At 53.4% G+C, this 60948-nt stretch overlaps 4 protein-coding genes across 6 annotated transcripts; 1 reads left to right on the top strand and 3 right to left on the bottom strand.

The window, feature by feature from the left end:
- Nucleotides 1–14477: 14477 nt before the first annotated feature.
- On the top strand, nucleotides 14478–18889 carry Erfl (ETS repressor factor like). The gene is made up of 5 exons (XM_057763231.1): nucleotides 14478–14544; nucleotides 16964–17198; nucleotides 17430–17625; nucleotides 17737–17854; nucleotides 18444–18889. Exons 1-5 carry the CDS (start codon nucleotides 14478–14480, stop codon nucleotides 18887–18889), a joined length of 1062 nt encoding a protein of 353 aa, XP_057619214.1.
- An 806-nt stretch (nucleotides 18890–19695) lies between these two features.
- On the bottom strand, nucleotides 19696–41139 carry Arhgef1 (Rho guanine nucleotide exchange factor 1). Of its 3 annotated transcripts, none has more exons than XM_057754445.1 (30): nucleotides 41006–41139; nucleotides 36132–36182; nucleotides 35947–36030; nucleotides 35525–35638; nucleotides 32028–32126; nucleotides 31797–31839; nucleotides 31337–31583; nucleotides 30996–31025; nucleotides 30673–30772; nucleotides 30443–30539; nucleotides 30284–30319; nucleotides 29793–29933; nucleotides 29204–29309; nucleotides 27331–27498; nucleotides 26882–27027; nucleotides 24542–24688; nucleotides 24192–24274; nucleotides 23903–24028; nucleotides 23635–23749; nucleotides 23452–23552; nucleotides 23115–23192; nucleotides 22707–22782; nucleotides 22455–22622; nucleotides 21718–21805; nucleotides 21542–21628; nucleotides 21206–21273; nucleotides 21032–21118; nucleotides 20358–20512; nucleotides 20186–20285; nucleotides 19696–20028 (listed from the first exon to the last, which is right to left on the bottom strand). In XM_057754445.1, the coding sequence occupies exons 2-30, from the start codon at nucleotides 36159–36161 to the stop codon at nucleotides 20018–20020; spliced, it is 2931 nt and encodes a 976-aa protein (XP_057610428.1). In that variant the 5' UTR covers nucleotides 36162–36182; nucleotides 41006–41139; the 3' UTR covers nucleotides 19696–20017. The 3 variants fall into 3 exon arrangements, with proteins under 3 accessions (XP_057610428.1, XP_057610429.1, XP_057610430.1); XM_057754446.1 differs by lacking the exon at nucleotides 41006–41139 and adding an exon at nucleotides 39739–40283; XM_057754447.1 differs by lacking the exon at nucleotides 27331–27498.
- Nucleotides 41140–42292: 1153 nt separating this feature from the next.
- Cd79a (CD79a molecule) lies at nucleotides 42293–46592 on the bottom strand. The gene is made up of 5 exons (XM_057762824.1): nucleotides 46490–46592; nucleotides 44898–45197; nucleotides 44575–44693; nucleotides 42819–42887; nucleotides 42293–42686 (listed from the first exon to the last, which is right to left on the bottom strand). The coding sequence occupies exons 1-5, from the start codon at nucleotides 46548–46550 to the stop codon at nucleotides 42573–42575; spliced, it is 663 nt and encodes a 220-aa protein (XP_057618807.1). The 5' UTR covers nucleotides 46551–46592; the 3' UTR covers nucleotides 42293–42572.
- A 5679-nt stretch (nucleotides 46593–52271) lies between these two features.
- Rps19 (ribosomal protein S19) lies at nucleotides 52272–57513 on the bottom strand. Its single transcript, XM_057763330.1, has 6 exons — nucleotides 57430–57513; nucleotides 56887–56957; nucleotides 56555–56655; nucleotides 53418–53601; nucleotides 52938–52992; nucleotides 52272–52336 (listed from the first exon to the last, which is right to left on the bottom strand). Exons 2-6 carry the CDS (start codon nucleotides 56955–56957, stop codon nucleotides 52310–52312), a joined length of 438 nt encoding a protein of 145 aa, XP_057619313.1. The 5' UTR covers nucleotides 57430–57513; the 3' UTR covers nucleotides 52272–52309.
- Between the last annotated feature and the right edge of the window lie 3435 nt (nucleotides 57514–60948).

Below are 60948 nucleotides of genomic sequence, written 5' to 3'. Positions count from 1 at the left end.
GGCGGAAGCAGATTGGTCAATGCCAGCTTTACAGAAGTTTTAGGGATGATTTGGGAGAGCTGATGCTGTAGTCCCAGCCAGCACTCTAAGGTGTAGCTGTCACGTCACCCCATTTTCAGATGAGGAAACTGAGACTCAGATGTATGAGTGACTTGGCCAAATGAGCGGTGTGTGGGACAGGGGAGGGGGAGCAGGCCCTGCTTGATATAAAGGGCAAATTTCTCATAGCACCCTAACGTCTGCTGTTGAAGGTTGTTGGGGTGGTGACTGCCACACAAGGGTTTGGACACAAAGTATCTGTTTGGTCATACCAATCTTGCCCTGAGACATAATTGCCCCTCCTGGGGTAGGTGGCTCCCCCCCCCAAAGAATGAGGTCTTGGAAGTCAGTGTGTGGCAGCACATTCTTACAATCCCAGCATTTGGGAGGTGGAGGCGGGGCAGGAGGAGCAAGAGCTCAAGGCCAGCCTAAACCGTGTAATAAGTTGAGTTCAGCCTGGGCTATATGAGACCATGTCTCAAAAATACTAACAAAATCCAATGAGTTGTTGGGACTTGGAAGTGGGGAGGAGACTGACCTGGGAATGGGGGTACCAACCAGGGAAGGGAGGCCAAAATTGGGAGGATTTGTGAGTGGAAAGAGATGGAGATGCTGACCTGGAGAAAGAGGGCAAAGTCAAGCTGCAGCAGGAGGTCCTGTGGAAGGTGAACTGCTCCTGGGGTCCTAGAGATGGCTGATGATGTATTTCAGTGAGAGTCAACCCGCTGGGCCTTCCTTTGTGTGTGTGTGTGTGTGTGTGTGTGTGTGAAGGGAAGTGCCTCAGTGTGTCCACTCTGGGCTCTGTCGGTGATTGTCCAGTGTGCCAGTAAGGGTCTGCACCCTGGCGTGTGGTGTCACAGTGCGGCCCTATGTCTGTATCTCAGCACTGTGTGGTTGGATGGGGGGTTTGGGGTCGGTAGGTATGTCGAGTGTGTGTCTAGAATAGAAGGCATGTCCATGCACCTGTGTGCAGGTGCTTGCTTCTGTGTTTGGTGGTGTGTCCTGTGTGTGTTGTATGTGCAAGGTCTATGTCACTGTTTCTACGTGTACCTAGTCCGCGCGCGTGTCGGCTGCCCAGGCTGTGTGTGTGTTCTTGCATAAGCCAGGCCTAGCTTTGCCTGTGTGTGGCGGCGGTCCCTCCAACTAGATCCAGTCCGTCTGTCTGCGAGTAGGTGGGAAGGGAAGGGAAGGGGAAAGGTGTTGGGGGTGTCCCTCCGCCCCCACCCCACCCCCACTCCCTCAGTCCCGGGATCGAACCTTATTTAGAGTCGCAATTCGACATCTGTTTTCAAATTTGATCAGCTCTGAACTTTATTTTCCGAGTTTGAGGAAAATTATATTCCATCGATCGCGCGCCCGCCCCCTCCCCCGCACAGCCGCCGCGGCCGCCGCCTCCATATATCTGCGCGCCGAGCCCGGCCGGGCGGCCGCGAGGGCGGGAGAGCGCGCCGCGCCGCCGAGGAGCGAGGGAGGAGGAGGAGGAAGAGGAGCGGCAGGAGAGGAGGGGGCGCAGAGGCACGATCCCCTGTGCCCTGACCCAGAGCCGGGTTCCCAGCTTCCCGCGTCCCGTTCTCTTCTGCGCGCGTCTCTGTTGGGGTATCTCCTCTGCTTCTCTGCTCGTGCCCCTCGTCTCTGTTTCCCTGTCTCTGTCACGCTGTCTCAGGGACTCCCAGACCCCATTCTCTCGGTCTCCGTCTGCGCGGGACTCCAGGCATCCCGCGTCACTAGCCCCGCGCCCCAGGGTCTCCTTCCCGCGGACGCCGCGGGGCCATGGCTGCGGGATCCGAACTTTAAACACTTCTCCCCGGACCTGAGTAGATGCGCAAGGCGCTGAAAGTGAGTGAGCGCCTCAGGCCGTTTCGGGGGCGGGGATGAGGGGCGGGGATTGATGCCCGGGGCGGGGGTCCGGGCCTCAGGAGGTGCTCCCCAGAGACCCCGGGGCAGGGATGGTGCCCCAGGCGCGGGAGCCTGGGGCTCGGCGGCGGGGTGAGGCTGCGCCTAACTCTGGGGAGGTGGGAGCGAATCCCTCCGGAGCAGATTGTGGACTGGGGTGCGAGGTGGGAGGGATGAACGCTGGAGGCAGGACCTTGAGACTGGGGTGCAAGATGTGTGTGTGGGCAAGGGTGTGAGTGTGGAAGCCTCTGGAACGGGATCAGGACAGACTAGAGTGTGACTGGGGATGGGGACTGGAGGCCGACTTGAGCTTGGGTCTGGATATTTGAGCCTGAGCAGTCTGGACATTTAAGGACCAGAGAGTACCATGGGGTTTAAAGGTCAAGTCCGAGGGCTTGAATATTTGAGACCTGGGGTTTTGAGCCTAGAGTCAAGCGCTAGCTATTTGGGGATGGAGCTGCCTCTTTGGGGCTCGTGGTGGGTACCAATGATTTGGATTTAGGAGAGAGGAGATCTAAATTGGGTGGAGAGGTGATCTGAATTGGGGTGGGAGTTCAAGGCTGAGCGACTACAAAATTGGATCTAGTATTTGGTGTGAGGGATCTCACGGTCTGTGGGAAGGGTTACTGGAACCAGACCTGGGGTCAGCCCATTTGGGAGCAAGGAGTGCCTAGACTTGAACTTTGATGTAGGGAGGTCTTAGACACCCTGTCTGCTCATCGTTCCTCCACAGTCACCCGCCCTGTGGGGCTACCTTTGCCGTATCTCCACCGCTTGTCTCTCCTCACTGTCTCTCTGTCTACATCTCTGTGACTTCTTCCAGCTCTCCCAGGAGCCAGGAGTGACTAACTCCCAGGCTCGGTCTCTCTAACTCTTCATCTGTCTCTCTTACCCTGCGGCACTAACTCTTAGACTACCCCTCCCAGAATTCCCATGCACAGCTATCTCTCGCCTCTCCCTCTTCGGCAGGCGTCTCTCGGTCTCTCACTATCTCTCCGTCTCTGTTTCTCCCAGTATCTCTGTCTCCCCCTCGCTGGTTTCCGCTCAGATTAAGCCGGGGACCTAATTCCAGGCCCAGGATCGAATTTTCTGGCAACAAAGGGAAATAGCGAATCGATCGGTCGCTCCGGAGATTAAGAGACAAGCGGCGCGCGGATCTATCACAGCTAAACGGCCCCCCCGCCCGCTCCCCCCGCCCCGCCGGCCCGCCGAGGCCCAGACGCGCTCCGCATCGCCAAACAGCCTCAGGAGCCCGAGCTGCCCGGCAGGCCCAGGCTTCCCCAAGCCCAGAGCTGGAGCCGCGGGAGGAACTTGTGAGCTCCGACTGGCTCCTGGGAAGACAGCACACCTGTGCTTCAGGTAACACCCTCCACCGGCTCCCAACCAATTCACCTATCCCATCCATGTGACCCCTTCAAGTTCTCCACATCTGGACCTCCACCTAACGCGGCCTGCTTGTACCCATCTCCTGTTCCCCTCATCTACTGGGGCTCACAAGGGCAAGGACACGCAGGTCCTTTCAGGTAGCCCTTGTCCCCTTCAAGCCTGCCCCAGAGACGCTCATTAGCATAAAGTCTCTCACTGAATAGGAACCCTCTCTTACACCTGATCTCCCGGGTTACACCTGCTTTTCAAAAGCTGCACCTCTGCCTGAATCTGTGGCCAATTTCATTTTTCACGTCACAGGGTCCCCTGCAACACTCCAAACCTTTCCTCAGTTCTCTGGGTGTACTTGTACTTGTTTCTCACATCTTTATATTTAACCCAGTGCCTGTTACACACACACACACACACACACACCTTCCGTTGCACACAGCCTTCAGTTACATCATGACCCCACCCACCCTCCTCAGCCACCCTTATACCTGACCTTCCAAAACAGCCTCAGACCACCTAGGAGCACTGACGACATGCCCCCCCCTACACACACACACACACACACACACACACTACTGCCTATCTTTTACACCAACACACTTAAGGGGCTGAAACTCAGTTCACAGAACCCCAGTGTAGCAGAACACTCCAGGTTCTGTCCCCTGCACTCCATAAACCAGGTGTAGTGGTTCGTATCTGTAAACCAAGCGCTTGGAGGTGGGGGCAGGAAGATCAGAAGTTCAATGCCATCCTTGCCTGTGTAGTGAGCTTGACTGCAGACAGGGATACCTACGTAAGACCCTGTCTCTAAAAGCAAAACAAAAATACACTTTCTGCCATCTTATTTTCCAAACCTGCTTTTCCCACTGGTCCCAGACTACAGAGACACCATGGCCACCTGTTTTCCATCCCCAGGCCCTTGAGCGCTCACCTGTACATCTGTTATCTGCCATCATGTGTATCTTTCCTGATAGCCCTGCCTGCTCAGACCCACAAGGCCTCGCACTAAGAGCCTCTCTCACATCTGCACACTTGGCACTCCCAACTCTCATCTCTACAGCCCTCAGTCACTTCCAGTCTTTGGGCCATGGGGCTCTGCACCCCCCCCTCCCGCCTTCTACATTCTTCTTCACACTTGTGCCTTAGGTACCCAAAGTCCCTTTTCTTCTCCTGTGTCTCAGGTCATCTTTGCAGGCTGCACAAGGTCACAGCCATACCTCCCTGCCAAGGCCTGCTCCTCGGCTATGCACCCCAGGCATCACCCGGTCCTCTCCCCGCCTGACAGCTCTTTAAGCTGTTCTCTGTCACTGAACTCCTTCTCAACATGCTTGAAAGGGGACACCAACTTCTGGGCCAATCCCTACCCCATGCCCCTGGTTCCCTACGCTAGCTCCACCTCTCTCTGTCCATTCATAAACATTTAGTGATCCTCAGTTTCTGGCAAGCGTCATGGTGAGACTTGGGAGCCAGCTGCCACTTCAAGGGACCCTCTCCCCTTCACTATCTGCCCTCTCTGCTTGGTGCTCACATCTGAGGGACCAAACCTTCAGATCCTATCTTGTCTCTAGTGCGGTCCATCCCAAAAGCACCTGTCCCTTCTCATAGCCCACCTCTACCTAGCTAGCTCCTTAGGGAACGTGCTGATGTTCTTGCTGCTTGAGAGCGATGCCTGTAGCCTTTGCTAACCACATGTGATAGCTGTGCCTGGCCACCCGCATACCTGCTCCCTACACAATAGAGACCTCCTCTTAAGCAAGGCCTGGCGAAACAGGCCTGTCATCCCATCTGCTTCTGAGGCTAAGGCAGGAAGGTTAGAGTTCAACCTGTCTTTGTGAGGCTCTCACATTGAAAAGTTAAAAAGTGGGTTTGGGGTGTAGCTCAGTGGCAGAGCACTTGCCTTATATGAATGAATAAAATGCTCGGTTCCACTTCAGACACTGGGGATACTTATTAATTTTGAGACAAGGTCTCTATACATAGCCTTGACTGTCCTGGAACTCACTCTGTAGGCCAGGTTGGTCTCAAACTCACCTGCCTCTGCCTCCCCAGTCCTGGGATTAAAGGGGTGTGCCAATACACCTGGCTTAAGGCTGGGGGTATTCTAAGTGTCCCGGTGATGTTGTCACTGCTGAATGTCATAGCCAATTTTGAGCAGCACCTATTCACACACACACACAGGGACCTGTCCTCCCCATGTTGGTGATGATGCCGACGGCACTGATGACAGCTGATTCTAAAACCATCTCTGTGACAGGGCATCATCCACAGTCACACTCATCCTCACGGGACCATTCTAAAGCAGGTGTTTGACTCAGGTCTCCATTTTACAGAAAAACAAACTGAGCTCAAAGAGAAGAAATCCTTTCTCCGAGGTCCCAGAAACTGGGCACTGTGGGAGAACTGAGTCAGATCACAGGCATGTGACTTCACAGCCAAACAGGCTTTCTTGCCTCCCATAGCTGCCCAAGCAACCTTCCTCTGCAGACACACTTGTCCATCACATCACTAAGAACTTTCCAGGCTTCCCTCTTGCCGTCAGGAGTGCCCAGCCCTCTGCCACACTTGACTGTCGCAGATACTGACTCCTGGGACCGAAGCTGCTCCCAGCGTCCCCAGACACCCACCCCCTCTCCCTTTCCCGTCGCCTTGGCCTGCCTGTCTCTGTTCATGTCTCCCTGTGTCTCTTTTAGTGTTTCCTTGTCCCTCTTTTTTTTCCCTGTGATTTGGGGGATGTAACAGAGTCCTGGGCTATGCATGACAGGAAAGAACTCTACCAGTGACCTATACCCCAGCACCTTTCCCATTGCCTTTGATAATATAGCTCAGACTGACCTTGACCTGACTGGCAGCCAGCCTCTGCCTCCAAGATGCTGGGATCACAGGTGAACACCAGCAAGTCTGGCTTTTAGCCCTTTTCAGGTTTTCCACAGAGCTTTGCTCGGTTGTTCAGGCTGTCTTTGAACTCGCTCTGTAGCCCAAGCAGGCCTCCTGCCTCAGCCTTCCAAGCATCCCGGACTCCAGGTGTGTAGTGCATGGCTTAGCTCCGTGTCTCTTTGCACACCCGAGTCTCTCTGTTTCTCTGTGTCTTCTACTGTCTGCCTCTGCCTCTTCTCATTGTTGTTCCTGGTGCTCCCCTTTGACAGTAGAGAAACTGGGGTCTTGAAATCATCCGGACCTGGCTTCAAGTCCAGGCTTCGTCGCTCATCCTTGTTGGACTATGTCCAAGTTAGCTTTCCCTGTCCACGCCTCAGTTTTCACATCTGTGAAATGGACACCACAGCAGTTCTCCCTCTACAGGTGGTGGTAAGATGGTACTGAGGAAAATGACAAGGCCAGAGTTATGTAGGGGTTAGACTCTTCCGTCTGCATCCTCTCCGGTCCTGTCTCTTATCCAGGGCAACTGCATGGCCTGGCCAACAGTGAGGAGTGTGTGCATAGTGAGGAGAATGGACCAAAAGGTGGGCAGAGGAGTCCCAGCCGGCAAGGCCTGGGCATGGGACTGGTGCGGAGCTGGGGACAGGGATCGATCCGCCTCGGCGGCAGTGCTAGGGCCAGGATTGCGTCTTGTCACAATAATTTATTGCTCTCATCCCGTCTGATCGATGGCGCTGAATTAGCACCGCGCCTGATGCCCCTGGAGCCCCGAACCTCCCCCAGCCTGGCCGGACCCTGCCCCTTATGGGATCCCCATGTCAGCCCAGCTCCCAGCACCCAGCCCCTCTGCTGGCCCAGGGCACTTCTGGTCCAGCCCACTGTCCCCAACCCCATTTCCCTGTTCCTGACTTCCAGTCACCCACTTCTCCCCATCTTGTCCTGGTCTCCCTGTCTCTGGGTTCTCTTGTCCCAGTCCCTCCAGCTCTTTACTATGTCCCAATGTCCCATCTAGGGTCCTTTCCTGACTTTGTGCCCTCATCTCCTCTGTCTTCCTGAATCCCTGCTGCCCATGTTGTGTTCATATGGATTCCACCAAAATATTTGGTCAGTCTTCGCCAGACCCTGCAAGAGAACACACCACCACATCAGCACTGTTCTATAAAACTCTCTGACAACATCACAGTTGTTTTACCACCTATCTAGGGCCCTGTCTACGATGCGGGGGGGGGGGGGGGGTGAGCACCAACAAGTCTACTCTGGGAAGCTAACAGGACCCCTGGGAATGAGGCCAGGGATGGAGCTGGCAAGAGGCCAGGACTTCTGATAGGTAAGGTGAAGACAGGGGTAGGTAGGCACCAGGACAGGGATGGTAGAATATCTAAGCTGGAGGTGGGACGGACCAGGTAGAAGTGAGGAGTGGTGGGTTTTGGAGTAGAGGTGTGAGGGACCTCAGGGAACAGCAGGGCCCCAGCCTGTGCTGGGCAAGGCACTGAGAAAGGAGCTATGAGTCCACACTGGATGGGGGACACACGGCGGGGGGGGGGGGTCATCGCAGGGCGGTGGTTCTCTGGCTGTCACACTGGGTGGGAGGACACGGGGGGGGTTCATCGCAGGGTGGGTGTCCTCTGGCTGTCTCAGCCCTGGTCTCCCTCATCCACTCTCATGCCTCTGCCCTAATCCCTCAATTTTCCGCATCTCTGCCCCCTCCTCTGTTTCTCTCTCACCCAGGTTCTCTGGTGCCCCAGCTCTCAACTCTCTCATTTGTTTCCTCTCAGCCCCTCCCCATTCATTCCCTCTTCCCGAGTCCCTCCTGTCTCTCAGTCTCTGTGGTTCCCGTTTCCTCTTTCTAGCCTAGCCTGGGCCAGTCCACTTTATCTGTTCTGTATCTCTTGCTCTGTCTCTGGTCTCACTGCCCCTGTTGACCCTTCCCCTTTTTCTGTGACCCTCGGTGTCCATTTCCAGCCCCCAGCCTCTTCCATGGCTCAGGGTCTCTGTGAGGAGTAGCCTAGGCTGGGCTGCCTGCATCTCCAGTTCCTTCCCCTCCCCCAGCACTGTTTGGTAGGCGGGGTGCGTGGCACTGCGGCTCCCACCTCCCTGGGGACTCTCCCTCACCACTACCCCCACTGACATCGTTCTGAATGCTGGCTGCAGCCCCAGGGACATCTGTGCTGAGACTGGGGCTCCAGGAGAGAGACAGAGACTCAAAGAGACAAGCATGGCTCTAGACAGAGATACCCAGAGAGAGATAGAGATAGAGACATGACTAGGTGGGGTGTGAGTCTCCATTCCTGCCCTTCCAGGCACTGGGCTCCTCTGACCACCCCAAATCTGGTACCAGCTAGACCTCGTCCAGGCCCTGGCTTTGCCCCACAATGAAGCCTTGTCAGAAGTCCCCTTGCGTGTGCCTGTGTGTTGCAGCACATGTAAATATGGCATGTGTCGATTGTTGTGCGTGTCCCCAGGCACAGGGATTGGGTGTGTTTGCGTGCGAGGTTGCGGGGCTGCTCAAAGCCGCGCACACCGTGTCCATGAATGTGACAGTGGGACATGTATGGCGCCCAGCTGTGCGTGTCTAGTGTGACTGCCCAGAACTCTGGGTTGTGCTGTGTTTGGTGTTTCTGCATCGTGTGGCTGTGCAGGGCTGTGCAGGGCTGTGCAAGGCTGAGTGACCAGGGCAGGACAGCCCATCCCTGAGGATGAGGAGGTAAGGACACTGAGTCCAGGAGAAGCCTGGTGGGAGGGCAGGCAGGGGGACATTGGCAGTGGGGTTGCTGAGAATGAGGGGCCCACCAGGGAAGAGCAGCAGGGCATGGCTCTAGAGGTCCCTAGACCTGTGTCAGACCCCGGCTGTGTGGGAAATTGATTTCAGTGGGAACTGCGTCTCTGAGCCCACGTCGGACTCTGGCTGTGGATGCCGATGGTGTTCTCTGTGTGTGTTTCTCTGTGTGTGCAGGCACACACAGTCATTTGGAAGCGAAGTGTAGCAGGCTGGACAGAACGTTGATTTGCAGCTGTGTGTGTGCATGGCCAGCCCTGAAGAATGCTAACAGCTGTGTGTGTGTGTGTGTGTGTGTGTGTGCACATGCACACATGTGACCTTGTGACTGCATTCCTGTGTGGTGGCTGGGTGCTGCATGTGCACACAGTGTGAACTTAGGCCAATGCTGTGTGTGAGGCTGTGTCTATAACGACATGTGAGAAAGTGTGTTTGGGTCACCGTGTCTGCCTCCATGTGGACCTGCGTATCATGGGTGACCCTGTATGTAGGGGCTATAGGGGATTCAGTTCTTGCATTTCCTGTGTTTGTGTGTGTCACTAAGTAACAAAGGCTGTGTTTAATGTGTGTGGGAGGTGTCATGTGTTTAGTATCTGTGTGTGATGTGTGAAATGTGGTATCTGTGTGTAATATGGGGATAGCATGGGTGGCATGTGGAAGTGTGACATTTGGAATATGGTATCTGTGTGATTTCACACATACCACGTGGAATGTGTCTTTGTGTGGCATATAGTTTCTATGTGGTCTGCATGTGTAGTATGTGTGTGGTGTATATATGGGGGTGTCATGGGTATGACACACGGTATGTGATAGGCATGTGACATGTGGTATGTGGTGTTTGCGTATATGTTACATGGGAATGTGTTGTGCTATACGTAATGTGTGTCGTATGTCATGTGCTGTATGTATGGTATATAGGAGGAGTATATAGTTTCGTCTGTGGTGTATATATGGTGTATGGTATGTGTGCAGCATGTGTGTAGAGTGTATACAGATAATCTGCTGTACATGGTGTGTGATGTAAGTATCTAACTGTGTGTACATGGCATGTTGCATGTGTGTAGTGTATATATGGTGTGTGTGATATATAGGATGTGAACTATGGAGTGTTGGCACAGAGCCACCCCCTCCTAAGCGCCAGGCCAGAGTGTTTGGTTGATGACAGCAGGGGTGGGAATTGGGTGATATTGTGGCAGGTGCTGGTATGACAGCCACCTCCAGATCTCTTCTTTGCCAGGACAGCTATGGGTGTCTTGCTGCCTATGGTGGGGTAGTCCCTGAGTTTGCCTTTGTATATACCAGACATGGCTAGAACCTGGACAGATAGGTGTGTTGAGTACAGGCATCCCATTGTATGTGATTACAGGGACCACAGCCCTACACTGGGTGGGACAGGGTGTGCGCTGTTCATGGAGAAGGGTTCAGAATCAAGGGCTAGCAGCATGTCCATGGTCTAGGGTGTGTATGGCCGGCGTGTCCGTGACCGAGCAACGTCATTGTGCATCTGGACTGTGTGCACAGCCGTGTCCACACAGGCATGTGGTGTGAGGAAGGGTGCATGCTCCAGAGTGTGGTGTGTGTGTGTGTTGTGTATGCAGGGGAAGTGGTGGGAGAGGGGTCTTGGGCCGCGTCTCTCTCCTCTTTAGACAGAGCCCCGGAGAAGATATGAAATTTAAAAAAAAAATCAATTTTCATTCCACTTGTGCAGATTGTGTTAAGGGGAGGTGGGAATGGGGGGGGCCTGGGTGAGGGATGAAGGGGCTGGGGGCGGTGTGAGGCCTGAGGCGGCTCCCGAGGCGGCCAGTGCAGCTTAGAGAAATCAAAACAACTGGTTAAACCCCAGCCCAGGGGGGCTGGGGTGATGGGGTAAGGAGACAGAGGCAGAGAGGCCCAGAAGCCAAGGGGGACAGAGGGATGTACCCAGAGCCGGAATCAGAGGTACACAGAGATGGAAACATCTAGAGACAGAGGCACACAGAGATGAGCAAGGAAAGACCCTCAGTGACAGACAGACAGACAATGAGGGGGACATGATTGAAGACTGAAGACGAGACGGTATGAGGCAAGCACACGTTTTGAACACACACACAGACCCGTAGATGGTGGCCAGACAGGCCCACGGTGGCAGCAACAGTGGTGATGCAAGGTACAGTCCGTCACCTCTCAGTGGGCACCCCCACAGAGCCAAGCTGGGCACTTAGTTCTCTCTCTGGGGTTCCCCTCTGTGCAGATCATTCTGGGGACAATGACTGTGGCTATATGTCTGAGTTGGCCTTCTGTATGCAGCCGTCTATGTCAGGGATGCTTTGTGTGTCTGTCTGCACAGGACCCAGTGTGTGTGTGTTTGACGGAGGGTCTCCGGTGCCTGTCTATGTGACCCTGTGTGTTCATTGGCTGTGCTGCTCTGTGTCTGGGTATGTCTCTGTTTTCTCTGACACTGTTTATGTGTGTGACCAGAGGGTCTCTGGTGTCTGTCTATGTGACCCTGTGTGTTCGTTGCTGACCTGGCTGTGCCGCTCTGTGTCTGGGTGTGTCTCTGTTTTCCCTGACACTGTCTATGTGTGTGACTGTGTGCCCGTGATTGAAGGTCTGCGTTCCCATATTTGTGACCACTGGTGAGTGACAGTGTGCCTGTGTTAATATGTGTCAGTCTAGTCAGACAGTGTGTCTGCTACTGTTGAACATGACAATGTTGCTGCTGTGCGTAGCTTCAATGGTGTGTGTGGGCTGGGCTGCATGGGTTGTGTGTGATTAGGGATGTGTGTGATTCCCTTGATCTAGACAGGGTGTGTTTTGTGTGTGATGGTGGAGTAGGGGACGTGATAGTGTACTTGTGACTGTGTTGGCCTGTGTGATGTGAGCTATGTGCTTGCAGTAGGTGTGGGTCTGTGTGACTGTGCTTGGCAAGAGCAGAGGGAGGCGGCCCCTGCCCGCCCAGCCTCTCTCCAACTGGCTGCCTCACGCGCTCAGCTCACACATTCGGTGCCATGGCTGCGGGCGCTAGAGATGGGGGTGAGGGGGGTGGAGGAAGCAAAATAAAATTAAAAATTAAAGCTTGCCCGGAGTCCCCATCCGCACCATGCCGGCCGGTGGGGAGGGGCACACGATGCGGCTGCTCCCCCTCCTCAGCCACTGGGGCTGGGGCCTTCTGTCCATCTGTCCAGTGGCTCTGCGAAGCTCCTGCCTGGTCCTATAGCCCCGGGCCACAGGCCCTACTTCTTCCACGGGTCGATCAGCAATCAATGGGGCCAGGGGGGTGCCAGGGGCATGGCGAGATCAAAGGGGTCCCAAGAGAGGGACACTGGGACTGAAAGACCTGGAGATAGAGAGGAGATGGGGACTTCGCAAGAAACAGAGACTCAGACTGTGAGGCAGAGATGGAGAAAGGAGCCGTGTGGAGACTAAAGACCCAGAGACCCAGGGACAGAGAGACGTGGAGACCCTGAGAAACACTGGTCATGGGTGGGACCCAGCTGGAGGGGCCAGCCGCGTCCTGGCGGGGGATGGATGGGGAGGTGCTGACACACACAGGACAGAGACTAAACACAGGAGATATAGAGAAAAAGTGGCGGCAGAGACTGCAACAAGGTAGAGACGTGTGTGAGAGACGACGGGGGGAGCGTGGGAGCAGGGCCCGGAGCGCCGATCCCACGGCTCCTCGTTATAACGTGTCCGGAGGAGGCGGCGGGGAGTTGAAAGCGTTGGGAAGAGAAATCAAAACCAACACGGAAATGAGAGGGGCCAATGGGGGGTGGGGGTGGGGAAGGGAGGAGGGGGGACACAGAGAGGCAGCCAGAACAGGAGGTGGGAGTTAGATGAGGGGTGAGTGTAGGGAGAGAGACAGGGAGATGGTGGAGACACGCGGCAGAGAGACGGGATGGGCGGGGCTGAGAGGAAGGGAGCAGAGAGGAGGAGGGGGAAGTAGATAGATGAGAGAGAGAGAGAGAGAGAGAGAGAGAGAGAGAGAGAGAGAGGTGGGGAGGTGGATGAAGTGGGGGTGGAGAAGGAAATAGGGGTAGGGGACCAGGAGACAGCTGTGGGAGGGGGGTACAGGGGCAGAGAAATGGGAGAAAAGAGTTGAGAGATGCAGGAAGACACTCCAGGTGGAGGGGAGGGGTGGCCATGGGCAGGGGAGACCCCAGGAGACCCCAGGGCTGAGGTGGGGTTCATTATGGCGATATGGTAGGGGTGAGGTGTGTGGGTGTAGAACTGCCGGTGTGAGGGGGCCTAGTGGGTGGGTGTCTGGGGGGGTGCGTGGGGATCTCTGAGTGCAGGCAGGATGGCTAAAGGATTTGTCTAAGGCAATCTGCAGTGGGGGGGCAGAGGACTAAGGGTGAAGGTGTCTGAAGGGCAGACAGAGCTCACGGGGGGGGGGTGGCGGTGCTAAGAAAGGGGTGAGGTATCTGAAGGAGTGGGAATTCAAGGGGTCTGTGCAGGGAGGAGGTAGGAAGAGGCTGTCCTAAGCAGGGGCAATGCCAGGGGAAGTGGTGTCCGAGGGCAGATACCAGTTGAGGAAGGGGTATCTAAGTGGGGATGCCAATCTGAGGGGACTGGTGTCTGAGGGAGAGTCTAGGGTGAGGGCAAGGGTATCTGTGGGAGGATACCAATCTGAGTGGACAAGTGTGGGGGGGAGGACTCTGCTGGGAGGGAGTATCTGAGAGAGAGGCTGGCTGGTCTTCGAAGGAATGGCTGGAGAACCTTTGAACAGCAGGTTTGAGGCAGGGGTCCATGGGTTCTGTTGATTGTCAGCTGGCTTCGGTAGCTCTGCTTTGGGAGGAAGGGAAAAGACTACTGGTCTGAGGGGAAGGGCTGGGGGGTTGGAGCTCCTAGAAGGGGTGCCTAGAGGGTCAGTCTAAGGGGAAAGGATGGATGGAGAACCTTTGGTGGGCGACAGGTTTGAAACGGGAGGGTCTGTGGGCTCAGAGGACAAACTAGGGGTGTGGGGGTTAGTGTCTACCTGGGGAAGAAAGGGAAGGGCTGGGTCTGCTCCTCCCAGCCAGGCTAGCAGGTACCCAGCTCTGCTCTCTCTGAGCTGGTCACTGCTGCAGGGTGAGCCACAGAGGGAGCTGCTGGGGGTCAGCCAGGTGGGGGCGAGTTTGTGTTTCTGTGTGATCAATCTGAAGTAGCTGTAGAGAGCCACAGGCACAGGGAGACAGGAAGATCCCAAGACCCAGGGACCAACCCCTTACTTCCCCAGAGGTCAGGCGGGAGGCAGGATAGCAGGAAGTGGGCCTGGGGCATCAGGGTGAGTGGAGGGTGTTGAGAGCCTGCGACTGGTGAATCCCTCACTGGGCTAGAGCGAAGAGGACCAGAGAGAGGGGGAGGCAAGGAGGACGGAAGGACGGTGGCTCTAGTTAGGGAGCCAGGCTGCTGGAAGGGAGAGTGGGGACTGAGGGCAGCTGGGTGGGCTAATAGCCGGCTAGAGCCTGGGGTGGGGGGGAGACCTGCAGCACCCGCTGGCTGACCCGGTTCTCTCTCGCTGTCCTGTTGTCTCGGCTTCTGCAGGGCTCGCTCTGCCATGGACTGTAGCTGCGTCTCAGACCTTCTCTTCGCCCCGCCTGCCCTGCCTGCTCTCTGGACCCCTGGTAACTGTAACTGTCCTGTCCATCAGCCCTTCCCCCTTCCAGGGGCTGCACCCCCTCCTGTATATTCCCTTTTCGTCATCTGTCTTATGTACCTGTGAACCTGTCTGTCTGGGTCTCCATCAGTCCCCTGACTACAAACCCTTTTCTTGAGGAACTTGACCAGAAACTTCAGGGCCCTCTCTTTCCCTGCCACCTGCCTGCTGGGACTCAAGGGTTGAGGGTCTTTTGGAGGATGGGATGAGGACCAAGGGAACTGAGATCTGGTATTTCTCTGCCATGTACACCTAGCCTACACTTACTCAGGACCTACTGTGCTGAGGGCAGAGCTTACACCTCTAGGATAGCACAAGGGGAGGGATTCAGCCTAAAGAGAGAATGCAAGGAGATGTGTGTGGTGCTCAGGGGAACAGGACCTGCTTGGGCATGCAGGGGTCACTAATAGGAGCGAGTCTTTGAGAACCAACCGTTTGGCTGGTTGCCAGGAATTTCATTGTGGCGTGTTTGCAGGCATCGCACTGCACTTCAGTGTTCCTGAGGGGGTCACAGAGGGCAAGTGTCTGCAAGAGGCTGTCTTTGTGTGAACTTGTGCCTGCTCCACAGACTGGACCCCGGAGGCCACAGGAGCGACTCTGGGCTCGACATCTCGGGGTCATGCATGTATACATTTGGCATCTGCCGGCTCGTGTACTGTGCCTCTGCCTTGGTGGGGAAAGGAGCTGTGCCTGTCTCTGGTAGTCTGGGGCATCCTCAGCAGGTAGCTGAGGTACATTTTGGAGTGTGTGGATAGATGGCCCTGGGCCTATATATCGGGATCTGGGCTTGGTTTTTGGGCTGTGTCTCTGTGTGCCTCCCACTGCTTGGTTCTGGGGATTGTCTGTGTCTGCTTTCTGTAGCAGGTCCCCTCTCCATTGGATCCCTTCTTGTCTTTTGGTTGTGCAAACATGTTTGTGATGCAGTGGCTTTCCCGAGGAAGGGTACTAGGAGTAAGGCTAGGCCAGTGTCCATCTAGATCATGGCATCTGAGGTGAGACTGACCCTGATTAAAATCCCTCTCCCATAGGGAGTGGCCAAGAACTGCCTGTCCTTTGGCAGCCTGGGTGAGACTCTGCTGCACCTTGCCTGCCTCTGGGACCTCAATCCAGAGAGGGCAAGGAACGTCCCCCTGGCTGCACAGCACTAGATCCAAGGACACAGGTCTCCCAGCTCAACACAGTCCCTTCCATATCCTGCTCTGCTCTGCGGCGGCTTCCCCGGGCCCACTCCTGTTTCTCTGTGCCAGAGATCAGATTCAACCATGTGTTCACACCTGGGTCATGCCAACTCTTAGCAGGGAGGAGATGGAGGATGACATAGGAGTTGCTGTGGACACTGGGACCCAAAGCCTTCTAGATTGGGATGACCGAGGGTGGACAATATCTCTGCTTGCTCCTGGCTTCTGGATAGTAGATGCTCCTTCCAGGGTGAGGTAATGCCAAGTGGGCCATGGGAGTGCTGACATACACATGCCTGGATGTGGCCATGGGAAGGGAAGTTGTTCAGTTATCACTGTTACCCTGCATGTGTCCAGCTGTCTATCTGGGGGCTTTGGTGTCATTGCTTCATTGTCTATCACACCAGGTGTTAGCTGGGCTGTTGGGCTCGTGTGTCTCTCTGTCATACACTTGTCAGGGGGGCCCAACAGAGGCCTTTAGTGTATAATGGTGATTGTTGCAATGGGTGCGCAATGCTGGGTTTGGGGTCCTTGTATCTTAGGCAGCCTGTATCTATCTGGTGTTGGCCTTAGTGGCCCCAGGCAGGACTGTGGCACTTGGGTGAGACTGTCCTATGGGATAACATTGCAAGTGGCTGTGTGATCTGCTGTCACCATGGGAACCTATAGGTCTGTGCCTGCCTGCAGACACATAACCTCACATTGGAAAGCTTGAAGATGGGCGCATGGATGTGGGAGGGGACACATTAAAGGCATATAGATACATACATGAATATAGGCTAGATGTGTGCTCCAATGGGGCCTCAAGGAACGGGCCAGTTGCGAGAGCTATCAGGACGCAGGAAATATCAATGGTTTCCTAACAGTGTAGCAGCGCTAAGGGTGATTACTGTGAGGGTGTGCCCTCTTGGCACCCCCACAAGACAGCTATGGATGCAGGAAATATGTCCCCCCTCAATTCCATTCTCCCCTTCCTTAGCTGAACCTGGGGCAATTGCACAAGGCGTGTTGGGAGCACAAGCCTAGGGGCTCCTTCCAGCTGTTTAGGTAACTTAGGGAGCAGACTCAAGCGGGGGAGGTCTGAAGAGTGACACACAGGCCCCTGGAGATGCTCCTCAGAGACTGAACATCTCAGCTGCGCACTCCAGTGAGACCCAGAACCCTATCTCAGCTTCCTGGCCCTAAGGCTTCCCTGTCTTGTGTCTCTAGGGTTTGCCTTCCCAGACTGGGCCTACAAACCGGAGTCATCCCCTGGCTCGAGGCAGATCCAGCTGTGGCACTTCATCCTGGAGCTGCTGCAGAAGGAGGAGTACCAGGGCGTCATCGCCTGGCAGGGGGACTACGGGGAATTTGTCATCAAGGACCCTGATGAGGTGGCCCGCCTATGGGGCATTCGCAAATGCAAGCCCCACATGAATTATGACAAGCTGAGCCGGGCCCTGCGGTGAGGAGGGGCTGTGGGCCAGGCTCCCATCATGCTCTCTTCTTCCTTCACTGTCCCTTCTGGTCTCCCTAAAAGGTGGGGGTGCTCCCTCTATATCCTAGGACTGAATTCCATTGGATCCCAGTACTTGTGAGTGGAAGTTGGGTGGGGGTGGCAACAAGAAGAACTTGAGCCCAGCTACTGGCTCACCCTCCCTTGCCCCTCCCCAGAACCCCATCCTCTCTCCCACAGTTACTACTACAACAAGCGCATTCTCCACAAGACCAAAGGGAAGAGGTTCACGTACAAATTCAACTTCAGCAAAGTTGTGCTTGTCAATTATCCGCTGCTGGACATGGCTGCTGCTGCTACTGGCTCCCCACTCTTGTTGACACCTGGACCCTTTGGGGGGGCACCTGGGCCAGATGCTCCACCCCTGACCCCTGAGGTGAGTTTGGATACTGGCATCTTAGGGTTGGATCTTAGTGGGGTGTTCCCTACATCATGACCCTCTCCACAGAGGGCTAAACAGTACCGCCTTCCCTACTCTCTTCTCTAGACCCTGCAGAACCTGTTCTCTACCCCACGCCTAGGAGAGCCAGGGGGCCGGACACCCCTATTCGCCCCAGAGACTGATAAACTACGTTTGGACGGTCCCTTCCCATTCCTGGGTTCTGGTAAGGGCCTAGGGTTGGGGGTGGGAATCTGCTCACGTGGAAAGAGAGGACTGCAGGGAACGAGACAGAGGGATGCCCAGGCTGGGGTGTCTATGGAGTTTCTGTGTGGTTGCATGTGTTTAAAGGCCAGGGCAGGGGGTGACAATGTAGCTCAGAGCTTATACAAAGCCTCAGGTTACCAATGCTGAAGCAGCTGGGGGTGGCGCACACACCAGCAACCCAGAGGCGAGGGGCACCGGAACTGGAAGGTCAAGGTCAGTGTCAAGCTGGACTACACAGAATCCAGCATTCAGGAGGCTGAGGCAGGCAGATCACAAGCTGGAAGCCAACTTGGCTTACATAATTGGAACATCTCACAACACCAATCAAGGCAGAGATGCTGCTGCTGAGCAGCTTGCAAGGGAGCTTGCTACTTGGCAGGGTTTTGGGGGGAGGCAAGTTAAAGGAATAGGTAGAAGAATGGAGAGATGAAATGGAGGAGAGGCGGGAAAGCCCGAGTGGAAGTACACTGGGGAGGTCCACCCTGGTGCAAGCTGGTCCCCAGTGCGCAGTGGGCCAGCCTGACTTGTTCCCTATGTCATCCCCCCAGGTGCCACCGGCTACTCCAAGCCCCCCAGCCTGTTGGGTCCTTATGGCCGCGCCTTCCCTGAGTACCCCTGGAATTTTAACCCATACCTCACGGGCCCCTTCCCCAAGTTGCCCACCTCTCTCTACCCACCTCACTTCTACCCTAACCCTTTGGGTTCCCTGGGCCACTTGCCCTCTGCAGGAGCAGGGGGAGGTCCCATGGCTGCACCCCTGCTTGCTGCAACAGGGGAGGGCCTGGGCCCTGAGCGCCCCTCGGGGTTGGCAGTGGCCCCTCGTCTGGCACTGCCAGGGGCGGGAGGTCCAGAGGCCACACAGGGTGGGAAGGAGGACAGCGACTCTGAGCTGGAGATCACCGACGTCAGCGGCTGCAGCTCTGACAGTGAAGGCGATGAGGGTCTACCCGCGTCCCCCAAGACCAAGACAGGCAAAGGGGGGAGCGGCAGCTGAGTGGGTGCAGGGTGGATTTCGCTGGTGACCAGGGCAGTCTGCTCTGCCCTTAACACCAGCCCAAGGCCCAGGACCAGCCCTTGGTACCTTCTGGCCAAAACCTGAGTGGAGGTCACACCTTCTCCACAGAGTGGAAAGGGACATGATGGCCTCCAGTCTCCCCCAGGTTCCAATTTGAGGGGGAAAACCAACTGGCCCCACTCTCAAAGTGCAATATGGCGCCCAGCCTCCCCAACCTCCTATGTGCTGTGACCTGCGTGTTTGTGTGGCAGTGTCCCCAATCCAGTGCCGGCCCCCTCTTGAAATTCTCCCATACAGGTCCCCCTGGGGACAGGGAGCTCAGAGCAATAACCCCGCCTCCAACCCCCACCCAGGAGGGGCCCCCTCCCCACTGGCTCCCCTTGAAACCCCACAGCCACTTCCAGAGTTTACTACAACAATAAAAGAACAAGAGTGTGAGCTGTGGGCTACCTGGCTGGCATTTTGGATGACCATGGGGCTCCAAACTGGGAGGGGGGGTGCACACCTCATATCCACTGTATGTGTGGAGTCACTGTTACAAGTGAATGGGGAAAAGATGGTTAAGGTACAGGTGCTTGTTGTCAAGCCTGAGACCAGATGGAGGACGGAGAACCAACAGGTTGTCCTGACTTGGCACCCATGTGTGCCCCACCCACAATATACTAACTAAAAATGTAAGACAAGTAAATAAATAAATGGGCAGCTGGAAAGGAGCCAAGAGTCACGGAGGTGATGTGGGTCAGACCCAGACATGGGGCCCCATCGTTCTCACGCACACAGACATCTCCTTAGATAATATATATTAAAAATAAACCTCCATTCAGGGTATAAAAACAGAGCAAAGGCACTTGGGGTGGGGGATGGAGGGGTAACCCCCCCGTAGGCAATACTGAGATGGCCTGGAAAATGGGGATTATGGTGGTACTCTGGGGGTAAAGCCCTGAGCCCCTGAAGCGCAGGCAAGAGGGAGAAAGGCAGAGGCCAGTGTGGCAGGCAGGGACTCCAGCAGGTCCCCATCAAGTGTGGCCAGTCTCCCTCTCCTCAAGGCCTCTGGGGTGTGAGACGCTGTGGCAGCCGAGGGGGGCGGGAGACCCTCGCATCCTCTCTTCACGAAAGGCCTGAGGGTTACAAGAAGCAGACAAGGAGAGATGGAGGAAAGGGTTTGAGAAAGCAGTGGTCGGGAGGGATGGACTGAGGCAGATGGCACAGTGGGACAGGGTACCCTGCCTCCCTCCAGCCCTCAGAACAGCGCCCTGGCCCCAGTTCCCGACTCACTTGTCTGAACAGAGCGCTCAGGTACAGCCAGGTTAGGTGACAAAGTTCCGCTAAGCTGAGACAGGAGGGGCCTCAGGCGACAAAATTCTTCCTCTAACTCCTGGAGAGGACCACAGGTGAGGAACGCCTTTCCTTCCGCGGCCTGCCCCAAGTCCCTTGGCCCCAAGTATACCTCCAGCTGCTTGACAATCTCCTCTAGGCTGAGCAAGTTCTCCTGAATCTGTGCTGGGCCTGGGGGACCACCACCAGGCACTCCATCCCCATCCTGGGGAGGCCCCAGTCCACCGTCTTCCTTGGCAGGCAACAGGAGCTGTTTCAGGGACAGCACTGGCCAAGGCAAAGGGGGACAGGGTCATGAAGGCAGAGGGCTTAGGATTCTGGTTTTTTTTAGTTTTTTGGTTTTTTTGAGTCAGGGTTTCTCTGTGGTTTTGGAGCCTGTCCTGGAACTAGCTCTTGTAGACCAGGCTGGTCTCGAACTCACAGAGATCCACCTGCCTCTGCCTCCCGAGTGCTGGGATTAAAGGCGTGCGCCCGGTTGGGATTCTGGCTGTGTGCAGAGAACTGGAGATAAGGATCAGCTGGGAACTGAGGGATGGAGGTAGATATCATTCAAAAGGGTTAGGATGGGGCAAGGGACCTGAGGTTGGAGAAACTGAACTCAGCATCCAGGGTGGAGAGTAGCTGAAGAAGAAAGATCAACGTGGGCCACCCAGGATGCTGTGGGCAGGGCAGTTTCTTGATTCGTGGACAAAGAGAAATCTGAAAGACGGAGCCTTTCTCTAGTTCAAACTGAGGCACCGTTCGGCTAGGTCCTGGACCTGGAGGGTGCAGAGCTGGCCTACCTACCTTTCTGCAGGGCTGTGGCAGCAAGCTGGCCCTCTGGGCCTGGTCTGCAGAAGGGTAGGAGATCGCTGAGAATGCGCTCTGTCCGGGCTGGGGAGGCAGACAAAGAGGGAGGCTCAGATCCTGCCTGGTTTCCAGTGACCCCCCCCCCACGCCCCGCCAGACCTTTGGACTTACCATCAGCTGGAGGCATCTCTCGGCCTCCAGTGCCATTCTCCGAGCTGCTGAGCAGAGGTTCTCGGGTGCTAGGGAGAGGGAGGGAAGTGACGGGTGACCAACCCCACATCCCGGTCCCCAGGGAGTGGCGGGGGTCGGGGGACAAATAGTTGGAGGAGGAGGCCTGAATAATAGGAGACAGAGGCCTAGAGACAGGAGGAGGCCATGATGGAGTCAGCACACACGTACATGTATACATGCTTATGCATGTGCGTGCACAGAGACAGGCTGGGGCGCAAGTTCTATAGATGCACAGGGACATGGTCTCCCATTCCCTGGTTCTCTAGCTCTCCTTACCTGCTAGGGCTGGGCCGGGGCTTGGGGCGGGAGGCAGGGGCAGGGACCTTTAGGGATCCGGCAGTCTCAGTGATGAGAGTACACCAGCTGGGGAGACAGGCCAAGACCAGAGGCATTCAGCACACCTGAACCCCGTGTGGGACACACACCTTCACACCATCCCTGAGGACTCTCACTTCTTGCGCTCTGACGATGTCTGTGCCACCAGCTCATATATTTGGGCCTCCTGGTCCCAGGTAAAGATGACGTAGAAAGCTTTGTGATCTGCATAGGGAGGGGAGAGACAGGGCCTGGTGTTGAGGTTCCCATATGGACCCCTCTTGGGGTACTGTCTACTACTTTTTCCTTATGCAATATAGTTCCCAGTCACTGTCCTGCTAATACCGAGGTCTTCCTCCATGGCCCATCACACTAGGCTGGAGTGCTTAGGCAGCCTTGACCTGCAGAGACCCCTCCCCCCAGCTCCACCCACCATCAGTAGCACCAGCACAACCAGCAATGCTTGCCAAACTCTCCGCCCGGGGTTCCACCTTGTGTCCCAAGTACATGACAATGTTGTGGAAATCTCCATGAGGCAGACCATGCTTCTCTGTAAATGCAGGCAGTTCTCTCTATTTTTATTTCTAGTTTCTTTCTTCCTTTTCCGACACAAGGTTTCTCCGTGTATTCCTGGCTGTCCTGGAACTCACTCTATAGACCAGGCTGGCCTTGAACTCAGAAATCTGCCTGCCTCTGCTTCCTGAATGCTGGGATTAAAGCCGTGCACCACCAAGCCTGGCTCTAGTTTTAGTAGGTTGATTTCAAACTCAAGCCACCACGTTTGCCACTCTTACTTAGTCCCGCCCATTTCTGCCTCGCGTAGACCTTTCTCAGTCTCTAGCTCGTTCCACTCAGACAACCTGCCCCAGCTTACCAGTGGCCACCTCTCGGGTCATGGCAGAGGTGAGCCGGAGCACAGGCCGCAGCATGGTCTTGCCATCAGGCGTGGGTGTGAGCGTCCGGCTGTGTGATTTGAGCAGCAACTTCTCATCCTGGCGCTGAAGCAGCAGGAGCAGGTCGTCCAGCAATAGCACGTGGACCTCTTTGGGTGAGGCACCAGGATCACACCTGACCTCTATGACTACCAACCCCACCCCTCCTTCCCCTGGCTGGAGGGAGCACTCACCTATAGCCTTGTCTCTGGTTACCCGCCAAGTCAGTGGACCTTCATGGACCAACTTCTTCTTAGTGATGTCCAGGTTCTAAGGCAGGAAGGCGCCATGGTCAGTTAAGTGGCAGGAGGGGATACAGAAGGGAGAGGAAGGCAGCAAACAGAACAGCCAAAGACCAGGGAGTGATGTCAGGGGTCACCACAGTCAGCTAAGTGGCAGGAGGAGAGAAGAAAAGGGAGGACAAGGTAGCAGGCAAAACAGCCAAAGACCAGGGGGTGAAGTCGGGGTCACCATGGACACACATCTGGGAAGGAGGTGGGGACAGAGGTTCCCTGGGTGCATTCTCAGCTGCACTATATGCAGGAACCTGTGGGCAGCAGGGCCAAGGTGAACTGAGGAGAGGCAAAGGCCACTGGGTTCACCTTGAACTCGCTCAGCATGGGGTCACTGCTCTGCCGTAGGTGAGTCAAGTCCAGGCGCCGCTGGTAATCCTTGAGTCTCTAGAGCAGAGAAAGGAAGGGTTCCAGGGGGCTAAACCAGGCACAGGCGCTGCCCTCAGTGACTCCAAGGTGGGTGAGTAAGCAACGGAGCAAGGCCAACGTCCGAGGGACAAGCTGAGGTCCAGATGAGTCTCCCAGCAATCCCAAGAGGAAGACACTAAGGGATAAATGACCCTTGGACACTGATGCCAAGGGAGCAAAGGCTAAGTCTGATCTCTGAGCAAGCTGAAAGTATGTCCCTCGCCATGCCCGGGCTCACTAGCAGGTCCTCCATGTCACGAACGGCTTGGTTGACATGGTGCAGAATCTCCCGGCAGCACTCTGCTGCGCGCTCCACTTTCTCCCGTTCCGCAGGCTCTTCTGCAGGCAAGGCCAGAGGTGTAAACCCCCACCGTGTCATGTCCTGCCTCAGTGTTCATGGTCAGAGGAAGGCCTGGGGTACCTGTGTTCTGCCCGATGCTCTGCAGCAGCAGTGGGTACTTGGTCAGCCGCTGCATCTCAGTGGGGATCATGTCCTTTAACTGCAGCCTTCTGCACCGAGGGCGGCTCTCAGCTTCCTGGGGAGCGAACAGCACTGAGGCAGCCCAGGGCCATGCCTTTCTCTCCTGAGACCCCAGAGTTAAACTCTAGCCCTCCTCCCTCACACACAGAATACCATGATATTTGTGCGATGCGTCTTGATCAAACCCAGGGCCCATGTCCCACCTCACCTGCACAAAGGCACAGAACCGAGGCTCCTTGCGCTGCTTGACTTTGAGCTGCTCTAAGGCGAATGACTGGCGGCTGCAGAAGCGGGAGGAGATCTTTTGGAACCACGAGCCCTCAGCACCATCGAACTGCAGGGAGATTCAGGCAAGGGAAGGTCTCAGTGGGGGGCTGTCAAAACAGTCTTCTATAGTCACGGAAGCTAAAGTGGGACAGGCCGGGGGCCCAGATGGCTGGGGGATGTGGGGAGGACACTAAGAGGCAGTGTCTGGGGCCATGCAGGGGCACCCTCACCCGGGCCAGCAGCACATCGCCAATCTCCTCAATGAGGTAGCCGCTCTCTTGTCTCCGCTTCATCAAGCGATCAAGGAACAGGGCTGTGGGAGACACAGGACGTGCTTGGTTGGCGCTTAGGAGACTGAAATGCCTGCTTGGAGCTGCTGCTGGCTCAGGCTGCAGTCTGTGTCTGACTCTTGGGGCTGGTGAGCTGGCATACACATGCGTGTGTGCACCTCTGGGGTGTGTGCTGTGGGGGTCAGAAGTGTATGATCCCTAGGAGTAGTCTGGCAGGTACTCAATGGAGGAGGCCCAGAAGAGGGAGCCGATGGAGGGTGTGGATCAGGAGGGTTGTGGCTGGCACTCACAGTGCACCTCAATGAGTTCATCCAAGCTGGGGAAGATGTTCTGCAGTTCCTCCAGAGGGAAGAAGCCCCCGTCTGCCATGGGCTGGTAGAAGAGGTCATGGAGCACCCGCAGCATGCGCACGTGAGCTGCCTCAGTCACCAGTAGCTCTGTGGGCCCAAACCAGGAAGTATTACTAGGGAGGAGACAAACTGTAGGGGAAGGTTCAAAGGCAGGCTGGGAGAATGGGGAGGTTGCGGAAGGATCCTGAGAAGTTGCTGAGGTAAGAAAATACTCTGGGTAGTCACTACTGCCTCATGTAGCCACTGAGGACAGACAGACAGACACACACACACACATACAGACACACAGCTATCTACCTATTGACAGGGACTCTCATGTGGTACAGGCTGGCCTGGAACTCAAGTACCTTCTACGTCAGCCTCCCAGGTGTTGGGAATACAGATGTCTGGCATCACACAGTGAGTCCTCTAACACAGGTTGGTAGCTTCAGGTCCAGGGGCAACCCTACTCCTCCAAACCAACCAGTTACTGGGTACCTCAGTGAGTTTCAGGGGCACACAAGTCTGCTAAGACTAAATGCACTGTGTGATAATGATGATAATGTGTGTGTGTATGAGACAGTGTGTGCAAGAGAAGTGTGTTGGGAGAGACAGAGTGTGTATGTGTATGAGTGTAAGAGAAGAAAGTGTGTGAGACAGTGTGTGTAAGAGAAGTGAGAGTGTGTGTGTGTGAGTGTCTGTGTAAAAGAGTGTGTGAGAGAGACAGTGTGTGTATGTGAGAGAGAAGTGAGAGTGTGTGTGTGTGAGAGAGAGTGTGTGTATGTGGTGTGTGCATATGTGGGTGTTTCCTGAAGTCTGGTCCGGTCTTGCACTGGCTTTGCAGCTGAGGGTTACCCAGAAACCCTGGCCTTTCTACCTCCAGCTCTCAAGTGCTGCAGTGCAGCGTGCGTCCCCATCTCACTGCCCTGAACACTATTCCTGGTAAAGGGCAGTTGTGTAAGCTAATGGGGGGTCACTAGTCACATGCTGCTATTTCCACTGTGGCTACAAAATGTAAATGAAACACAGAGCGCAGTCCTCGGCTGTGGCCACCACACTCTGAGAGCTCCACAGCCAAGCCAGGCCTAATGTGCAGTCCTGTAGGCCCAGCTACTCAGGAGGCTGGGAGAAAAGCATCTTGAGTTCCAGGCCAACCTGGGCTACAGGGTGAGACCCTGTCTCACAAAACAAAAGCCAGAGCCAGGCCCGATGGCACCCAACTGTAATCCCAGTACTTAGGAGGCTGAGACAGGAGAATTAGGAGTTCAAGGCCACCCTGAGCTACACAGGAAGTTGGAAACCAGCCTGGTCTACATGAGACTCTAGCTGAGAGGCTGGAGTGATGGCTCAAAAGCTGAGCGTACTGGCTCCTCTTGCAGACTTTTAGCCCTCACACGGCTGGGCTGCTCACAACCATCTGTAAATAAAGCCCCAGGGGACCCAGGGACACCAGGCACCCACATGTAGACAAAATACCCATACAGATAAAAATAAGCAAATTAAGTCAAATACAAATGAAAAAGTTGAAAATGGCTGGGCATGGTGGCACACCCCTTTAATCCAGCATTCAGGAAGCAGCTGGATCTCTGTGAGTTCAAGGTTCTACAGAGCTAACTCCAGGACAGCCAGAACTACACAGAGAATCCCTATCTCAAAGAAACAAAAACCAGAAACAAACTGAAACCGAAATGCCTAAGAGGAGCAGAGGGGGAACAGTTTCATATTGTTTCTGGCTCCTTTTTCCTTTTTTTTTTGTTTGTTTGTTTTAAGAGACAGAATCTCTTGATGTAGTCCTGGAACTTGCTATGTAGTCTAATCTAGTCTGGAGTTTACAGAGATCTGCCTGGTACTGCCTCCCAAGGGCTAAGATTGAAGTGAATATCCTTATTTTAAAAAATTACATTTACACATACATACACAGTATGTGTGTGCAAACGCATGCAAATTCATGTGCATACCATGGCACCCATGTGGAGGTCAGAGGACAACCTGTGGAGATGGCTCTCTCTCCCATCCTGTGGATGGGACCTGGCGCCTTTTACCCACGAAGCCACCTCGTGGGCCCTGGCCTTGAACCTCTGATTGTCTTTCCCATTGGCCTCCTGACCCTCCCCAGGCCATCCCCAGGGATGACAGTGGTTGTGCCTGGCTCCTGACATCAGCACTGCTGCACCATCTTTGGAAGCATGTCTGCCAGTGGCTCTGGCTTTCCTGCGTCTCTTCTGCAGCTGTGCATACAGCTGTCCTCTGCCTCAGCCAGCATGGCATCCCTGCTGCTGCAGGACTCAGGGTGGAACTCACCGCTGATGACCTCTTGCCGCTTCACTTGGCTTTTGGGCAGGCTGAGCAGGGTGTCTGGGGGCACGAGTTCCCTCCAGCCGGGAGGTTCCTCTGGTTCCAGTTCCAGGCCTGACCGTCCTGGCTCCCCATCATCTCCAGGCTCAGGGCTGTGGATAGAAGCCTTATTAGGCCCCAGCCTTGAGCACCCCAGGGAGCTCTTGCTCCTTAGTTACAACCCCTCAGTGTCCTCAACATTTGATGCCCCTAGGTGACTCATAACACAAACCAATCAATCCCCAGATCTCTAGACAGCAGTGTCCCACCTCCCAACTCTTCAGTAGCCTGTACTGTCCATAACTGGCCCTCAGCAACCTAAGTCACTGGCTAGCTACTTCCTTGAGAGTCTACCATCAACTCACCGCCTCCCAACTACCTAGGCTTCCTCAGTTAATGAGGGGGAAGTGACGTACGTGGCTCGTCGGGTAGGGCCAAGCACGGCCGTGGCAGAGCCGGGGTCCATGTCCACGTCGCTCCGGGAGCGGCCCCCACCCCGGCCCTTAGCCCCGAGGCTGCCCCGGGAAGGCCGGCGGCGGTCACTCACCCGCAGGCTCTCTGAGCGCCCCAGACGCCCTGATAGCCTGGACCCCGAGGCCAAGGACAGAGTCAGGCAGAGGCCAGGGCAGAAACAAGGAGAGACCAGGACAGGGACAGGACAGACCAGGACAGGGACAGGGGGCAGGGGAGACCAGGACAGGGACAGGACAGACCAGGACACAGACAGGGACAGGACAGACCAGGACAGACCAGGACATAGACATGGACAGGGAAGACCAGGACAGGGGAGACCAGGACACAAACAGGGGGCAGGGGAGACCAGGACACAGGCAGGGACAGGACAGACCAGGACAGGGACAGGGGAGACCAGGACAGGGACAGGACAGACCAGGACAGACCAGGACACAGACAGGGACAGGACAGAGACAGGGACAGGGGAGACCAGGACAGGGACAGGGGAGACCAGGACAGGGACAGGACAGGTACAGACCAGGACAGACAGGGACAGGGGAGACCAGGACAGAGACAGGGGCAGGGGAGACCAGGACAGAGACAGGGACAGGGGAGACCAGGACAGACAGGGGCAGGGGAGACCAGGACAGAGACAGGGACAGGGGAGACCAGGACAGACAGGGGCAGGGGAGACCAGGACAGAGACAAGGACAGGGGAGACCAGGACAGACAGGGGCAGGGGAGACCAGGACAGACAGGGGCAGGGGAGACCAGGACAGGGATGAAACAAGCAACAGAAGAGAGAAGAGAGTCAGAAGTCATGGGACTTGGGGAAGTACCTGGGAGTGGGAGTGGCCAGGAAGGGTAATAAAACTTGATGGGGGGGGGATGGAAACCAACTGTGGCCCACAGGACTGACCCCCTCCCTTCCCTAAGGTGGAGGTGGGGAAGAGGGACAAGGAGAAAGGAGTTCCATACTTAGCTCAATCGGGAAGGTGACATACCTACCCACCCCTCCCCTCACAGGGGGTGAAGGGGAGGAGGTGGTCATGGGTAGGGGGAGGGGCTGGGAGAGATGGGGGAGGGCTGGTCCTCCCCCCACCCAGGGCCCAGGCACCCACCTCTTCCACCTTCTGGGGAGAGAGGGCACAGGGTCAGAGGTGGACCGGGTGTGCCCCAACCCAGCTCCCTAGCCCCACCAAGGGGTCCCCAAAGCAGCAGCACAAGGACGGGCAGGGGGCAGAGCCTGCCCCCCAACTGTGAGGGGGACAAGGCCCCCAGAACACAGCATGGAGCACAAAGGGGCAAGGGACACCAGGAGCAGGGCCATGAGGGAGGCAGAGCTTACTGAGAAGAGGGGGAGGATGGAGAATGAACAGGTGAGAGAATATGAGTAGGGAGGGGGAGAGGAGGGGAAGAAAACCTGGCCAGAGGGAAGGCCACAAGAGAAGGGGAAGAAGAGAAAGAGGAGAGAAAGAAAGAGAGAGAGGGAGAGAGAGAGAGAGAGAGAGAAGCTAAAGAGAAAGAGAAGAGAAAGAGAAAATAAAGAGAAAGAGAAAATAAAGAAAAAGAGAAAATAAAAAGAGAAAGAGAAAATAAAGAAAAAGAGAAAGAAAATAAAGAAAAAGAGAAAGAGAAAGGGGAGAGCAACATAGAACAAGGGAGAAGGAGAAGGGGAAAGGAAGGGAGGAGAAAGCAAAGTTGGAAGGAAGGCCCAGAGGTAGGCAGACGAGGGGCCAGCAGGTGCAAACTGCAGCAGCAATCCCAGGCACCCGCCCTGGTCCCACTATGCTGCCCCTGCCCTGCCCAGGCCCTCCCAGCACCACAGGCGGACACCTCTCTGTCTCTGCATTCTCTTCCGTGCTCTCTGGGGCTGCCAGGGGTTCGAGGCTTGTAGGGCCTTGTGGGAGTGTGTCCCCCAGCTCCTGGGGGGTATCCCCACCTATGGGTAGAGGAGAAACAGCTGGCTGGAAGGTCTCTGACGCATGGCGAGGTCTACCCTGACTGGGCACTGGGACAGCCCTTCCCAGGAGACAGTCTGATTGCAGGGCCTGGAGTGATAAGGTTCATTGGCACAGCACTTGGCTAGGACCCACCAGTGAGAGTTAGGGCTGCGGCTCAGTGGCAGAGGGCTTGCCTAGCAGGAGTAAGGGAAAAGTTTCAATTCCCAGTGCTGAAAACCCCCCAAACAACAAACCAAGAAACTTAGTTCGGGGTGAGGAGACACGTGCTGGGACACAAGTCAGAACCCAAGAAGAAAGCTGTGGAAAGAGTAAACTGAGGTAGGGGGAAATCACTACTCCTGACCAGGAACTGGAAAAAGATGCTACAAACAAAGGAGAGATTCCTAATGGAGACAGTGGCTTCCATCTGAGTGAGGGCTGAGGGGCTGGTACCATTACTGTCCCGACTCTGAAATGCTCACCAGGTTCCCGGTGGTCGCAGCTGTCCACAGACAGAGGGTGCAGAGAGACTCCTGGGTTGTCCTGCCCAGTAGTCCCAACAGTCCTGTCCCGAGAAGGCATACCTAGGCCTCCCTTCCGGTCTGTAGGGCCTGGCTTCTCACCTGGGGAGACAGCAAGGAAGAAGGGGAAATTAAAAAAAAAAAAATAGAGGTTTCAAGTCCCATCTGCTACCATACCCCAGGGGAACCAAGACACGGTGTTCTTAGCCTTCTTAATCACAGGAGATCCTCCTTTCTTGTTCAAGGTTCAGGGACTCCCTACAAACAATCTTCTCCCTCAGACACAGGGGTCCAGCACCAGCCCTCCTCCCTCAGACACAGGGGTCCAGCCCCAGCCCTCCTCCCTCAGACCCACCGATCCAGCCCCAGCCCTCCTCCCTCAGACCCAGGGGTACAGGCCCAAACCTCCTCCCTCAGATCTACGATGGATACCCTAGCTACGAGTCCATTACCATCAACCTCAACCTTTAGATGTCGAAAATCTGGAGCTGAAACAAAAGAAAGGGACAGTGAGTTGGACAAACAGAAAATGCAAGGCTTAGGCTAGCCCTCTTACCAGCTGGAATGGCCGGGGCCAACAGGGCAGGCAGGGCTTAGGCTAGCCCTCTTACCAGGTGGTTCTCCCCGGTTCCAACGAGCAGGGTCTAGGATACTGCTCAGCCCTTTCTTTGTCTTGGGGGGTTCATCTGACCGCCGATTACCCATCACCTGTGGGAAGAGGAGGAAAGGGAAGGCTAACATTTCCAAAATGATACAAAGCAGAAAAGGACTCTAGGTGTTCAGTCTCTAGGCTTCCCCAGGGGCAACTCAAAGAGGAGAGGGCCAGACTTGACCTCAGCACCTTTTTCCGGAAGAAGTTCCTCCCTGACTTCTTGTCCCCACTCTTGGTCCGAACTCCAAGGTGGCGCATGTACAGGCTGATGGCAGTGACCACAGCAGCACTGAGGGGGAGACAGTGAGGTGAGGCCCCAGTTACAGACAGACAGAAGCACACTAGTCCTCAGAGATAAAGTCACAGTCCCCCACAACCCCTTAGCCACTTCCTGTGGTTAGAAGAATGGGGTGGCTCCCAAAGCCAGGAGCAAGGGTGGTGCTCCAGGGAGCACAGCTCCCCACAGCCTAGACCATCTGCCATTCTCTCCCAACACTCTCCAGGGCCATCACCTCTTTTCTTCATCTGTAGAGATGGTATGTCTGCAAAGAGAAGAAAGAAACTTACAATAAAACCATGAAGCCTGGCTTCCTTGTGCACCAGGGCACACTTCCAGGCTGCTATCTCTTTAATAAACAGGGTAAGGAGAAGAAGGGAAGTGGATTAGGAGGGCCTTGGAAGGTCCATTCCAGAGGACAAGTGCTAGGCTGGAACATGTGACCATGGACAAGACCCAGTTCAATAGAACCCCAAAGTTCTATGAGTTAGGCCATTCTTGTGGTGCAAGAATAGAAACACTAAGGCTCTGACAGCGAGGGAGACGCACGCAGGGCGGGACTCCACGGCCACTCACTGCATCTCTTCCAGGTGGGAGAGCAGCCGCTCTGCGACGTGCCGCTCCCGGGCCTCATAGTTGCTGCGGTCTTTCCCGATCCATGGTTCCAGCAGGCTCAGCTCCTGTTCCCAGGGCGTCATGCCCATGAGACGCTTGGAGCGGAAGTCCTCCAGCTGGCGGCTCACGGCTGCCTGCTGGCTCTGCACCACTTCTTGCATGAACCGCCTCTGGACATCCTCAGAGATGAGGTCAGGCCGCGTGCGGTCTACAGACGTGTATGCAAGGGCTGGTGTCCATGTTCAGGGGCCTTGGCTCCCACCTTGGCTCAGTGTCCCCGCCCACCCACGGATTCCAGTGTTTCCCTGGGCTGCCACCACCAAGAACAGATGCAGGAATCATGGCTTCCAACCCAGGACTCTCCTGGGAGGCAAATCTCTACCAGAGATCCTCCTTAGCCCCAGGCCCCTCCTCTCCTTACCAAGTTCAAAAGCGACATGGGGGGGAACTGGCACCCGCAGAACCTGCTCAGAGGAGACAGGAGTGAGTGGCAGGAGATACACCTCAGGAGGCCTTGGTGGGAAGGGTCTGAGGGATGACACTGGGGAGGGCCAGGGTTGGCAGTCACCTCCACAGGTGGACACTGGGAGGCGCACTGTAACTCCCCAGAGCTAAAAGGGGTAAGGGATGGGTGGCAGGAGGTGCCTCTTACCGCAGTCTTCTCCAGGAAGCTGTGATAGAAGTCGAGGAAGGCCTTCTTGGCTTCTTTGGGGCCCAGTGAGCTCAGCATGTCCGCATGTAGGCAGCAGAGCTGGGGACACACGGAGTGTGACTCTTTCCTGGCCCCACTAATCACACGCCCTCTTTGGAGAGCCTAAGTGGTTTTCTGATCACTGGACTGGATATCTGTGGAGTCCGAACATGACCCCCCCCCCCCCCCCCCGTGAAGTACACCCTGACTTCTCTACCCCAAGCCAACTCCACAGCGTCGCTTTTCCTTTGCAATTCTTACTAGCCGCTAGTCTGAGAATCTGGTGTACCCAGAGGCCATTCTGAGCCCTTCATACACATTCAAGAACCTACCCCATCAGAGACCATCACTATCACACTTTGCAGGAACACTGAACCAGGGACAGTGGTGCACGACTATAATCCTATCACTTTGCAGATAGAAGCAGGAGGATCGGGAGTCTAAGGCCATCCTTGAGCACATAGTGAGTGTGAGGCCAGGCTAGGCTACAGACTCTGCTGCCTCTAAAAAGCTGTGGGAAAATGGGAGTTCAAGCTGAGAGTGTTGGCACAGGTCTGCAATCCCAGCCTGGAGAGTTCAGGCAGGAAGACCAGGAGTTCAAGGTCTCTGTCTCAAAAAATAAATCACCACCACAAGGAAGGAGAGAAAACCACCTCAAACTACAAGGTAAAGCCAGCATCACTGGCACACCCCAATGTTCTGGAAACAGAAGCAGGAGGACCAATGTGGGTTCAAAGCCAGCCTGGGCTTGAGCAAACCAAAGGAGGGGCTACAAGAGGGTTTGGAAAGGAAAGCACAGGCATCATGGACATCATGAGCACCCAAGTCTGCAACTCCAGCTCCCATTAAAACTAAGCCTGGCAGCCTCTGCCTGGAGCTCACGGCTCGGACAGATGAGCTCCCTGATCATGAGACCCTGTCTTAAAAATAATGTAGCAAGCCGGGCGGTGGTGGTGCACGCCTTTAATCCCAGCACTCGGGAGGCAGAGGCAGGTGGATCTCTGTGAGTTCGAGACCAGCCTGGACTACAAAGGGAGTTCTAGGACAGGCTCCAAAGCTACAGAGAAACCCTGTCTCGAAAAACCAAAAAAAAAAAAAAAGAAAAAAAAAAGTAGCATTTAATCCCAGCCCTTGGGAGGTAGAGGCGGGAGGATCTCTGTGAGTTTGAGGTCAGCCTGATCAAGTTCCAGGACAGAGAAACCCTGTCTTGGAAAAACAAAATAACAACAAAACACAAAACAAATAAATAAAAATTAAGAATACAATTTAAAAAACAGAAAGAATACAAAGTAGAGAAAGGAAAGACACCCAGCGTTGACCACTGGCCTCCACACATGACACACATACATGTACCACATGAGCACATACACATATCACGTAATACATTAAAATGTTAAAACAAAAATAATGAGGGTTGGGATATAGCTCAGTGGTAGAGTACTTGCCTAGCATGGCTAAGGCCTGGGTTAAGTACATAATAACAACAATAAAGATATAGGCCTGCTCAATGTTCCATGGCAAAGTTGGATTCAAAGGCAGGCAGTTTGTCTCTGTCTAGAAATACTGTGAGCAGTCTGGCTGGGGTGCAGAGTGGGTTCCGATTCCCGTGTGCTCAGACCAGGTGCAGTGAGGTTGCCTATGTGCCAGCCTTGGAGGGCGACCCTGGAAATGCAGGACTCTGCCGGTCCTGGCTCCCACAGTGGCTGCCTGGCAGGTGATGTGTGCTTGAGGACTCACTCCAGTGCAGGCAGAACTTTTTATATTTATTGATTTCAACAGATGGATGTTTACTCTCATCCCCACCCCCAAAATATGGTGGGGTGCAGAAGCTGCATAAAGACAACGCTCACAAAGCCAGAAGTCATCTGGGTCACCTCAGTTTCCACATCAGTAGAACAGAGCAGTTAGCAGGCTTTTCTGAAGGATGTAGGTGAGAAGATTGCATCAGTTTCTCAATTTTCTAAAGCGTGGTATCAGGACAACTAGCGCCAGCCATGCGGTTCACGTCCTTTTTCTTGAGACAAGGTCTCATGTAGCCTAGGCTGGTCTTAGACTTGCTATGTAGCTAAGGATGACCTTGAACTTTTTTTTTAATTATTTATTTCACGTGCATTGGGGTGAGCCCCTGGAACTGGAGTTGTAGACAGTTGTGAGCCACCATATGACTGCTGGGAATTGAACCCAGGTCCTCTGGAAGAGCAGCCTGTGCTGTCTCTCCAGCCCAACCTTAAACTCTTTATCCTTCTCCCTTCTCTTGCTGAGAGCTGGGGTTACAGCCCGGGTCACTATGTTTGGTATGTGATGCTGAGGCTCAAACCCAGGGCTTTGTGCCTGCTAGTCATGTGTTCTACCAACTGAGCTACATCCAGCACGCCCTTCTCTCTTCACCTGTGGGTGTCCCTTCATTTCTTTTAGTCTCTTAGTTTTCTGGGGGAGTCAAGGTGTATCTTCATGTAGTGCAGTGTCCTGAGTCACCTCCTGGCAAGTGGCTTGTGCTGGGTGCTACTGAGTCTTCTTAGGAAAGGATCTAACCTCTCCCACCCACACCCACCAGTGCTGTAGCTTCTTGCTAAATCAGGGGGCTGAAGTTTTCTACTCTATAGGTGTTTCTGGACCACATGGCTCTATATCTGCATCTCCCAGTATCTTCTGCCTAGCCCTGAGAGTTTTTTTTTTTTTAAATATTTATTTATTTATTAAGTATCAGTATTCTGTCTGTGTGTATGCCCTGCAGGCCAGAAGAGGGCACCAAATCTCATTACAGATGGCTGTGAGCCACCATGTGGTTGCTGGGAATTTAACTCAGGACCTTTGGAAGAGCAGGCAGTGCTCTTAACCTCTGAGCCATCTCTCAGCCCCGAGAGTTTCTTTTATTTGAAGCCAGGTCTTGCCTCAGTTGACCATGAAGGTATGGCAATCCTCCTGCCTCAGTTTTCCACATGCTAGGATCACAGGTGTCAGGCTAAGCTCAGGAAGCTTCTAGGTTAGCAATCACATGGGGTTTGCCTGGGTATCTGATCAACGTCTGTGGTGCCCTCCAGGTCTGAATTGGCTAATGGCACCAAATCCTGAATGCCTGACTAGTAACACCAGCTGAAAAAACCTTGCTGGGTGCCCCTCCGAGTCCCCCTGGGTGAGCGGCAGGGTTACCAATTAGAGATGCTTTTACAGGCCTGGAAGAGGACTGAATATGGTTTCTACCAGGATGTTGGGTTCCAATGACTCCTAGTGTATATACTTAGGCCTTGGTGAGGCTTACAGGGGCATCTGCAAGCCTGTGTAGATCACATGCCTACTTTCTCCATCTTGTCTGCGGTCCTATTTCTCAAACTCATGCTGTGTTCTGGATTTTCCGGAGTCTCTTGGCTGATCCTCACTGGTCTAGTCAACTCTCTGAAAGTCTAATCTGCTCAACCTCATTCCTCCTCTGTCCCCCGTACTCCTTCCTGCATCCTTACCAGGGGTCCTGGCTCAAACTGCAGGGCCACATGCTGCAGGAGGGCCATGAGATGGGCCGGGCGTCGCTTTACCTGCTCCAGGCTCTGGAACTGGCTGTTTTGATCTTCTGAGTTCTGGAGGGTGGAGACAAGGCAGCTGAGTGCCACAGGGAAAGAAGAGGCCTCTCAGGCTTGCCCTACCCAGTCCCTGGCACTTCTCAATGGCTCCAAGACAGGGAAGATCTTGGGAAGCGTGATGTCTACGCTACAACCCTGACAGTAAGGGCAGGTAGCTGGGAAGAAGGGATGGGAGTCATATAGGGGGTGAGTGAGAAGTTGGGGCTAGAGGAGTAAGGGTGGGAGTTGGGAGATGACAGAATGACAGGCAAGCCAAGAGTGGACACCTCAAAGGATGGAGGACTTTCCCACCCTATCCTGCTCACCGCCTCCAGCTCATTCTCAAAGTCCTCATCCTCAGCTCCGATGATGCTGACTGGCATCACGCCAGGCCGGGGAGGCCCTGGGGCCTGCAAGGAGAGACAGGACTTCAATCGCCAGGGCTCCCCATCTCACAGAGCACCAGAGTCCCCTCACCTTAGATCAGCTCTCCTCCTGGCACTGCACTCACCGCCCCGGCAGCAGCGGCGACTTCTCCCATCTCTGGGACTCCTCCACAGGGCTGCGAGAGGAGGAGGAGCAGCGGTTAGGGGCTGGCGGGAGGAAGTGCCCGAGGCTGGGCAGTTACTCACTGATTCCTGGCCCAGGTGCGGAAGGTGAGTAAACAGCCCCCCCACCCTCAGCCGCCTTAGCTCAATGGAGCCTCTGTGTGGCCACAAAGAGCCCTTTACAGGCCAGTTGAGGCGGGGAAACCGAGGGCAGAGAGCTGGGGGGGGGTTGCTAGAGCCCAGACCATGGGTCCATGGGTGGGCTGGGCGGCTGTGGGTAAAAGCCACTAATCTGGGTCACGAAAGAAGGAAGAACCAGCGACCCAGGGGGCTGGCTAGCCCCTGAAGGGGCAGGACTTTGAAACAAGCATAATTAATGTAAAGGTCCTTAAGGAGAGTGTAGGAAAAATAAGTCAGGGAGGGGCGTTGGGGGGGAGCTATCCTCTGATCTGTGGCAGGCCTAAGCCAGGATATTGCCTCTGAACCCACCAGCCCCATTTCCTGTGACAGGAAGTGACAACGGTGAACCCCCAACCTCCAACACCCTCTACGCAAAAAAACAAAACTGAGCCCTTTTCTGTAAGGCCCCTTAAGCTCTTTGAGCACAGCAGTTCCCAGCTTTCACAGCTACTGTCCCCGAGAAAAGATGGGAGGTGGGTGCCTCCCCTTCAATCCAATGTGGTAGTGGCTCCCAGGAGTCCCTCTCTCCACCTCTCCTCCAGGACCTGTCCCCTCTTTCCCATTTCTGCCTGCCCCTCCTCTGGCTCCCTATGTCTCCTCCCCCATCTCAGTACAGCTGTCTTTCCGCGGCTGGTGTCGGTCCAGCTCCAGCCCCACACTGTGATGTCTCATCTTTCTCCATCCCTTGTCTGCCCCATCTCGGTTTGTCTTTCCCATCTTCTCCCTGGGTCCTTCCAGCAGTATCTTCTAGGCCCTAACTGGTCTGACTAGTGCTGTGTGGATCGGTGTCAGGGAAGGAACTGTGGAAAGAGGGGTGGGGTGAACCAATGGGGGGTGGGTCCCCACACCCCAAGCTATTTATAACTCTGGCTGCCCGAGACCCGCCCTTCTCCCTCTTCCAGGAGCCTCCTCCCTAGCACTCACTCAATAAGCCATAGCTGTGATTCTGGTTTCTGAACAGTGATGCTTCCTGGAGCGCCCAGGAGTAATCCTTGGGGGTTTGCTCAAGCAGGCATCATTTGTATCCGTTCTCAGAAACTGTATCTGCCCACCTTAAAAGCTTGGCTAATTTCAAGATTTGAACATTGTTGAGTGTTTAATAAATAAACTTGCAAACCAAGACAGCAAAGTAATAGTAATTATTATGAGAGCTAAACTCATCGGGCATTTAAGTTGTTCCAGGCATATATTGGTTATTTATTTATTTATTTCTGAGGCAGGGTTCCCCTGTAGCTTTAGGGCCTGTCCTGGCCTTGAACTCACATAGCTCCACCTGCCTGTCTCCTGAGTGCTGAGATTAAAAGTATACACCACCACTGCCTGGCATTCCAGGCATATATTAACTCAGTTTTGTTTTCTTTCCTTCAAGACAGGGGATCTCACTCTGAAGACTGGTCAGACTTGAGGCCATCCTCCTGTCTTGGTCTCTCAGTTTCTGGTATTATAGGTACGAAGCACCGTGTCCAGCTCTATCAGTTCCATTACCTCCCCAACTACAAGCATCCCATGCTATGCTCACCCCTCTGAGAAACTGTGATGGCTTCAAAGACCATCCTCGCCAGCCAGACCTTCTAGGCCAGAAGCAATGAGCACAGACCTGGAAATCCCACACTTAGCAGTAATATCACTTAGCAGTAAATATCTTCAACCGAGAGATCCCAAAGGGCCAAGGAGGGTTTTAGTGTACAGCTCAATGACAATGCTTGTTTGGCATCTAAGAAGCCTTTAGTTCTACCTCCAGCAGCATCAAACAGAGCAACCAAATCAACCAAAGAGAACAAACCCATTTCTCTTACACCTATACTCATCTTCTCTTTCTTCCTTCCTTTTCTTTTCTTTTTCCCTTCCTTCCTTTCTTTTCTGAGACAAGAGTTTCTCTGTGTAACCCGCCTGTCTCTGCCTCCCCAGTGCTGGGATCAAAGATGTGTGCCACCATGTGTCTTTCAAATGACCCCTTACCATCTCATGCTTAAGTCTTTATTAACTCATCTCCCCCAAAAAAGAAGCCAAGGAAGGCACACAGTTTGAACAAATGTCCACTGCTAGACCTGATTCCCACACAGCTACAACGCATTATCTCCGTGTTCCTCATCACAATAGCATGGACTAGCTGACTTCCGAGGTTTCTCAGTGTGTGACAGACACAGCAGTGCTGGCGCGCACACACACGCGCACACACACACACACCTCGGTTCCACGCAATGCTCAGGCTCTGTCGACAGGTGTTCATGCGTTTAATCTCACTGATCCAATGAGGCCAGCATTATTTTGTTTTGTTTTATCTGGCTCACTATTCTTCTTATTGCCATTTTACAGAGGTGGAAATTGAAGCATGGCATTCTCATAAGCGGAAGAGTCAGCATTTAGATTCAGGGGGTCTGGCTTCATATTTTAAACATTTAGCACACTATACAGCTTGTTTTGTTTTGTTTTCCTGAGAAAGGGTTTCTCTGTGTAGCTTTGGAGCCTGTCCTGGAACTCACTCCGTATACCAGGCTGGTCTCGAATGCACAGAGATCCACCTGCCTCCTCCTCTGTCTCCCCAGTGCTGGGATTAAAGGTGTGTGCCACCATCTCCTGGCTACACTGTACTGCTTCGAGGCACCCCCACCCTCAAACACAAACACATCAACCTTAGGACGCTAAAATCTGCATCAATGCTCTGAGACACATCAGGTCTAATGGTGCCTGGGGAAGTCATGTGGCTGCTGTGGCCTCAGCAGTCACCCGGGATGGACCCAGCAGCTCCAGAAGCCTGGGCTTGGAGAGGGTGGGTTTGAAATTTAGGGTACAGGTAAAGCTGGGAAATGAGACAACTGACAAAGTCTCCTTTGTCCGGCAGATGGAGCACTTTGCACTTAGGGCTGGGGGGGGGAGAGGGGGCAAGGGCAGGTTTAGGTTTATGCAGTGGGGGTCTGGAGAAGTAAGAACATAAGGGCGCCTGGGTTTTAAGAACTCAGGGTCCCCAAGTCTTTCGATTGGATTGTTCAGGTCTCCAAGAACCTCTAGGAAAAACCTAAACGAGGCCTCTGGAATGTATATGACCCAAGAATCTATTTGATAGAGTGGGCCTCAGGAAACCAGATACATGATTTTAAAGGTTTATGGGACCTCGATAGGGGTGTGTACTGAGTTTTGTAGGGCCCTGCTTTGATCTAGGAGAAGCCCGTGCTTATTAAAAGTCGGGTTTCCGTGAAAGGCTTCCTGAAACCTGGAAGGTATGTAAGATCTTATAACCTATGTAACGTGGCGGTCTTCACGAGCCCTAAATCTTACACCGGACGTGGCTAATTTACAAGGGTGCTCAGTACTACAGCGATTGTGGCAGTATGGACGGCAGGGAAGACGTGCAGGGTCAGGTTTGATGGCAGCCAAGGCTGCGGATCTCACCTGTCGGATGGGATGAGAAGCCACTGCAGCCTCCGGAACCGAAGCCTCCGCGCCTGAGCTCAAGGTTCCCCCACCCGCGCCGCAGAGTCGCTCTAGCCGAGCCAGAGGCCACCTTTGAGTCCAGCTCCACTCCTCCCTCTGGCCGCTCTAGCTCGCCTCCTGCCACTCTCCGGCCTCTGCAACTCTACTCCTCCTGCCGGCCGCTCTATCTCTCCACGGCGCCACGCTGGCCCGATGGAGCCACTCTGGCCCGTCTTGGAGGGCCCGCGTTTCCGTATCTCGACTGCCCCTGTCACTCTCCCGGGCTCCACCCCCTTTGCGGGAGTGGTGGATGGTTCCAGCGCTGGTTAGCGCTCAATCTCGGATCTCCAAGTTGCTCAGGTGCTAAGTGCCTACTCAGACCTCGTGTGAGGTCTTCCCACCTTGTCTACCTCCCCATCTCGGACCTGTTAAATTTCCAACCCTGTATACCGGCTCCCTCTGTCACCCCTGTTAAATCCTCCCGCTGTACTTGGGAAGCAAAGCAAAACAAAACAAAAACACCCATGCGCTTGAGTATATCTTTCCTCCCTCCCGACAGATTAACCTGCAAAAAGCAATGGCTTCCTTTAGGACTCAGTCTTCCCATCTGTTCAGTGCGGATGTTTCCGGCTCTCTCCCCTACAACCATCTCCCAGAGTATATAATAACCCAGAAAAAAAAAAAAGCTTTCTGAGACGTTTTCAACGATCTGTAACTCTCAGCTTCATAATGGCCCGCAGAGACGCAGAGACACTTGTTTATTTTAGGTACCTCTAATTAAGCATCCATGATCTCTACGACGAGGAGGTCCTACTCCTTGGATCTCAGATTCCCAACTGGTAAATGGGTGTTTTCGTTCTGAGCTGCGCTAACAGAGAGTAGTCTGGGTCCCAAACTATTTCATCTCTATCTGCTGTGCACTCGACAAATGTCCCCCCCCCCCCTTTTTGGTATTGTTTTTCTTTTTGAGACAGGGTCACGTTAGGTTGCCCAGGCTGGCCTCGAACTCAGGGCAACCTTCCTGCCTCTGCTTCCCAAGTTCTGGGATGACAGGCGAGCGCCACCACGCCGGGTTTTCTCTTTGCTCTCTTTGACAGATGAGAAAATAGGCCCGAGGAAGGGAGGCTTGCAGGCTCACTGCCCCCCACCTCCGAGGCCCTTGGCGCCGGGTCCCCTCCCTGCTCCTCCCCATTTCTCCCCCTGCTGCCGAGGGGGAGGAGGCCGGGCGGGGCCAGGGACGATGTACCTGGTGTCCGCGCGGGGAGGTGACCAGCGGGGCGCCCGAGGTCGGGCTCGGCGATCCCGGGCCCGGCGTCCCGGCTCCGGCTTCCTGGCTCCAGCGGGCAGGAAGTCGGGGCGTTTTTCCGGAGCCCCCGCCCGCCGCCCCTCCCCGCTTCCTGCCGGCGCCCCGTGCCCGCCCGGCACCTCGGCTTCCTTCCCCTTCTCGCTCGCTCGCCCGGCTCCTCCTTTCCCCGCGGGTGCGGCCCCACCCGGCCCCGCCCGGCTCCCCTTCTTCGCCTTTGTCCTCCTCTGCTATCTTCAGCCCTGCTGCTGCCCAGCTCCTGCTCTGGCCCTTCCTCTTCTCTTTCTCTTCTTAGTTTGTGACAGGAACTCACTGGGTAGCCCTGACTGGCCTTGAACTCGCTCTGTAAACTAGGCTAGCCTCGAACTCACAGAGTTCCTCCTGTCCCGGATCGTAGAGGTTAAAGTTAAAGGCGTGCGCCACCATGTCAAAGCTCCGCTCTCTTTGAGCCCCACACTCTTGACCCAGCACTTTCCCCGGAAGCTATTTTCCTCCCCGGCCTCTGCTTCTTCACCCGGCTGCAGCCTTTCTGCTCCTTTTTATCACTGTGCGTCCTTTTCTTGCCGCTGGGTCTCTTTCATCCTCCTAGACCTTAGGCTTTGTCCTTTCCCCAACTGTTGTTATCCCTTAGGCTGCACTCACTGGACAGCCAGCTCGTGTCTGCTTCTCGCCTTGCCTTCTAACTCTGTGTCCCTGTCTCTGGGGATTCCCGTGTTTCCTCTTTGCTTCTCTCCTGCCCTTCACTGCCTTTCTGCATCTGCTCTTCCCATGTTAGTGCTACTGGGTCACACCGCTGTGCATCTCTCCACCGTCTCCAGGATCTTGACAGACACTCCAGATCTGCCTAGACAAATGAACCCACGAGGGAATTAGGTCCGACCCCCAGGAAATAATACCTCGTGTTTTCAGAGCTTAAATATGCATAATAATTTGATAACATCCCCCCTGGTTCCCCCTTTCTTAGGGACATAGTGAGGGTGAGGCCCTATAAAAAAAAGCTAAACCAGCCCTTCATTTGGGGTGGGGACTTCCCCAAGAGACTTCCTGTTTCTTGGAGGGATGGGGGTTGGGGGGTAAGACTGTCTAGTCCCAGATGTCAGAAGTGGGCAGGTGAGAACTTAGGTCTGAGGGAGGAAGGGAACTTGGGTTTCCTGCTCCTGGTCGCCTGGCACTGTGGAGGAACAGCTCTCATGAGATCCACGACTCCTGCCAAGGGCTGCTTTAGGAAGGATTTATTAGCACTTAAGTGGCCATGACAGATCTGGGAGGAGGGGGTGACACTAACGAGGCTGCTGTAATCAGCTCTCCTAGAGGCGGCGATTAAGGGCTCATTACCCACTAGAGAGGGAACCCGGGACAGACTTGGGGAAGGACAAGGTTAGGTGGGAGAGTAGGGTGGGGTGTCACTCTGGAGGGACAAAAACTGGGAAGGGGAGACTGCAGGGGAAGAGAAGTGAGGCAGGGATATGGCAGGTGGGGACAGACAGCACAGCAGGATGGGGGATGTCAGTCACGGCTTTTCCAGCTGGACATCTCCAATGTGGAGACTGCCCACATCCTGGTAGGTGCCCTGGAGTCCCCTGGAGATGTCCTCATACATCGAGCAGTCATCAAGATTCAGGCCCTGCAGGGGATAGGGTAGATATCTGTACCCTGGCAGCTGCGGTCCCTGTTCCCAGTCAACCCCAGAGTTCCCACTGCAGACCCCTCCCTGTACACCGGCCCCCTCTGCAGCACCACCCCATCCAGTGCCCACCTCATAAAGATTTTCATCTTCATAGTCATCTGGCATGTCCACACCAAACTTCTCGTTCTGCCACCGCTTCTGTAGGTGATGATTGGCCTCAGTGAGCAAGGGGGAGGTGAAGGGTTTTTCAGACCCTCACATCCCAGCAAGTGCTTTATCAGAAAGATGAATGGACAGGGGGATGGCGAGATGGCTCAGTGGTTAAGAGCACTGGCTGCTCTTCCAGAGGTCCTCAGTTCAATTCCCAGCAACCACATGGTGGCTCACAACCATTTGTAATGAGATCTGGTGCCCTCTCCTGGCCTGCAGGCATACATGCAGGCAGAATACTGTATACATAATAAGTAAATAAATCTAAAAAAAAAAAAAAAAAAGGAAGGGACATGCCCAAGCCCACATATTGGGATCTTGGCAGATACTGTTCTCTGATCCTCTCCTCTCTTTCTCCTTATGGGTTCTCCTGCATCACCTTCCAAGGAGTGCTGGATGTGTTTGCCACTACATTCCACTAACTTCCTCAGGCTTTCTATCTAGCAGGAGCTGCTGGGAACTCACTAGGTGGACCAGGCTGGCCTTGAACTCCCAGAGATCTGCCTGCCTCTGCCTTCTGAGAGCTGCTGGGATCAAAAGTCTAATGCCACCATGCTGGCCCACTACTGCCCTCCAGGGCTGAGGAGTATAATAGTAAGTCAGTGTAACAGCAACTGGCAGTGAATATCTGTAATCCCAGTCCTTGGCAAGCTGAGGCAGGAGGATTATGAATTCCAGACCAATATGATCTATAGAATGAGTTCTGACCCAGCCTGAACTACTTAGCAAGATCCCATCTTCTTTACCTCTCCACTAAAGAGGAAAGAGAAAACAGGTGGTGGCAGCATATGCCTGTAATGGCAGTACTTGGAAGGTGGAGAGAAGAATAAGGCCAGCCAGGGAGATAACAAGTCTGAGGCTAGCCTGGACCAAGATCTGTCGAGAAAGAGAGAGACAGAGACAGAGAGACAGAGAGAAACAGCATTTGGGAGGCAGAGGCAGGTGGATCTTTGTGAGTTCCAGGACAGCCAGAGCTGTTATACAGAAAAACCCTTCCTTGAAAACAAAACAAAGGAAAGGAAAGGAAAACAAAACAAGTCTGGGAGATGCACAGCTGGTAAATCTGTTGCCATTCAAACCCAGGGACATGAATTTGGTCTGGGCATCCTCAGTGGAAGGAATGAAGGGACTCCAGAAAGTTGCTTTGTGCCCCCATACTCACATGCCCAGACTTTCCTACCCACTGTCCATGTACACACACCCATGAGAAATAAAGAAGGGCAGGCATGGTGGCACACACTAATGTCAGCAGCAGAAACTGAGAGGCCTAGACAGATTTCTGTGAGTTCAAGGCCAGCCAGGACTACACAGTGAAACCTCATCTAAAAACATTTAAAAAAAAAAAAAAGTTGCCTTGTGGCCTAGGGAGAAGTAGAGGCTCTGGAGGGACACTGGTCCCCTTTGTCCCTGGTCTTGGCTGCATTTGCAGGGGACTGCTCTTCAGGTGGGGCAGGAGGAGAGGCAGAAGGTATCTAGAGAGGGCCAGTAGGGACACAGTGACACCCCTGGAGCTCAGGACCGCTCCACAATTTTCTTGCTACATTAGGGGGTACTCTCAGTCTTCCAAACTTTGGAGGAGGAACCTCAGAATCTAGAGGACCAGCTAGACACTGGGAGTCATAGTCCAAGCCCGGCAAGCCCAGATGACTTGTGGGGTGTCACTTGGAGGACTCACCCTGAATAGTAGCAATGTCCCTGGCACTACTGCACAGAACAGCAGGATGATGCCCTCGGCTGTGATGATACGGTTCTTGGTGCCTTCCCCCATGTCCAGGAAGGGTCTAGGGACTGGCTCTGTGAAGACAGGGAGTCTCAGTGTCCCCTCCTCTCCCAGCCCTGCCCCTTGTGAGGTCAGGGAGCCCTAAAGCCACCATCCTGCCTGGTGAGAACCCGTGTGCTGCTAGTTCAGGTCCAGGAGGGAGGAACTGGTTGGCTCGCACGCAAGCAGTGTTCTGGATGGAGCAGGGAACCCGAGGGACAGCATCCCTTGCTACTCACTACGCACTCGGAGGTAGGTGCCGCAGGAGAATTTTCTCTTGCCGTTTTCTTCCACGTGGCATCTGTAGAGGCCCCTGTGGCTCTTGTTTACATTGGGGATGACCAGCTCATCACCTCTGAGCCCCTGACCAGAACCCATAAACACTGAGGGGATGGAGATGTTGGAGTTGTACACAAAACCGTACCACCACGTGATATTAGGTTTGTTGCCATTGTGCTTGCAGACGAGGCGGGCCTCATCCCCCACGTTCACTGTCACTGATGGTGGGATGTCTATCTTCAGGGCCTGGCATCCAGGGCCTGTGGAGAGATGAGAACAGATTAGTAGGTCAGAGACTGGAGGTGGCCCCGATTGCCCCGATCCAGAGCCCTTCACACCAGTGCTCTTGGGAGTGGAGTGGTCCTGATGGTGATGACATCTCTAGAAAGAGAGTAGATGCTGGGAGAGCTGCCTTGTGGCTTCTTGCCACCATTGCTCCATTGCATTTTACTTTCCTAACACCAGCAGGGGCCTGCTGTAGAGAGCTCCCCGGACCCTCAGAGACTTCCCCTTCATTGGGAAGGAATGGGAGCCATTATTCCCAGCTCTTAGGAACCTCCACCGGCCCTGGAGTGAGGGCCCAGTTTAGACCCAGGGTGGGCAGGGCCCAGCATCACTCCCTCTATTGGAAGAGGTGGTACTCCCCTCCTGCAGCCACCCTGAGTCTGTCCTTTTGTGCCTAGGCTGTTTCTGCCTCTGCAATTTAAATGTCAACTTAGGGATCAGGGACTGAACTCTGTCTGGGGGGAGGGAGCTGAGAGAGACAAGGGTGGACTGGTGGTTATGGTGTCAACTGTGTTTATCTTGAAAGCCCCAGTTATCAGCCTCCCCAGGACCACATTGGCTTGTGGCCACCTTCCTGAGCATAGCAGGAAAGAGGAAGGCCAGAAGTGAAGAAGAAAAGCTGGAGGAAGAAGAAGCTGGGCAACTTCATGGTAATGGGCTCAGACAGCAGTGCTCAGACAGCAGCGCTCCACTCTCCGCTGGTTCCCAGCATCAGTCACGTGAGTGGATGACCTTCGCCTCTTAAAGCCTGGTCAGTGTGGTCACACTTGGTGAGGGAGGGGAATGGAATCTGATGAGGCACTCCCTCCCTTTCCCTCGGGACACCTCCCTCAGTCCACACTTACTTCAGTTCCTCATTCTGACTTACGGAGATATGATTTTGTGTTGTGGGGCATGGTGGGCTTGGGCCTAACAGTGGACTTTCCTGAGCCTCCTCCAAACCATCTGATACAGAAAGCCCCCTCCACCCCCCCCCCCCGCCGGTTCCCTGTTGTTGCTCCTTTTATTTCTGAATAGGTCTCAGTAAGTTGCCCAGGCTAGCCATGATAGGGCAGAACTCATTATGTAGCCCAGGCTGGCCTCAAATGCAATATTCTTCCCTCCTGCTTCAATCTCCTGAGTTCTGGTATTACTTTAAAGGGTGTGCGCTATGCATCAACCTGTCTGGCTTCCCTCAGCTTCTGGCTCTACTATCCACCCCTCCTGTCAGCGGTACCCCCAAATCCCCTGCCCACCAACGCCAGTACCTTCCCTTTGGCCACATTACCTAGGCAGGCTTCCGCCAGGAAGAGAAGGAGAAGAGGCAGGACTCCGAGACCCTCTGACATTTTCTACCAGTGGGTTGATTAGTCTGGGTTGCAGTAGCCCTCGGGTACCAGATTCCACCCCAAACTCCGCCTCACTTCCTGTTTGGCCCCGGACGGAGATGGGCTCCAGTGGCCCTTATTTGCCATGTGTTTCAGGCCCTGAGTGCTGAGGAACAGTGCTGCACCTGGGCCGGCCACAATTCCCTTGAGTCTCTAGTGCTGGGGTGGGGCAGAGTCTGGTTCAGGCCGCTGAACCTGCAGAAGGATCCTGGGAGCTTGGGGGAGGCAGGCAGGTCCTCATGCTACTACTCAGCTTTGGCTTCCCATCTCGTTAACACTGGGGCAAACCTGTCAGCTCCCCCACCCTTTTCTTTCCAAACCTACCTTTTCTCTTTCTCAAGAAAGGCTGGCCTTGGATTCACTATGCCGGTGAAAATCTTTTCGTCATTGTTTATTTATAGTCACCTTTTATTTTTTTAATCAGCAAAGCTTTATTTATTTAATGTATGTGTTTGCATTCATGTATGTATGCATGTGTGCCATGTGTGTGCCTGGTGCCTGTGGAGACCAGAAGAGGGCTACAGATCCCCTGGAGATGGAACTGCCGCCGCTGTCTGAAGATGCCCCTGAGATCACGATCCTCTGCCTTTTCCTCACTATTGCTATTACAGATGTGATCCACCACGCCGGGTTTTCCTTTCATGACGTTGGGGATAAAACTGGGATTAAAACTGGGATCTCGTGCCTGCCAGGTGACTGCTCGGCCACTGAACTACACCCCAGCCGTGGAGGGCAAAGTGGACCATCCTCCACTTTACAGAGGAGGAAACCGAGGCTCAGTGAGGGGAAGCAACCACTTGCTCGGTGCTGTCCAGTCTGTGGTGGAATGGACCCGCTGAGGGCGTGCTGGCTCATGCCCGCAATCCCAGCCTTTGGGAGGCTGTGGTATGTGTAACTGAGAGGCTTGCCTGGGCTACATAAGAAATAGGCAGATGGGGGCGGGTGGCGGGTGACAGAGAGTTCACTGGTTAGCCAGTATATTGAGCTCCAGGTGAGCCTGTTTTCATTTTGTTTTAAAGGTGAGGGACTCATTGATTAAGGGAACTCATTTCTCTTGTTGATGAACTAGGTTCAATTCCTAGCATTCACATGATGGTTCGTAATCATACATATAAATACTAAATAAATAAAAAAACTAAAAATTTTTTTTCTTTTTTCTTTTTTTTTTTTTGAGACCGGTTTTCTCTGTAGCCCTGGCTGTTCTGGAACTCACTATGTAGACAAGGCTGGCCATAAACTCGGAGATCTTTTTAAAAATTTTTTAAAAGCTAGGCAGTCATGGCCCACAAAAAAAAAAAAATCTGTTTTATACCCAGGGAAATGGAGCGATTGAGATACTAATTTAGTAGTTAGGCAGTTTTCACTTATGTGAAGACATGGCAAGAGAAATTATTAAAATGGCTGTATTGGCATATGCCTATAATCCCAGAATTTGGGAGGCAGAGACAGATAAAGGCAAGTTCCAGGTCACCCAGTGACTCAGACTCTATCTCAGACAAACCAAACCAAATCAAAACAAGCTAGGCAGTCGTAGCGCACACCTTTAATCCCAATACTTGGGAAACAGAGGCAGGTGGGTCTCTGTGAGTTCAAGGCCAGCCTGGTCTAGAGTGAATTTCAGGTCAACCGAAGCTGCAGACTTGCAGATTCTCTTCAGACAAAACAAATTAAAACCCGGGCGGTGGTGGCGCACGCCTTTAATCCCAGCACTTGGGAGGCAGAGGCAGGTGGATCTCTGTGAGTTCGAGACCAGCCTGGTCTACAAGAGCTAGTTCCAGGACAGGCTCCAAAAACCACAGAGAAACCCTGTCTCGAAAAACCAAAAAAAAAAAAAAAATTAAAATAACAACAAAAGGGGGTAGAGGCATGAGGATCGTTAAGATTGCCAGGCCAGCTGAGCTACATAAGACCCTGTCTCAACAAACCCCAAACCAGGCTGGAGAGACAAGATGGCTCAGCTGTGTAAGAGCACAAAGAGTTCCTGCTGAGGACCTGAGTTCCACGCCCCACACTCACGGGGTGGATTACAACCGTTAAGTCCAGTTTCAGAGGGTCCAGCCTCTTCTGAAGAACATGTGGGCTCATGCACACATGTAGTACACACACACACACACACACACACACACACACACACACAATACCTCCCTAAGTAGAAAAAAAATGAAAAATAATTCGAGCTGGGTGGTGGTGGCACATGCCTTTTGTTATGCCCAGATCAGGAGTCCCCACGAAACCAACCAGGAGACCAAGTCCTGTATGTAAAGGCAAGGAACCTTTATTATCACACAAGTCTGCAAACTCGTCTCTCCATATGCCCAGTGTATTGTAGTGATCGGAGAGCCCCGAGCTCAGGTACAGTTGGGTTTTTATAGTAGCAAAGGTGGGGGTGGTTGAGGGATTTCTAAGGTTTAGGACCCCTGATTGGCTGACATTTGTCTAGGGGTGTCCTGGTGAAAAGCTATGGGTGTGTGCAGGCAGGTATGATCCTGTCTACAATGGTTGGAACGTTAGGAATTTCCTTTGGATGGTCTGTTCCTGGGTGGTGTCTGGGTAGTCTCAGTTTGTGGTCTTTATCAGAACCAGGTATTGCCCCAGGGTAAACAAACTACTGAGACTCAGGCCTCTAGTGAGCTTGTCGTGGTTGGGTCCTACACCTTTAATCCTAGCATTTGGGAGGCAGAGGCAGGTGAATCTCTTGAGTTTGAGGTCAGCTTTGTCTACAGAGAAAAGAAACCCTGTCTTGCAAAACCAAAGAACCAAACAAAAGCAAAAAGAGAAAAAGGAGAGAGAGACTAATTTGAAAGCCACTGAGGAGTAGCTGAGCAGTACAGCACTTAGCAGCTTTGGTGAGGTCCCAGGTTCAATTCTTAGAACATCAACAAAACAAAAACCACATTCATAGCAGGATGTTTTTTTGCTTGAACAATCGTGAAACAATTCCAAGGTACATTTGCAGGAGAAAGGACATGCTGTAGAACGTTCAATAGGGCAGCTGAAAGCCGCAGAGCAGCGGTCAAGTCAGTGTCAGAAATGGGGGAAATGGGGAGGAGAAAAACCCGGGTGTAGGTAATGGGGTTGACACTGCCTGCTGTTTGGGGACAATGGTCTGTGATAAAGACAAATGTGTACGCCCGCCCGTGACTTTCACCTCTAGGGAAGGAGGACTGGGCTGGGGAAGGACTCAAATAGTTTCACACAGCTTCTTTTCTTACTCCCCCCATGGGTTTTTCTCTGTAGCTTTGGAGTTCCCCATCCTGAAACTCACTTTGTAGATCAGGCTGGTCTTGAATTTACAGAAATCAACCTGTCTCTGCCTCCCGAGTGCTGGGATTAAAGGTGTGTGCCACCATTACCTGGCTTTGACTTTGTAGTTACCCCCCCCCCCCCCCCCGGCGAGATTATGTTGCCTTGGAGCCTGTCCTGGCACTAGCTCTGTAGACCAGACTGGCCTCACACTCACAGAGATCCGCCCGCCTCTGCCTCCCCGAGAGCTGGGATTAAAGGTGTGCGCCACCACGCCTAGCTCTGTAGTATTTAGTGTCTTTATTCCCTACTACGTTTGGTTCTGTTTGGAATGGAACTCTGGGCCTCTCCTGTGCCAGGCAAAGTTTTAGCTACTGAGTTACAATTGACTTCTCTTGCATAATACTTTTTCCTATTATTTTTTAAAGCTATTTAAGATGCTTTGCTTGCCGGGCAGCGGTGGCGCACGCCTTTAATCCCAGCACTCGGGAGGCAGAGGCAGGCGGATCTCTGTGAGTTTAAGGCCAGCCTTAAACTAGAAGAGCTAGTTCCAGGACATGCTCCAAAGCTACAGAGAAATCTTGTCTCGAAAAACCAAAAAAAAAAAAAAAAAAAAAAAAAAAAAAAAGCTTTGCTTGCATATATATCTGTCAGTCAGAGCCCAGACAATTGTGAGTTGCCATACGGGTCTCCTCTAAGAGCAGCCAATGCTCTTGCTCTTAACTGCTGAGTTCTCTCTCCAGCCCCACTTGGGGGTGGGGTAGAGACAAAGATGGCCTTTCTCTGTGTAGCCCTGGAACTTTGGTTTGCAGACCAGCCTGGCTTTGAACTCCTTAGACCTATTTGCCACCACTGCCCGGCTGGCATTCTGTGCAGGTGTGTCTTGCTCTTGGGTATGCACATAAGTGTAGGTGTCCCTGAGGCCACAGTATTGAATCCCCTAGAGCTGAAGTTACAGTAGTGAGCCTTCTGATATGGATGCTAGGAACTGAACTGAGGTCTCTTCAGAGTAACAAGTGTTCTCAACTCGGAAGCCATACTCAAAGCCATGGGTGGGGAGCTTTGCAAGGCTGCTTTGAATACTGTTTTACATGCCTGAAATATTTCATAACTTAAAAATAGGCCAAGTGGCCCAAATGTGTGGTGCAGGACTGTAATCCCAGCATTGTGAAGGTGGACACAGCAGGGGGCCAGGAGCTCCAGGTCATTGTGCTAAAAAAACTATTACTTGGGCTTCAAGACCAAGGTCAGCTGATTTATATCGAGTCCATTTCTCCTGTTTGGTAGTAATGACCCCCTTTTATGAGCTTGGTGATATCACCAAGAGAGCACTCAGTAGTCCCCGAAGCTTACTTCCCCTTCTCTTCACAACCTGCCACCTCCCACCCACATTGCGAGGTGCCTGCCTTTGGAGGGCAGGACAGCTGGTCTCCAGTTCCAAGCTGCTACTCAGGGAACCTCAGACCAACCACAACTCAACTTTCTCGGTAGTGGCAGTGGCTGCAGCTAAGCAACTTCATTACATGTGATCAGCTGGGCCAAAACATTCCTCTTCACTTGACCACAGAAAGGGACCCGCCTGAGCTCAGGCTTGAGGTGGACTGCATGGGTTGACACAGGCCACATCCTCACAGCCTTGACGCATCCAGTTACCCAGGGTTTGTCCCTCCAAATGCTGTAGGATACCCATCCCAAGAAGCTTGCTGGACACAGAAAACTGCCTGTCCCCATGCTTCAACCTGGGAGGGGCGGTACTCATGTGGCTTGAAAACACAAGTGTCCTCTGCAGAGAGCCAGTTTTACCTGGCATGTGGCTGATTGTTACAGATTGGGGAGGAGGATGGTGAGGCAGAGACATATAATTTCAAAATCCAGAGCCTCCCTTGAGATAGGGCTGATTGACCTGGGAAGCTGCCAGGATGACTCGGGCTAGGCTGGCCTTCTGGAGAGCTCAGGCCCAGCATATTCAACTGTACAGTTACTTGGCACTCCTTACAGGCACCATGACATCAGGCAGGATTGCAGCATCTACCTTCCATCCTTTAGTGGAGGATGGTAGGACAACCAGGGGAAGGGAAGGTCACTATGCTGCCCTCTCACAATCCAAAACTTTCTCTTCTTGGGAACACATCTGCAGCCCAGCCCTGCTATCAGCTGACACCACAACTCTACTGGTGTCTTGGGATTCCCAGGGAAGCCCTGCATTAAAAGACAAAACCAAGGGCTGGAGAGATGGCTCAGAGGTTAAAGAGCATTGCCTGCTCTTCCAAAGGTCCTGAGTTCAATTCCCAGCAACCACATGGTGGCTCACAACCATCTGTAATGGGGTCTGGTGCCCTCTTCTGGCCTGCAGGCATACACACAGACAGAATGTTGTATACATAATAAATATTAAAAAAAAAAACAACCAAGAAATCAAAAGCAGACCCAGACCAGGATTATGAATGAGGCAATTTATTAATCCAGCATCCTTTGTTCTAATGCTTCTTGTTGGCAGCTGCCACCTGTGAGAAGACAGAAGGATCAGTGAGTGGTCTAAAGGCTTTGTCATGGCTCACTACCCAGAGCCACGCCCTCTGCCCCACTACTGCAGACACCTCCAGCTTTAGTCACTGTCCCAAGGGTAAGGTCACTGTGTCAACGTTTGTGTCTTGTCCTCTACTGAGATCCCAAGCTCAAAGCTAAAGTCTTCCAAGAACCTCAGTAGAGGTGCAGTCTGTAGCAGAGAAAATCAGGCATGGGGTGCCTTGTTAGACCCCAGGGGCTCTGCTTTTTTTTGGGTGAGATCACCCAACCCAAAAGGTAGTGGGAATGAAGTCACCCTACAGTGACTTGCTTGGTCTGTGCCTAAACCAGTCTACCACCCCAATCTCCACCTCCCCCCTAAATTGCTTGCATGTGGTGCCTAGTAAGTATGAGGACCAAGTTAGAGCAGAATCCTTAACCAAGGTGATCTGTATGGAGGGGAGGGACAGCACTGCAGAAAGGTACAGTTCACTCAAAGCAGCCTGGTTCTGCAGCAGACCTTAAGTGGTTTTTCCCTGCCCCAGTGTGACTTTCTCTGGCTGTGTCCCAATGGAGAAAAGGAGCTGGTGCACCCCTCACCTGTCCGGCAATCCTGTCCAGATCTCTCTGTCCCTGAGGTGTTAGCTTGCGGCCCCTGTGCAAAAGAGAAAAATTAATTCTTGGCTGAGCACAGCCCAACCCCGCCTCTTGGGGGAAGACAGAAGAAAGCACCGAGCAAGGGAGCCACATTCTTCTTGCCAAGCCCCACTCATGCCCAAGCCAGCTGCATCCTAAGGAGCTGGAAGGCAGGAGTGGGAGACCCCTGGGAGCTGACGAGGTGTCGTTTGTGCAAGCATTAGATCAAAAGCCGCGAAAAATCAATTGGGAAAAGTTAACGAGCAGGCTAATGAAAGTGGACAGTCGCTAAATTACCTTCTCAGAGCCAGAGAGGTCTGGGTGAGGGCCTCACTGTTTGCTTTCTGAAGGCCCTGTACCTCCATTTGTAGGGAGGCCCAACAGCTTCACCACAAAGTCACCAATGGGCAATGACCATCCTAATTCCGGCACAACCCTGCATACCCATCTTGGTCCTTTTCCACCATTTTCAGTCCCTCCAGGGCTTGGAGAACGCGGCGGGCCACACTCTTGGAGCCTCTGCTGAAGTGGCTGGGCCTGACACCGTTTCTCTGCCGTCCTCCATAGATCTTGGTCATGGAGCCAACCCCGGCACCACCACGCAGGTACAGGTGCCGTGCTGTAGAGGCTGGAGGTGGGGCAAGAGGGAGTCTGAGGATCATTCTTTCTACATTCACTGTGTCGAGTGAGGCAACTTCTCACCACTTTACAGAGCAAACAGAACATGCACCAAAACTGGGGCTTGACACCCCTGGTTCTCCCTTCCCTGTAACTTTCCCAAGGGTGACCATCTCCACATGCCTGCGGCAGGACAGTGAAAAAGGAACTGACTGCTTTACAGTACAGCTTAGCCCTGGAGAACGAGGCCAAGATCTGGCAGGGCAGTCACGTTGTTGTGGGTACCATAAACTTGGAATCTCAGCCATGGATACAGGACTGTTCCTGCAGGCAGCCTCCTGGCCTGTCAAACAAGCTTTGGCAAAACCTCGAAGGCCATGCCCCAAGGCGCTGAGTGGTGCTGCCTGCCATTCTCTGCATCATGCATTATCCTTCACATTCTCAAGCAGAAAATAAAAAGTCCCAGAAGTGACATAACCCTGGGGATCCTGGGGCCCAGGCAATTCAATAGTCCCACAGAACATTTATAAAAACAAGACTCACAGCCCATGCGCCACTACCCAGGTCCCATGCCATTTAGGCAACAAGGGACTTGGGCCACCTGGCTAGGAAATACAGGGATATCTTCATCCCCTAAAGCAAAAATCAGGCAGTCATTCTAAATCTGGCCCCACTGCCACCTCTCTTCTGGCACCCAGGAGCCACCAGGTTAAGTAGAAATTTACTTTAGTGACTCCAGCCAGGTTATGTGGGTTCCCCTGATATGCTTACTCGCCTTGCTCCCACAGCCGGCTGCTAACCTCAGATTTTTTTAAAACCATATACCTGCCAAGACTGACAGACTCACGTGGTGTCACTTCCCATCTTCTTGCAAGGTGACACCAAGACGACTCCACCTTTAAGACCAACTCAAATGCTCCACAGCCACCACCCTACCCAACGCCAGGACCCATCATCACCCATCATCTGCTCTCTTCCTCAGGGCACAGGACCAGGGATTAGATTAGCCTGGGCACAGCAGGTGCCTGAATCTCCTGCACTGCTATACCCCCCCCCCCCCCCCCCCGCGTCTGTACAACAGTACCAAAGGAAAGCAACTGCCCCAGCAGGCACAGTGGCCAGGCAGGGAGGAAACTGCAGCAAAGCTCACCAGCTTCTCTAATGGGGATTTACAGTCCTTTTCAGTACCACAGAACCATCAGCTAATTATAAGGCACTCACTGCCACCCCAAATCTGCATGCATTTCCTTTTGATTTTTGAAAGGACTTACTTAGAGGCTGCAAACAGCAAGTTGAAGCTCACTTCTTTCTCTCTTCCTCAACAAGACCCTGGGCTCTAGCACATTTTTAAGGCAAAACTTTAGGCAAATCCATAGAATTGCTGCTGAATTTTAGAGGATTAACGAGACAGGACGTTGGCCCTCAATGTCTTCCCACTGCCCTAGGGAGCTGTGCCCAGGAGGGGCTGATGTCCTTCATCTGAACTCAGTTCAGGAGGCACTGCAGCTTAGCAGTGCGAGTGGCGGCCCCATCTTCACCAACGGTGTGAAGTGTTGGATGAGGAACCTTGTAATCTTTCACCCTGACCCGTTCTCAGCCAAACTAAGGAAAAACTGCTTTCCTAGCCCCAATTCACCCTTCTACTGGCTCCTCAGTCACTGAACTTCTCTGGCCCTAACCCATCACCTCTGAACCCCACGCCCACAGCCTTTCCTCACCCCCAAACAAACACAAGCCTGCTACCTCACTGCACTCTAGCCCCAAATACAAGCACAAGCACCGGGATTACAAGCCTGCAGACCTGGTCCCAAACTCAAGATTCCATTCATTGCCAACACCTTTCCACTTTTAGGCTTGGAATGCAGCCCAGAGTGCTCGCCTAGCATATACAGAGCCAGAATCCAACCCTCAGCACCTGGGAGGCAGAGGGCACCCTGGTCTCTTGGCGAATTCCTGGCCAAACAGGGTGTACATGGTGAGAACCCATCTCTAAATACAAGCCAGCAGTGACAAAGGTGGAAGGGTCACATGATCAACTGGTGGACCCAGGACATGCATGACCCCCCCCCAATACCAACCCTGAAAAAGACAACCAATTTTGCCTGAGAGGTACACAACACCTTTACTAACCACTCTACCCAGAGAAAACCACTATCCTTCCTCTTGCAATGCCAAATCCAAGCTGTACCAAGCGGAGCATCTCAATGTCTGTGTGCCTGCTTCTGAGACGGGAAGAAGGGCATATTTTAGCTAGGCCTCACCACTGCTGTAGGCAGGGAAGCCACTTTCCCTACATCACCCTCATCCTTTAAAAAAATAAAAAATTGCGCTGGCAGGTGGATGCACCGACCTTTTCCCACACTGTGGAATTGACCTTTTGGTTTTCAGAGGCTGTGTTGAGTCATGATGGTCCCTGTGCCCATGCCAAAGCCTGAAACAAAGTGGATCCCATGGACATTTGACTTAATAAACGCTAATATAAATTTATAGACTGCTTCACATTTTGAAGTGATGAGCAATGTGTTTCCTATGACCCGGTGAGTTCTCAGGTAGGGGGTCCCTTAGCAGAGGCCAATATTAGATGCTGTGACCTTGGCACAACCCAGCACTGATCCCATCCTGCAGAGCTAACCAGACTATAGCATACAGAACACCAAAACATCCGAATAGGACCCATAGCTCCAGAGAGAAAAGTTTTCTCTTGGGCGCTCAGAGCCGTAAGTGCCCTCTGAGAACAGGAGCAGCACCCCAACTTGCCTATCTTTCAGTAGAGAATCGCCTGGTAGAGATGGATCTGAATTAGAATGTTACACAATGGATACTGTCAGAGACTCTCAAGTGAGCACCTATAAGTAGTCATTAGAGCATGAGGTCTGTCTCTTCCTAGCACAGTTGAGAGGGGAAGGGGTTCCTGCCTGGGGTCACCCAGCTCCCCATTCCCAGCCAAAGTCCCCAGTTCTCACCAGCTCGTGTGTAGAACCAGTTCTCATCATAGGGGGCAAGCTCTTTATGTTTGGCCAGCTTGACTGTGTCCACCCATTCGGGGACTTTCAGCTTCCCGGACCTGGGACCAAAAGAATCGAGAAAAGGACATTTTAGAAATTTCCATAAAATTACTTCCGATCCCCGAAACCATTCCCCGTCAACAGAACCAACTCGGAAAAAGCAGGATAGGTGCTAGCATATGAACAGGGACAACACGGAAACATGGCCATCCTAGGCCTAATTCAGAAAAGGCCCCAACAAGAGGCCATTCAGATTAGCTTTGGGGTCACAGCTCCGGCCCGACGCTTACTTTTTGAGGAAGGCTGCCAGAGCTCTGACGAACTCCTGCTGGTTAACGTCTTTTACAGTAACTCCAGGCATCTGGGAGGAAAGGCAAGTATGTCAATAGGAGGCTTGGTTCGAAAAACTGACGCGGTTCCAGGTCAACAGCAACCCCAAGACTCTCCCATCCAGACCGAAGCCCCAACATCCTCCCCGCCTTTCGCCAAGTGCAGCCCGGCTCTTCCAGGTTCAACAGAGCTCCCGGGTGCCCACGGCATGCGGATCACAAGCCGGCGTGGTGACCGCGTGGGAAGACTCCTCCACATCCCTCTCCCTCAGCCCACGTTCCCGGGCACTCCACTCACCCCTCCGCTGCCCACCTATAACCCCTTTTGGACTCCCGGATTTGTAGCCATAGGCATGTCCGGGCCTGCCGCTCGCACGTGGCCGCGGCTCCAAGGGGCGGAGCGACCCCGCGCCGGGCTTCCTGCGGTCCCCGGCACGAGCTCTTGGGGCCAGACAGCCCGGCCCCGTGGCCCCGCGCACAGCCCGACTCAGAGCTCTCGCTTACCGTGCGGCCTCCGCGCTGCTAGCCAGGGGAAAGGGAACGACGGGGTTTCCCGGGCGCACAAGTCGGGTGTCAGTCTCGCGAGAGTTCGGAGTGCTCGCGAGAGCGGCTAGACCAGCGTCTCCGCCTCTCTGAGGGCGAATATGGCTTCGTCTCCACCTAAAATGGGAGGGCCTGTAAGAGGAAGGGGTGGAGAAGGCAGGAGAAGGGACAGGGGACGAGAGGAGGCGGGCTGTTTCCTCTTTCCGTTTTTTCGGGCGTGTTGCGAAACCGGAGAGAGGAGAACGTGGCTTCGTTTGAGCCTCGTGTGTCTGGTGGGAACAGAAGTGGCGGAAACTACTGAGGGCGGAAGGAAAGCCGGGTTCTGCGTGGTGGCGTTTTCCCTGGCCGGAAGTGGGAGTAGTAAGGGCGGAACCGAGACGGGAAATGTAGTGAAGAGGCAAGGATGACATGTGGCGATCACCCCCTTTTGTCCTAGCACTAGTATTCGCGAGACCGGGACTACACGGAAGCCCCACCCTTCTTTGGGCGGAAATTGCTTCAGCTTGCTTACCGCAGCAGAGTGGAACTAAGGCGTTGGAAGCGGGGGAGGAGATTAGGGCAGGGACTACGAGGCAGGGGCGGGACCTTGATCGAGGTTCCGCTCTGCCATCTAGCGCCGGAATCCGATTGCTCAACCCGTTAGTCTCGCCTCATTTGACCCTTTAAAATCATCATTCAGGTTTATCTGTGTAACGTTATTATTTTTGTTGTTGTTGTTTTGAGACAGGTCTTCATTTAGCCAAGTCTGGAACTTTGTCTTTATCCAAGGTTGTCTCTGAACTCACGATCCCCCTGCTTCAAGCTACAAGAATGTTGCATGCCAGGCTCTGGGTTTAGTCCTCTGCCCCACCGGCCCTGCGCGCGCATAAAATGTTTGAATGTTTGAAGCTGTGGTACATCCAGACGATTAAATGTTATTCGAGATAAAAGAAGGAATGAGGGCCAATGAGGTGTCTTAAGAAGGTCGAAGTGCTTGCCATACAAACCTGATGACCTGAGTTTGGTTCTTGTAACCCACCGTGGGAAAAAAAGAGAGAGAACCAGCTACAGATCGTTGTCTTCTGACTTGCATAAACTCATCCAATGGCACAGAGATATTCACATATCGTGCGTGCTCACGCACACCCCCTCCCTCTACACACACTAATAAAATTTAAAATTTAGAAAAGATACTGAAAAGAAATGAGTTATTAATACTTCAGACAGGAGAAACGTCAAGCCTTTTCTCTCCAGCCTGAGAGAGATGGTTCAACTCTTCCAGACGACCTGAGTTCAGTTCCCAGCACCCACACTGAAGTGGCCGATAGTCGTCTGTAATTCCCTCTGCAGGGGATAAGATGTTTTCCTCTGGCTTCCTCAGGCATCTACATGCATGTATGTGCATGTGCACACACATACACATAATTAAAAGTAAAATTAAAAAAAACTTAAACATTGAAATCGGCTGGTCATAGTGATGTACACCTATAATCCTAACACTCAGGAGGCAGAGGCAGGATGATTACTGCAAATTTGAGGGCAGATTGGCCAGCCAAATGTAAGGAGACTTTGTATCAAAATCCCCAAACCAAAACAACATCAATACAAAATCCACTTACAAGATTAGTCATGTGCACTTCTGAGATGTCTGTGAGGACTCTGACCTACTCAATGAATTAATGCCTTGATGGATTCATAACAGGAGGTCACTGGTGAGAGGTGGGAGACATGAGCAGCTGGGGACCGAATCTTGCCTGGGTCCTCTCTCAGCAGGACACACCCAGCACAACAGTGACTTACCCAAGGGCATGTGACAATAAACTACCTCCCCCTTTAAACTGAGGAAAAAATAAACTTTCAAGTTGTTTCTGTCTGGTGTCTGGTCACAATGCATCCGTGTGGATTCAGCAGTTGTTGCAGATGCATGGCTTTGCTGTTGGGTTGGTAGAGGGAGAGGCTATAGGAGGAAGGGCTGATGTATGGAAACCTGCTTTTTCATTAATTTTCCAGGCCTCCATCATGGCATTTTCATGCGTATGTGTTATTTTACTGTCTCCTTCATTCTCCTTGCCCCTCACCACTCCTGCTGGCTCCCTTTCTCCAGCTAGCGAGTACCCATTCTGTGCTCCTGTTACATGGAATCCATTGGCATACTTTCCACCTCCCTCAGATTTCTTCCTCCCCCTTGGGACCTGCCTTCTAACTTCATGACTCCTCTCCCACATACAAGTACAAAAACATAATTTTAAATCTAAGTTCTGTACATATGCATTTTTTATCTTTCTCAGTCTGGCTGGCTTCTAGTTCAGTTCATTTCCTTGGAATAGTTAGGACTTCATTACTTTGTGTTTGTTTGTTTTTGTTTTTAAGACAGGTTTTCTGACTGGCCTGGAACTCACTCTATAGACCAGGCTGGCCTCGAACTCACAGAGATCCGCCTGCCTCTGCCTCCTGAGTGCTGGGTTTAAAGGCATGTGCCACCACTGCCCTGCTTCATTGCTTCCTTACGGCTTCAAGATTTTTCACTGCTTATACATGCCACACTTTGTTCCTCTGAGTAGGAAATCTACAGTGCAGCTATACATATACATATGCAAGTATCTTTGTGGTCTGTTGACTTAAGAGTCCTTTGGATTTAGATACCCAACACATAGCAGGTCCATATAGTAGTTTTATTTTTCATTTTTAAACTTGTTTTAGATTTATTATTTCATGTATGTATATGTGTTTTGCTGCTTGTGTCTGTGTACACCACAGGCATGCCTGGTGGATGTCAGAAGAGGACACCTGATTCTCTGGAGCTGGAGCTGTGATGGTTGTGAGTCACCAGGTGGGCTCTGGACTGAACCTAGGTCCTCTGCAAAATCAACAAGTGCTTTTTACCACCAGAGCCTTCTGCAGCTGGACAAGCTTATTTCTTCCAACTGCGAGTGGGGTGTTCTTTCTCCACATCTTCATCAGCATGTATTATTATTAATTTTCTTGGTTATAGCAGTAATTAGCTATGCTTTTGGTGCTGTGATAAAACACCATGGTCAAGGTACCCTATAAAAGAAAGAGTTTATTTGGGTTACGGTTCCAGAGGGTTAAGAGTCCATCATGACATCAGGCAGGTATGGTGGCAGGAACAGAAAGCTAAGAGCTTACATTTTCAAAATAAGCACAAAACAGAGAGTGCTAACTGGATGTGACAAGAGGCTTTTAACTTCAGAGTCTACCCCTAGTCGCATACTTCCTCCAGAAAGGTCCGCACCACCTAAACCTCCCCAAACAGTGTCATCAACTGGGGACCAAGTGTTCAAATGCCCAAGATATAGGGGAACTTTGTCACTCAAACTACCACAATAACTGTTTTGATCGGTGTGAAATAGAATCTCAGTGTGGTTTTGTGTGGTGTGTGTGCCGCATGTGTGTATATATATGTGTTTGTGTGTGTGTGTGCAAGTGGTGTGTCGATCAGAAGACAATCTCCAGTATCGGTCCTCACCTTGCACCTCGTTT

Source organism: Chionomys nivalis, chromosome 2, assembly GCF_950005125.1.
Source record: "Chionomys nivalis chromosome 2, mChiNiv1.1, whole genome shotgun sequence".
In the NCBI taxonomy this organism is placed as follows: Eukaryota; Metazoa; Chordata; class Mammalia; order Rodentia; family Cricetidae; genus Chionomys; species Chionomys nivalis.
This window is presented reverse-complemented; position numbering and strand designations above follow the sequence as displayed.

Excerpts from the sequence above, each read along its gene's own strand:
- Erfl (XM_057763231.1), top strand. The coding sequence starts at position 14,478 with ATGGACTGTAGCTGCGTCTCAGACCTTCTCTTCGCCCCGCCTGCCCTG. Across the intron at positions 17,199-17,429 it reads AAGCTGAGCCGGGCCCTGCG|TTACTACTACAACAAGCGCA; the intron begins GTGAGGAGGGGC and ends TCTCTCCCACAG. Across the intron at positions 17,626-17,736 it reads CTCCACCCCTGACCCCTGAG|ACCCTGCAGAACCTGTTCTC; the intron begins GTGAGTTTGGAT and ends TCTCTTCTCTAG.
- Arhgef1 (XM_057754445.1), bottom strand. The coding sequence starts at position 36,161 with ATGGGAGAAGTCGCCGCTGCTGCCGGGGCG. Across the intron at positions 31,840-32,027 it reads GCTTCCTGGAGAAGACTGCG|GTTCTGCGGGTGCCAGTTCC; the intron begins GTAAGAGGCACC and ends TCCTCTGAGCAG. Across the intron at positions 23,553-23,634 it reads GAGCATCGGGCAGAACACAG|AAGAGCCTGCGGAACGGGAG; the intron begins GTACCCCAGGCC and ends CCTTGCCTGCAG.
- Cd79a (XM_057762824.1), bottom strand. The coding sequence starts at position 46,550 with ATGTCAGAGGGTCTCGGAGTCCTGCCTCTTCTCCTTCTCTTCCTGGCG. Across the intron at positions 42,888-44,574 it reads GGACATTGCTACTATTCAGG|AAGCGGTGGCAGAACGAGAA; the intron begins GTGAGTCCTCCA and ends CATCACCTACAG. Across the intron at positions 42,687-42,818 it reads AAGATGAAAATCTTTATGAG|GGCCTGAATCTTGATGACTG; the intron begins GTGGGCACTGGA and ends TATCCCCTGCAG.
- Rps19 (XM_057763330.1), bottom strand. The coding sequence starts at position 56,957 with ATGCCTGGAGTTACTGTAAAAGACGTTAACCAGCAGGAGTTCGTCAGA. Across the intron at positions 56,656-56,886 it reads CTGGCAGCCTTCCTCAAAAA|GTCCGGGAAGCTGAAAGTCC; the intron begins GTAAGCGTCGGG and ends TTTTGGTCCCAG. Across the intron at positions 52,337-52,937 it reads TGGACAGGATTGCCGGACAG|GTGGCAGCTGCCAACAAGAA; the intron begins GTGAGGGGTGCA and ends GTCTTCTCACAG.